Source organism: Carettochelys insculpta, chromosome 9 (genome assembly GCF_033958435.1).
Source record: "Carettochelys insculpta isolate YL-2023 chromosome 9, ASM3395843v1, whole genome shotgun sequence".
Lineage (NCBI taxonomy): Eukaryota > Metazoa > Chordata > Testudines > Carettochelyidae > Carettochelys > Carettochelys insculpta.
In genome coordinates this window covers 62,488,864-62,559,644 of record NC_134145.1, presented here as the reverse complement: position 1 = coordinate 62,559,644, position 70,781 = coordinate 62,488,864, and the positions used below count along the sequence as shown (strand labels likewise).

Genomic DNA, 70,781 nt, shown 5'->3' with positions numbered 1-70,781 from the left:
CATGAATAAACCTGGCGTCGAGGCTGAGCCAGGCCGGTCCTGGCTTTCATAGAATCACAGGGTTGGAAGAGATCTCAGGAGGTCATCAAGTCCAACCCCCTTTCCGAAAGGGTCGAGCATCCACGGCATGAAACCCAGCACGTGCAGGAAATCGGGCATCAGGCTAGTCAAAGGGGGCATTTGAGGTCAGAGGCCACTCTGGGGGCATGTGGCCTGCCGGTCTGAGAGCAAGATGCAGAAGCCAGCAGTGCAGGGTGGTACTGGCCCTTCAGCTGCGATCAGGAACAAGGGCAACATTTTGTAGGCAGGTCCTCGTCAGCTTTAAATCAGGCACGTCAAACTCGTTGCTTGCTGAGGGCCACACAAATGAAAACTGGTCACTGTCAGGGCCCCCAGAGAAAATGTACTTCTATCAGGAAGTCATAATTATTTATTTTATAGATTATATGTGAGGTATATTTTAGCATTTTTTTCAAGTCGTCTTTGAATATAATGCAATAATTGAGAATTTTACTATTTACTATGAATGATATTGTTTTATAATTTTATTTATAATTCGTAACATTTGATGGGTAAAATTATTTGCTCATATAAAATTTTTAATTTAAATGTAAATTTAAGGTACTCTGGGCCCCAGCTGGCTCCCAGCCCCAGGGCTGCTGGGGTTTCCCCAAGCTCTGTCTGGCTCCGAGCTCCAGGGCTGCAAAAAAAATTCAATCGGGACACGTGTGGCCCTCAGGCTGCATGTCTGATGTGCTTGCTTTAATGCTCCTGTGATGGGGTTCAAGGGTCCCCCTGCACTGCACCCCATCTGCTGGCAGGAGTGACTCTCACTCAGCAGGTACAACGGGAAGTTTATTAGGCAACAGATGCCCAGTTTCTCACAGAAGCATCAGTACAGCAGTCAGAGACAGTCCTTCCAACCTGTCCTGGGGAGAAGACCCTGAGGGGTGCCCCTCTGGGGTGTAGCTTTCCCCCTCCTCAGGCTGGCTCCTTCCAGCTCTCTCTTCCCCCTAGCCTCTAACTGCCACCCCTGATTCAAACCCAGCTCGGCTCCTCCCTCCTCTTTGTTCAGGGCAGAGGTGTTACCTGTGAGTTGTAGCCCCAGGGTCATCCTTAGCCACTGGGAGCTGGTCTGCTTGCCTCTCACATCCAGCCTGACTCACACACGCACTCCCCCCACTCCATCACAGCTCCTCTAAGAGGAGTGCACTTTGCTTGGTGAGCGGCTGTGACTTGCACCTGCAGCGGCAGCGAAAGAGTTAAAGCCGCAGCACTTTCCCCGATCAATCAGCCTTGCCTGCAATGACCAATTAGCGGAGGGTAATTGTGCAAGCCTGGCTGTGCCAGTAATTAACAGGGAGATGAATGGATTTCTTCCCTTTGAACGGGCAAGGGAGAACATACCCACTCTGGCCCAGCAGCCCCGGTTCCCAGCCACACACACAGGCCCACCTGAAAGGACTCAGTGACGGGGAAATTGTTCACAGGTCTTCACTGGGGGAGTAAGTCGGAGCTGAGCCCTAGAGGAGGCCCAGCCGGGATTGCACAGAGCTCATGTGAATAACTCTCCCTGCGTTCTTACACTGGCCTCCCACGGGCGAGTGGCACACAGTGGCCTTGGCTTCTCCACCATCCATTCATTCTCCTCTCCCCTTTATCCCTGGTAGCCCTAATTGCTGCAGAATGCCTCCTTTGTTCCTCTGTCCTTTGGTGGCTTTGTTATTTTGGGGCCAGCCAGTAAATCCAGCAAACTGCTCAAGGCATACACCAGGCAGGGGGAGGCGCACGGCCAGGGAAGAGAGCTGGGGGCAGCGTGTATCAAGGGGAGGCGCATGCTCTCAGGAGGGAGGGATCTTGTGCTCATCCATGGCTGAAACGGCTCATTCGCTCCTCATGGGAGGACAGGGCGGAGTTGCCGTCGGAAGGCTATGCAGAAGAGTGGGGGTTTCAGGAGGGGCTTGAACAGCGGAAGAAAAGAGTTGTGGAAAAAGTGAATAAGGGAAAGTTGTTTAGTTGTTCCCATAACACAAGAACTAGGGGCCACCAAATGAAACTAAGGGGTAACTGGTTTAGAATTAACTAAAGGAAAAACAAAGTCCTGTGGCACCTTATAGACTAACATTGGTTGTGGCCTAAGCTTTCGTGGGCGTGCATCTGACAAAGCGGGTCTTTGCCCACGAAAGCTTTGGCCACAACAGATCTGCTAGTCTGTAAGATGCCACAGGACTTCTCATTGTATTTGCGGTTACGGACCAACACAGCTACCTGCTGAGACTTAACAAAAGGAAGATTTTGTAGAAGGCCTTGAACTCCAGAGGAGGTTGTCAAGACCAGGACTTTAACAAAGTTCAGAAAAAGAGCTAGATAAATTCATGGAGGTTGGGTCCATCAAAGGCTATTAGCCAAGATAGGTAGGAATGATGTCCCTGGCCTTTGTTTGTCAGAGACTGGAGATGGGTGACAGGAGAGGGATCGCTTTGGTGATTCCCTGTTCTGTTCACGCTCTCTGGGGGACCTGGCATTGGCCACTGTCGGAAGACAGGACACTGGGCTAGAAGGACCTTGGGTCTGACTCGATGTGGCTGTTCTTATGTACTAGTTGCCCAAGGAAGAGGAAACTGGGCCTGCCTGGAGGGTCGATGTGAGGATAAGAATGGGAGAAGGCTACAAAGGGGGAAGAGTTGGCTCACATTCTGTGGGGTCTTGCTCTCTGAGACACTCCCTTTGGGCCAGGGGTCATTGCTGCAGCAGGCAAGGGACAGGCACTTGGGTGACGGGCACACACTCTTGGGGAAATACCCCCTGTGTAGATCTGTCTGGAGTCAGGTTGGCCGATACAGTCACTTAGCTTAGCGGGGGCTCCGGCGTTTGTGTAGCGGAAGCCTTCTTGTGGCAAGGCCGTGTTCCTGTTCTGGGTGGGGAAGTGGCTCAGAGGAACAGGGAGAGCAGAGTGTTGCACTCTGAAGGTTCTCAGGCAGGTACAGGCAGCAGGAGCAGGGGACATCTAGGAGCAGATCGACTAAATGGGCACACCCAGAGTTGGCTCCAAACAGCAGACAAAGGTCAGTTTGTACCCAACTCAAAACAGAGCACAAAGCGCTGCCTACCTTCCCCTGAGCTGCAACCACTCGGAGGAGCTGGGAGCGGTCTTTGGGCATGGCCGATTCCAGTGCTGCAGCGCTGGGGCCAGCTGGACTTGGACGGAGCTGCTGGGAGGTTAGGTCCATGAATGGCTCTTAGCCAGGGTGAGCAGGGATGGCATTCCTGCCCTCTGTGTATCAGAAGCTGGGAATGGGTGACGGGATGGATCCCTTGATGACTGCCTGTTCTGTTCACTCACCGTGGGGGGCCTGGCATTGGCTGCTGTCGGAAGACAAGATATCGGTGTGGCCCAGCACGGCTGTTCTAATCCTCCTTTTTAACATACTGACTGTGAGCCCTGATGCGTGTGTGTGTGGTTTAGTCTTGATTCCCCAGCTGGCATCAGGTCCGACAAATGTGTTGTCACTCGTGCTTCAATGCTGCAGTGAATGATTCTCGCTGGAGAGCAGTGGGAGGGATTGTTAAATGCAGCTGTGGGCCCCTCCTGTACAACAAAAGGGGGAAGGCTGCCTGGACACAGTCCTCCCAGCCGCTCGCTTCCATAGTTACAGGAACTCTCTCTCCTATTTCAGACTGATATAAATCACTGGAGCGGCTCCAGTTAAGTTAAGAGCTGAGGATCTGACCCAACGGATTTCATTAGTTGGATGCCTCCAGATTTAGTGTAGCATGTGATTTCTGCTTCAGTTAGGGGCTCGCAGGGTTTGAAGCAGGTAGGAAAATGTGGGAAACGCACCGTAAGGACCAGTTTTGCACTGGCCAAGAGACAAGACAAAGTGTCCGAAGTCTTTTCCATCTGTAACCTCTGCGGAACATGTGGATGGTTAGGTAAGACAGACACACACCTTTCTGACCCACGGGGGCACTTTCCATTTGTTGGGCTCATGGGAACTCTAGATAGCTGCACTAGTGCAAGTAAAAGCAGGATCTGGACCATTAGCTGCCCAATTAAGAGAATTTTAGTGGCTCTAGCAGAAACTGACCATTTGAATGCTATAGAGAGAATGCAAGTGCACCCAAGAATTAGTTTGTCCAACAGCCTGGAAAATGCCAGCACTTACACATTAAGTAACGGTCTCTTTCTGTTCTTGGTTCATGCAGTTTCTGCCCTCTGGGCTGTATTCTAAGTTTTAGGGTCAAGCGAACGACAAGAAACCAAATAGGTGAAATGGACAAATTTCACCTGGCTTGAATGCTAAAGCATAAAGTGTATCCAGGTGCACTCAAGACTCAACCCAGGAGCAAGGGTGGGCTGGAAGAACAGAGGCCGTATTGAGACTTTGAGTAATGATTGAACCTGGACTTTTAATAAGTTTTGGTCAGGGTTCAGAAGCGGAGCTCTGGTTTAGAACAGCGGTTACAGAAAGGGTGAAGCCCTCAGGATGTGCGATGAATAGGTCTCAAGTTCTGGTCTGAGGCCATGGCTCTGTTCAGAAGGCTTCCGAACTTCGGACATGCTGTACAGTAAATCTTGGGTGGGTGATGAGCGTCTGATCTAATACCATGAAAGTCTCGTCTGGCTTTAGTGTAATGGAATGAAAGTTCCATGCCGCCCTACTGGGTGGAGAGTCTAAGTGACGGGCAAACTTTCCTCCGGATTGCATGTTGGGGAGGTGTGGGCTCAGTGAATGCTCCCAGTGCCAGTCCTGGTCTGTCCCTTGGAGTCCCGTTGAGCTAATATGGCCCCGCTTTCAGACTGCCATGCGGAAGAAGCCGAATTCTTTCTTGCATGACAGAGAGTGATCTGATGGCAATGTCATTTCTGTCAATACGAGTCTCCTTCACGGCTCTCTAGCACTGGGCTCTCCCTCACCTGCATGTCCTTTCAGTCACGGTCCAGCTCACAGCCACTTGTGTATTGATCAAGACAATTGACCTTTCCTTGCCAATTGCTCTTGGTGAAGGTGGGGAATGTGGGTGCTCAGAGGAGACGGCTGTGTGGGGCTTTTGGAAAGAGGACAAGACTATAGAAAAAGTGGCTGCACGGCTGCTCCGTAGCAATGAGAAAAAGGAACATTTTAGAGGGCGTTTGTCTGCCGCAGTGAAGTGCTCTAGAACATCCTATGACGCATTCGGGGTTCAGGAGAGACCTTGGGATGTTGCTACAGGTCAGGATTGAACAGCCTTGGCAGAGTTAGAGCTGACTGAGATGTGTGAGACACAGGTCAGAACTTCAGCACGTGGCTAGCCCTGGAGCCTACGGGGGGGGGAGGCTGGACTGGTTATTTCAGGCTAGGCTTGAGGTCCATCAGAAAAGCAGTGTGAGCATCCAGGACTGCAATGCTGCTGGAATGGAGGTGCATGAGCAGACCCGTGTTTAGCTCTAGGACAACAATAATAGCAGCAGATGCCTCAGGCGAGGCTTGAGGTGCACTGGCAGCTGTGTGAGCCTCAGGACTAGGAAAACAGAAGGTGGTACAGGTCATGACTCAGATGAACGGGTAGAACAATTTTGGGGGGGGATCTCCCATTCATCAGATAACTCAGGTTTAACCAATAATCATGCCGCCCCCAGGCATTCAGTAGGTAAAATCTAGAGGTTTATTTATAAAGACAAGAAGAAGAGAAGAAGAGCGTTAAAATGGTAAAGAGATTCCATGCATGAAATCATTGCAAAATTCTTAGATCAGCTTTGTAGCTGTGATGTTATAAGACAGCTGGGTTTGTAAAGCCTCTGGTAACTTCCAGAAGACTGGGAGGATCCTCTGTGCATCATTGTTCTAAGATATATATGATTGTGTGTGTGTGTGTGTGTGTGTGTGTGTGTGTGTGTACATATGTGTTAATATACTTTTTTTTTTTTAAAAAAAAAAAGCTTTTTAGCAGGGGTCAGGGGTACTCACTTCTGTCTGAACTTAAAATCACTGGTAGGCTTAGAAACAACATTTTGCATTACTCCAGGTATAACAATATATATTTAACTAGCTGCTTCCCTCTATCAGGTTTTGTTATCAACAGCAATTGCTACAATGAGAACAGATTGTACAAACACAACCTCATTGAATTTGAGGCCCTTCTGAGAATGGATCTCACTCCATTTATCTTTTGGTATGTCTCCTTTTATTTCTCCAGCCTCTGGCACTTAACAAAAGGGCAGCTCTTCATTGATAAATGGGTTTACAGTTCTTCCATGGTTATAGTTCAAACTGAATGAATGTGGACCTGTTACAACCTAAAGATACGGAGGCACAGACAGCAAAGCAAAACCAGCTTGTTTTCTTGTCATTCCAATGCCCTGGTACTATCAATAGGTGAGTTTCCAGTGCTCGATGGTACTGTTTATCAAGCATTTAAGGATATGTTTCCACTGCAAAAAAGACTCCAGTGACAGTTTCAAAGTGTGAGTCAACTGACATAAGTTTGTGGCGCTCAAGATGACAAATCAGTAAAAAAATCTTGTGCTATTTTGTCAAAATGTTGATTAAAGAGATCAAAACCTGTAAAATTCCAGCCAGCTACAGAGCTCCCTCTGTCAACTTCAGTGAAAATTGCACCAAAACTATAGGTTTGGTTGCTGTTTGGTTGGTTGGTCAACTTTGCAATTTTAGACCCTTCCAAAAAGCTGATGGGAAAATATTGTTGAGACTTTTGACCAGTTCAAGAGCAAATGGCTTAGCCTTGCTGGAGTGTCAGAGCCAACAGGTGCATGGAGAGAAAAAAAGATAACCAAGCTTCTTCTAAGCAGGCTGGAGACTCAACCAAAGGTTGAAGCATATAACCATGATTAATGTGGATCCTCAATTTACTTGAACTCGTGTGGCCATTTTTGATCCTGCAGTAATCAAAAGGCAGGTCCATTGAAACTGTATGTCCCGCAGAAGGCCAGGAAGTCAAGGTGGGCTCCATATCAAAGACTCCCTCAAGGGGAGGGAAAGCTCAAATTATAAAATGCCTCCTGTGGCTGCAGAAAAGATATCCTGCTAAAGAGACACAGGGACAGTTGAATCTAGCCTGGGTAAGGGATGTGAGCAACTGAGAGAGACCGAAGAGCTTACGGGACCCAAAATATTGCAAATGAGGCTGTTTTAACTGCGTTTCTTTGCTGGCTTCCTGCAGACGGACATAGCAAGGAGCCCACTAGAGCCATTTTCCAGGAGACTTCCAGCACTCATTCAGAGATCCAGGAGATTCAGCGAAGCCTTGAATATTGATATTTGGGCAGGCCCCATGATAGGGCAGGTGAGAAGGTGCAACTACTCCAGAGCCTGGTGATTCAAAAGGGCTCGGGGTATGGGGCTGCTGCTACAGTGACAGCCGTGGTGGCAAGAGGCCTGGGCCCTTAAATCAGCATGGGAACCCTGCGTGGCGCACTCCAGGCAGCTCTGAAGGGCTGGCAGGAGGAGGCTCGCCCTTAACCCTTCCCCTTGGGCCAAGATCCCACCCCTTCCAAAAGCACCGAGCCAGACCCCCTCCACCTTGGAGTGGAGAAGCGCCTCTGTCTCCCTTTCATTACATGGGAGTCAGTCGTTTGTCTCTGCCCAATGACCCCCCCCTAGTCGGTGGCCACAGGTCCTGTATTTGGCAAGAGCCTGGCACATGCCCCTGGGCTGGTGTGTCTGCTCGGGTGACAGTTGTGCACAGGGAGCTGCACTGGCCCAGCTGTTGTGGGCTTTGGTTCGTTGCTCCCAGGGCTGGATACATTGGTGGTTTAGGCGTTAGTCTAATGCCTAGAAACACTTGGCCTCGGCTTTCTGCTCTGGCTGTTGACACGCTGCACAGCGGAGATGCCTCTCGGGACATTTAGAGCAGAGGAAATACACTCAGAGCCCCCAGGTCTCCTGGGAAAGGCCGTCCGTGGGGAAAGCCAAGCCGTCATGCAAATATACACCTTGCTCATTGGGTGAGACAGCAAAGCATTGTGGGAAGATGGTGGGCCAAGCAGAGTGGTGGTGAAGAGAGACTGCGGGGGCGGTGAGTTGGGGTGGCACCTGGAGGCGCGGGAGAGCATGATGACTTGTGTGTGCCTATGAGAGGCTGAGTGAAAAGAGCACAGTCCCCCTGAGTGTTTCTAACCAGCCCTGTGGGCTTTCTCCCATGCACACCTGCGTTCAAGCCTATTAGGCCCCGATGGCAGGTTCTCAGACCCCTGGCATACACAGCCCAGAACCAGAGCTCCCTTCTTGCTTCTGGGAGCTGTGATTGCCAGGGTCATTTCAGACACTTAGAACCACTCAGAGTTTTGCTGGACAGCAGCTCTCAACTGCTGATAGCCGTGACTGAATAATTGAGCACCTGGGAGCAGGACAGTTACTCCAGTTGGCTTTTTCCCCATCCTTGGCTCCCTTGAGAGGAACGAGGGAGCCATTCAAACCATAAATAACTCCTCTTACCCTGAATTCCTAGATCCACGCTCATCTATAAATAGAACTTTTGAGGCAGATGGATGTGATGGGAATTGACAGGTTGTCTCTGGTGTGTTGCTCTCGCTGGATCACGGAAGAATCTAAAAGCAGGCACTGACAGCAGCAAGCGAGCGGCTTGTATCTAAGTGGGGTGCATCAGAGCCATCAAATGGCTTCAGAAGGACTGAAGTCCCCAGGGAGTTTCTGGTGATGTTACAGGATGCTGTGCCCCGAGGGTATATTGTTTGCTTTGCATTGAGTGTGAGACTGCTGCACGGTTATAAATGCAGGGAGAGACCTGCCAAGACAGAATTTGCTCAAGTGTAGGTCTATGTCACCCAGCAGCCTGTCTTCTGATGGTGGCTAGAGCCAGAAGTTCAAGAGGAATGAATAGAACAGATAATCATCAAGTGACCCCTGCCCTGTTGCCCATTTCCAGTTTCTGACAGACAGAGGCTAAGGAACATCATTCCTAAGAGCCCTTGATGGACCAAACCTCCACAAATTTATCTAACACTTTTTCAAACCCTGTTGTAGTCCTAGCCTTCATAGCCTCCTCTGGCGAGGAGTTCCACAGATTGATACTGCATTGCATGAAGAAATAGCTCCTTTTGTTTGTGTTAAACCTGCTACCTATTAATTTCATTTGGGGCCCCCTAGTTCTTATGTTACAGGAACAAGTAAATAACAGTTCTGTATTCGCTGTTAAAGAACTCCAAGCCCTGTTGTACATTTGACTCTGGCATGCCCCTCACCAACATGAGGAATGTAGCCTGGGCTCAGGAAGTCTTCACAAGAAAGTTTCTGGGGTTCACCAAACTTTTAGAGGTTGTCATTGAAAGCTTCTTAGTTTTTGACAAACAGAAAATGCTTGGCATTTGGTTTTTCAATGAAAACCTGAAAATCTCCACAAAAACCATTAGCAAAAGCAAAAGCCTTCTGTGGTCTTCAAAGTGTTTTTGTGGAAAATATTTGGACATGTGTCATTTGCCACCTGAGGAGGGTAAAATGGGTCTTGCTCACACACTGAAATGACACCGGTCAAACCTGCTGACACTCGTCATAGTATCCTGAGGGGAGGGTGCTGCAGTCTGGGAGGGACGGGGGTCTTGCGATACACTGGTGGAGAGCCAATAGGGAACAGCGAGCGAGACAGTGGCAGGAGAGAGTGCTCCGGAGGCTGGATTCAGCTAATTCCCGAGGGGCCAGCAGAAGGTGCCATGGTGGTGAGTCAGGCCTGGTTACACCTGCGTATGGATTTCAGAGCTTTAGGCACCCAAGTGTGCAACCTGATTCGAATGCCGGATTTTCACTTCCTGGGCGACAGTACGAGCTGGCTCCATGGGTGCTCTGAGGCCAGACCACTCATGGGGTGGGGGACCAGTGGGTGCTCAGCCCCCATCCTCCCAGCACCTCCCACCCACTGAGGATCAGCCACGTGCAGGAGGAGCGAGGGCTGTGCACCTCTGGGGGAGGGGGCAGCGTGGCGAGCGGTGGGCAGAGGTGGGGGGTTGGGAGATGGGATGCAGTAGAGGGTGGGTCCTGGGGTGAGGCAGCAGGTGGAGCAGCCCCTGGCAACTTAGAAAGAGCGCGCCTCTGCCGGGGGCTTTTCGCAAAGCGCGGTCTTCTCCGAGCGGCTGTTCTGCATCTGACCCATCGGGGGTGTTTACGTGGACGCCCTCCCCTGGTATCCCAGCGCCTCTCCGCCCGTTCGTGGATTTGTAATGGGCAGGGAAGGGCGAGGCGCAGGGATGCTAAATGACGCATACAGGGCAAACTGTGGTGGAGTTGGCTCCCAGTTGCTAGGCAAATGCCCAAATCAGTGAATCCGCTTTGTCCTCTGGCCTCCGTCTCTGGGCATTTGGTGCCGGACTACCCCGGCCTGTCCAGTGCAGCTTGGCTTCTTTCCCCCATGCTCCCTGAGCCCCGTGCACGGATGCTTGGAAAACCACAGGCATTCTCCACAGTCCCATGTGGGTGAGTTTTGATTCACCTTCCCAGGGAGCATTTTTTCCCCATGATGCTTCTGTGGCTGACCTTTCTGCTCTGGCAAAGAGGAGTCGCCAGAGGAGCACATAGGCTGCGATTCTTCTGTCCTGACAAAGGCTGGGATTGTTGGCAGCCCTGCAGTGGAGAAAGCGTCTGGTTCCGATCTTGTTCACTGGGCTCCCAGTGGCTTTTCTGGCGCAGGGAAGCTCAGCAGGATAGTGGGGCTGTTGTTTTTGCCCCTCTGGGATATTAAAAGGTCCATTGTGGAAGCACAGCGTGAGTCAGAAAGGGTGTGTGGGGGGCCCGCCTGGGACGCGCCTTGGCACAGAGCCGGGAAGCTGACAGAGTGAGTGTGTGACTGGCCACTTGCTCTGACATTTCCTTCCCCTCCCTACCGCGCCAGCAGCCCTTGGAAAGTCGGTGCACGGAGCTGTAGCTCCAGGAGTAGTGTAGTTAATTACTCCAGCACACAGGATACAGGTGGACGCAAAGAACCTCCTCCCCGGCCCCAAAAACTAAACCTTTGAGTTGAAGCATTTTAAATGAAAACAGCTACTGTTGAGTCCTCTGCCAGCAAACTGCACCACCCAGCCCTGTGTGCCACCATTCATTTTTATCATCGGCGTTTCGCTACAGGTTGAACCTCTCTAGTCCGGCACTTTTTTCCTCTGGCAACATCCATAATCCTGTGTGATTTTAGTTAGCCGGATGATCACTTATTCTGAGTGTGGCTGAGCGTCCCATGATCCCATAAAGTTTGCTTCCAGCCACCAGTCCTGGCTTTTCCGTGTTCTGTGCTGTTATTTAGCTGTGATTTACCCCTCAGTGTCTTCTAAGAGCCCAGTCAGCCGTGGAGGTGTTGACTGTAGGCAGTAGTGACCTCCTGTGGTACGGCAAATTCTCTGGTTCAGCACAATCAGGTCCCGAGGGCGCCAGACTAGAGAGGTTCAGCCTGTAGGGTTGAAGGAGGTTTACCTTGGAAATGAGCCCATTCCTCTTCAGGCTGAGGGAGGGCAGGGCAGTTGGGGGCCCAGGAGGCTGAGCAGGGGGGACTTTCTGGAGCTTTATTTTCACTGCTGAGCTTCCTCTTGGTGACTCAGCACCGGCGCTGGCTACGTTGCGGCCACCACCTGCTGAGCTGCCCGTGTGGTGAATTAGGAGAGATGGCTGCTACTAAGGCCAGGTGCGACAGTGGCTATTTGATGTTCCTTCTGGCTTCACTCATTTCACCTCCCTGAACGGTGAGTTCAGTGGCCCTTCAGCCAAGCCGAAAGAGGCTCTTCCCTTTTAGGTTAAATGGACGTCCACCCAAATTTACATCCTCTCTTTTAACCCTGCCTCTTCCCCAGAATTCCTTGCCTGTGGTCTTTGAGAACCCACCATCTGCCTACCCACCTACCCGCTTCCTTGGCTGCAGCCAGAAGGTGGCAGAGGTGGAGTCCGAGCCCACAGTGTTTAGACTCCCAGTGTCAAGCAGTTGTAACGAGAGTGGGTGATAGAGAGTACTGGCAATTTCTTGTTCCCTCTCCTGACAGGAGAGCAGAGGAGGAAGGGATAGTTTCCTTGGAGCACCGCACTGAACACCTGCCTGGCAGGTGATAATTGCAGCATTCCCACAGAACTACAGCAGCGCCTGCTGTCAGCCTGGTGAAATTGCGGAAAGTGCTAAACCAGGGACCACTGGCCAGCTGTTTTCAAAATCAGGCCACTTTTACGTAGGTGCCTAGGGAAGGTTTGAAGACGTGACCCATTGGCACCCAGATGTGAACACTTTGGTCTCTACCATGCCCTGAAGCAGAGAAACACGGCTAGAAATGGGGCTACCGTGGAAAAAGGACACAACCCACGACGGGAATTCTGTGCCTTGGGAGAACACAGATGCCTCAATTCCTTGGCTGAAGCTTTAACCAAAAGACCCTCTTTCCTCCAGCGAGCACTCCTGCACATCGCCAGTGTCTGATGGGAAGTGTTTGGCATGAACGAATGACTGAAAGGACTGAACGTGAGTGCCGCTTGCCCTGCCAGGAATTCAAGGTCATGCCAGACCTTAGTGGAACAGTAATTTCCTTCAGCTTTTCATCAGGCCAAGGAGCTAACCTGTAGCCGCTGCTTCATGAATTATTAATGGTCTCGCAGCAAAGATGTGTAGGTCAACAAGCAAAAAGGTTTCCCTTTTTTCCCGCAGATTTGAGAGAGTTTTACGAACTGAAAAAGATAAACATGTTTCGCGGGTTTCGTGCACTAACTGAGACTGACTCTGTTGGGTGGTGACCCTGCCGCAGACGGGGATCCAGGGCAGGGACCCAAAAAGTATTGGCATCCATGTCAGACTGTCCCCCCACCTACTCTTGTTGCACCAATTCAGAGGCTTATCTTGCTTGGAAGCCTACATGCAGTCATAGGGTTGAAGGCCAGAAAGGCCCAGATGACCTAGCTGGACCTCCTGCATGTCACAGGCTGCCAGGTCCTGCACACGAGACCAAAGTATGACACCCCTGAGACTAGACTCTTCCATGCCCCAGTCAGAGCACAGTTGAGACTCGGGTGTGCCTGTGCCTGAGGTGTCTCGTAAAGGCAAAGAAATGACCTGAGGCGTGGCCTACCCAAGGCTATTTTATAGGTACAATGACTTTGCTCTGGAGCATGAAAATCCGCACCCCCTCCCCCCCACCGTAAGCCTATTTAAGCTGCCACAATCTCCGATGTGGACAACTCTAGGTTGCCAGGAGAATTCTCCCATCAGCTCCGCTACCATCTCCCAGGAGGTGGATTACCTGCGCGGGCCACAGAACCTGGTGTGGGTAGCATCTGCTGAGAAGCATTGCAGTGTAGACAAGCGTGACGTGTGAGAGACCCAGAATGACCCAAACCCGCAGGCTGTTGAGGAAAGAGAGCCTCCCACCACAGCCACCGCTGATCCGGCCGAAGGGAAAATCCCTCCCAACCAGACACGGTGACCAGCTAGACCCCCAGCATGTATGCGAGGGCCACTCAGCCAAGTACCACCGAGCAAGGCCACTTGGTGCTTTTTCAGGGACCAGGCCCTCCCCACCCTATGTCCCATCTCTAGCCACTGCCTCCCTGAGGCTTCAGACGGGGATTAAAAAAACCCAACACAACCCAGGTGCGGTGTCCCTTAGCTGAGCGTGTGTCCAGATAGCCTCGTACCGCCAGCCGTGCCTGACTGCATGGGTAATTCCCTGGGAATATTGGGCAGCTGGACACACAGTGGGTAAAGCTGCTGGAGAGGCTTAGGCAGATGTAAGCGGATTCAGGGACACTGCTCGTTAGCAGCCAGGGCTTCATTATGGAGTGAGTAATTGAAGGTTCCCTGATGTTTAGATGGACTCAGAATTAGCTGCCCACAGTGTCTGCTCTTGTCTGCAGGGGAGAGTCCCTTCTCTGTGAGGTAGGAACTGCCCAGGGTTGCTCCGGGGGCTTGTTTTTAGCGACAGTCTTCTAGGCGGTCCTCTGCTCTGTGTGTGTCCTGGGAAGGATTGCCTGGCTCGGCGTGGGGGAAGTGGAGAGTGACAGGGGTGGGAAAGGTTGCACCGAGGGTGCGGGGAGGAAGGGGATGGCCCTGTTTGCAGGTGTATTTCCGATGCTGTTGTTGGTAATTGCATTAGCCGGTGAGGCTAATTTCATTGGCTTGATGTCAACAGTTATCCCTCTGAAAGGGACTGTGTAGGTGAGGGGTCAAGGCGGGGATAACACGCCACCTTCCTTTCCTCTCTGTCGTTGTGAGAGCAGCAACGACAGCTTTGGCTTTTATAGCTCCCCACTTCCAAGGGGGCAGCTGGGTGAGCTCAGAACGAGAGCAACAGAACAAAGAGTGCAAGGTTGAGCGAGGGGAAGGATGGCCTAATGGTTAGTGCCCCCCCTGGGACTTGGGTGTCAGGATTTCAGTTCCCCCTCCAGTTACGGGAAGAGGGGGAAGGAAAGTGAGGAGAAGGCAGCTGGGAAAGGTGGGGGTTGGCTGTGAGCTCTAGGGCGTAGGTCAGGCCACCTTTGATTAGATCTCCCATGCTGCTGTTCTTGGAACCTTCAAGGACTGCGCAGGCCACTTTCTTCAAACTTGCACAGGCTCCTAAATAAATAAGTGGCCTGCTTTTTATTTGTCCTGGTGCTGACCAGCTGCAGCTCCCATCGAACTAACTAGCACCTAAATAGGAACTGACAGGCCTCCAACTTTGGGCACTGAAGACTGACAATCTTAGTCTTAATACAGAACAGTATCATGAGATGCATTTCCCTTGGCTTTTGTGTGTGCCGGTGTGGGTGGGTGAGAGGGAATGAAAATGTGTTTAGTGCTAAGCAGACACTAACCTAGATCCACAAAAAATCAATGAAGTAATCCACTTATGACTTGGGTCCTTCCGCCTTTGTAAGGAGCTCAGAGTTGTTTTGTTTTTCTTCCCTCTCTCCTTTCCAGACTCCAAGAAGGGCTTGGCTAGACCAGCCTTGTCCCTCACAATTGGTCAATAATATAGTTCCCTACTAAAGCTTCATTAACTTAAGGTTGCTCAGACCTCATGCAACAGCTAAAAATCAATGCAAGCAGTAAAAAATCAATGCAACTGCTTGAAATTGGCAATGATCTCGTGTGACCCCTCGAAAGCAAGGCAGCTGCTAAAAATTGCCATAGTCAGCTGTTTGGATCATGTTAAAATCCATCCTGGGCTTGCCCTCTTCACCACCTAGACTTTGCAACAGGCAAATGGCCTCATGCTACTCAATTTCACACAGACTTGCTTCCAATTCTAACACAGAACCACTCACAGAGGACACACCCTGTTCTCCCAGCTGCAGGGAGATGTGCAAACTTAACTTGGCCCATGGCAAGATTAAATTCTCTGCCTGGCAGACACACACGTGGAGTTATTTGTACAGGAGAGAGCCTAGATTTAGAAGCCTTCCGGTAGTGCAGCGGGAAGTAAATTGGCAGGTGTTGCTAGCTACCCCAGAGCCATTAGATGAATTCCATGCAGGGATCAGTAGGTGGAATTGTATGGTCCCTAAATGAGTATCAATCAATCTTCCTACGGTACGTTAGACGTGGGCTGTGCTCTGATATACCACAGCAGCTGTGTCAGAGGGACCAACGGCCTCTATAGCAAACCTGCAAATAGAGCTGGTTGGAAAATTGGTTGGTTGGTTGTTTTCCCATGGAAAAAGTTGACCTTTTGTTTAAAAAAAAAAAAAAACTCACTTTTTTGTGTTTGTTTTGAGCAAGGAAAGACTGATTTCATTTATTTATTGCATTTTGGCTGAGGGTTTGATGAAAATAGTACTTTTCCAAAGACAGCAGGTGCTTTTCACCCCCTGCCGCCAACATTGTTTTTCAGTTGAAAACCCAAATTTGTGTGTAAACAGAGTTAGATGGAAGATTTTCAATCCATCTTAGCTTCAACCTTCACTTCTTTGGCAACTTGGCCCACGGCTCCCACACCTTCTACCCTTCCCCCCGCAGACTAGCCGCTCTTGGTAAGAAAGGGCCATTGAAATACACAAGGAGAAGAGAAGAGATGGACCTCCATCTTGGTATAATGGCAGCTGCTCCCTCTGCAGGAGCAGGGACTGGTACTTAGAACACAGAGAACAGGATCAGTGCTCAGTGTGGGAGCAGGTGTGAAAATAAAGGCTGAGTAACAGCACCTAAGATGCTGCTCTAGGACAAGGGGTGTTTGAAAGTACTTGTCAATGATGTGGAGCAGACAGTGAAATTTGCTGGGGATCGATTTTTTATGAGGATGAAAGGAGGCAAAACTCCCAGAATGGACATGGCAAAAATAAACAAAATGAAGGTGTGGTGACAGCTGCAAAAACTGAGGAATAGTCTAACAAGTATGCTCACCTACGGGTTGGGTGCAGTGTTCCCTCTAATTTTTGACATCTGTATGGAGAATACATTTTGTCATGTGCACCAAGACGTGTAGGTATATGTACCCCACCAATAGAAACACACGCTGCTGCCTGTGGGTACTCTGCCAACAAGCTGGATGGTACCTGAATCTCACCTGGGTGGCAGCGCCGGCGCTCAGCTTACAGGGGACACAGGTTAGGTGAATCGAGGGGTGAAGTTAGCACTCCGTCCCTGAGTCCCACTGCCCCAAACTCCGGGAGATCTCTTCAGATCACAGAATCTGCGATCTCCAGGACAGAACTCTGCTCTGACTGATGACCTGGCAAAGCTGGTGATGACTTGGGGACTCCGGAGGGACCTGACTATGGTAGGAAGAAGTGTGTCATGATAGCAACTAAAATTCAGTAGAGACGTGGCAAAGCAGTACGCATGAAACTGCAGTAATTCCGTATGTGCTCCTGGGTGCCTGGGGAACTATAAGAATTCAGGACTTTTTGCTGCGAGCAGCTTTGTGCTGTTTATAAGAACAGAACACAAGGTTAGCTTCAGTGTGGAAGGGGATCCAGAGCAATGCAGTTGTATAAACAAACATGCTGTCATCTGGCACGTTGAACTTTTACTTGTCTGCTTTTAGCACAAGTGGCGCTTTACGGCCCTGATGCAGCAGAACGCTGCAGCCGACCGAAGAGGAGATGCAAAGAGGCCATGGAACTACGAATACACCATGGAAAATGTTGATTTAAAAAAAAAAAAAAAAGTTGTCCTTGTGCGTGTTTGTTTCTGTAATGGTGGAATGATGTGTTTTTGCACTGTGTCACACCTGTGCCAGGTGCAATTCTGTTACGCTGCATCAGCTCCACTCAGTTAGAACAGACCCGGTAGCATCCAGGCCAAAGGCTAACCCGACCGTAAGGGAAACTTTTCGCTCCACGTGTTCATCTCAGCAGCCCTGTGTTGTTTTGCAATGCCGTGGTGCCTTTGCAAAGACACACACTCCTCCGCTGCCAGCTGTGCCCAGCCCTGTAAAGGCAGCGGCGGGCACCTCCTGAAACCTGCACACAGCCACGCGCCCAAAGAGAGACATGGGCAGATGCTGCTGCCTACAGAGTGGGTGGGACAGGAAGGCCAATGTTTTTTTTTTTTTAAAGGGCTTCTCTCAACCTTAAACCTTTGGTTATGGCAAACGGAGACACGGATGCCTGAGGCTGTCTGGGAGCTGTGGAAGAACCAGACCCACAGAGGAGCTTGTCCTCTCTTGCTTGCAGAACGCCTCAGGGGTGCCTGCACCTTGGCTTCCTGAGTTTTCATTTTATTCACTTCTCCCTCACAAGTGCTGGCATGTCGTGTGTTCCTTCCTCCACAGCACCCTGGGACCGAGGGGTGTGGCTAGCTCCCGGGGCTCCTGAGAGAGCCCTGATGGGTTGAACCTACAGCACTGGGCTTGGGGAAGCTTCCCTTCCCTCCCCTGCTCTCTGCATCTTTGTCTGGTGCCATAGCAACCTCTTCTCCAGTCTGACGGGCCTGGGCCTGTCTGTGCATTGACACAGCTGGCCAAAGGGTGTCACATTTTATGGGGTTCATTCCTTCCTGCCTCCCAGAGAGCCTAGGGGTCCCCTGCCACTGCAGGGCCTTGGGCTCTGTTATACCATAGCTTAGTCTCCTGAGGACTCTTGACCTTTGCTCAGTGCCTGGTCTTTGGCTGGGTGGTGGTTAGAGGCCTGTGAAACATAGGAGGTCAAACCAGATGATCAGGGGGCCTTCCTGGCTGGGAATTGTCTGCCTGTGGCCAAAGACCCATTTCCCTGGTGGAGACAGAGCTGTTTGCTGACTCCCCAGGCTGGCCTATGCTCTGCAGCTTTTAGAGGAAGGCCTGTGGGACCAGATCCATCATGTGTCCAGCAACACTGGCACTCATCCTCCATTATGTTCTCCTAAGGTAGCAAGCCCGAATCAGCCCACCTAGCAATCTCCCTGGGAGCTGGTGTCCGATAACCTCTCAGGTTTTGAACGAGGCCCACCAGTGATTGGAAACCAGTGTGTTTAATCCACTGTGCCCCCAGCCCCAGGGCTGCCCTCATAGGCTACATCTACACATGAAGCCTACATCGAAATAGCTTATTTCGATGTAGCGACATCGAAATAGGCTATTTCGATGAATAACGTCTACACGTCCTCCAGGGCTGGCAACGTCGATGTTCAACTTCGACGTTGCGCAGCACCACATCGAAATAGGCGCAGTGAGGGAACGTCTACACGCCAAACTAGCACACATCGAAATAAGGGTGCCAGGCACAGCTGCACACAGGGTCACAGGGCGGACTCAACAGCAAGCCGCTCCCTTAAAGGGCCCCTCCCAGACACAGTTGCACTAAACAACACAAAATACAGAGCTGACAACTGGTTGCAGACCCTGTGCCTGCAGCATGGATCCCCAGCTGCCGCAGCAGCAGCCAGAAGCCCTGGGCTAAGGGCTGCTGCCCACGGTGACCATAGAGCCACGCAGGGGCTGGAGAGAGAGCGTCTCTCAACCCCTCAGCTGATGGCCGCCATGGCGGACCCCACTATTTCGAAGTTGCGGGACGCGCAACGATTACACGGTCCCTACTTTGACGTTGAACGTCGAAGTAGGGCTCTATTCCTATCCCCTCATGGGGTTAGCGACTTCGACGTCTCACCGCCTAACGTCGAAGTTAACTTTGAAATAGCGCCCGGCACGTGTAGCCGTGACGGGCGCTATTTCGAAGTTAATGCCGCTACTTCGAAGTAGCGTGCACGTGTAGACACGGCTATAGGGACCTCAGCCTTCATCCAGGTATTAGAGGCATCCCGCCCATCTCTAGAACCAAGGCGCAAGAGAAGCCAGGGCGTGCTGGAGGCCGTGAAGTTGAGGAATTGCTGCCTTGTGTTCACTCCTTTTGCACGCAGTTCAGTTGCTCTCTGGGTAGGGGAAATGTGAATGGACGATATGAATATGTCTGTAACTGGGCTGTGGCCCTAGGCTGTCTGGTGTGTAGCCAGCATGGCCTATGGTGCCCAGTTAGGTTGTGCAAATTTGATTTAACACATTTTCTCAGTGATTTATCCCATCAGGCTCTGTTCTTTTCCTTTCCTTTTCTTTTTTTCACAAACCCTGAAAATCTGTTTCCCCCTAGTCGGTTCGATCCTGCAGCTAGGATGGAATTTCGGTCTGACCCAGTAAGGCTGTTCTTATGTCCTATGCAAAATGCTCCCGGACATGAGCAAATTCTGTCTTGGCAACTCTCTCCTTGCATTTATAATCCTAACCAAGCGGGGTCTGTGAATGGGGAGAGCTTTACCCGGTGTCAGACCAGCTGACTGCAAATAACCCAGGCCAGGCTTTTCGAAGAAGGGTAGCCACCCAAAGTCCATTGAATTTCAACAAGACTTGGACTCCCAACCCTTCAAAAATGCCAACCTAAGTAAATAATGATTGCTGTGGAAAACCTGTTGGAAAGCTGCAAGGTGCAACTAAGACCAAATTCTGGCGTTCTAGTGGTGGTTGCTTTGGTGCCATTCCAATAGGCACCCAGTGGATGGATGGATTGTGTGACCTTTAGTTTCAGATCCTGTGAGGATCTTTCCCTGTCACAATTATAATCCTCAATGTAGCAAACCTTTGGAAGTTGTTTGGGGAGAGGAGGAAATGTCTTCTTCCCCATCCTCATCCCCTAGCCTACATCCCCTTCTCTGGTTTTATTAAAGCAAAATGCAAAAGCGGTCCAGTAGCACTTTAAAGACTAACGAGCGGGAACTGTTCCTTCCTGAGGGTTTGGAATACATCTCCCACCCAGCAGGGACTGGTGACGATAGAGTGCATCACACTTCTATGGGCAAAAAACACTACAGCCTCCTGAGTAACTTCACTCCCCCCGCTCCCCCGAATTTCTGACCTACACCGGTGCTGTCATACATCGATTGGTCTCTTAGCTGGCAGCCTGTGCCACTAGTGGAGTGCACTGTGAATTTGCAGGGAGCTGTAACAGCAGCTGAGTGCAGAAGCCCAGCCCCGAGCTCAATCAGAAAGCAACAGAACAGCAGCATGCCAGATTACAGGCAGCAGCTGCTACTGTCTTGCAGATACGGTGAAGTCTCTTGTCTGGAAGGTCTCGCATAGATACAAGGAGACGGCTGCCCCAGCATTGTCCGAGATCCTGTCGTGTCAGAGTAGCTGCCCCAGACCATGCCGTATATTAAGGATCTTTGAAGCCAAAGAAGAGGCAGCTGTATTTAAAAAAAAAAAAAAAAAAGAGAGAGAGAAAAGAAAGGGATGAACTGAAGATTAAACATGTATGGGAATTATCCTCACTTCATTAAGTTTCCTGCTGGCTTTGGCAGTAAGTATCACACTTGCATTTGCAATCTGGGTTAGATATTGAGACCGTTTACGTTGCTAGAGTACGTGAATGGGAAATAGCAAAGCATTTACCAAGCTTCTAGAGAGCCATAAACTTACAACAGGCTTGAGAGTAAAGCTGTCGTCTTGTTATGAACCCCATCAGCTTCACCCCACCTGAACTGATCTGCCTAGAAATTGTACATGATTGATCGGCACCAACTGAGACTTTTTTGCTAAAGTCTGGCATAGGTTGGACAAGACAGTGGAAAGATGCATGTGCATTTTGGGGTGAGCTGGGGAGGGTGGATATTAATCAAAGAAATAGGATAATATCCCATCCTTATCTTTCCAGTTGGATTTCTTTACCTCTTTGGGAGGATGCAACTCAATTTCTTTGCCGTTTTGGGAGGAAACAAATGATTTTAATACAGCAGTTTTTCCTCAAAAAACCAAAACCAAACCACACAAAAAACCAGAAATCCCCAAGCCCACACAGAACTTTCTCTTTTCTGACCATTGCCCTTCCCCTCTACTTTCCCGTACACCACCAAAAGTGGCAAAGTATGACTTCAAGCAAAGTGAGGCAGGCATCTGCCGTGGATTTGCTTGGGTTACAGTGTGTGATGTGCTGTGATACTGCACCTGCAGGCTTCCCAACTCTTCCAGGGATGATAGTCCTTTTGAATTTGAGGCAGATCTTTTTGTTGCTCCTTAAGCGTGAATGAAGGAGAAGCAGGACAGCTTTCCACTGTGGCCACTCAGTCTAGGTGCCAGCCATAAGTTACCATTCATTTTTGCTTTGCCACTGGTGCAGGCCCTTACGCTGGTGCAAAATGCTGCCCGAGCAGTAGATGAGCTTTGCATTCGTGTGAAGCATCCTATGAGGAGTAGTGGATCAGAACCATAGAGAGTCAAGCATACATCTGCATGAATTTTTTTGGGAGGGGGGGGGGATGTTTTTGGTGGCTTTCACAAAAATCAGTGCAGTAGGCATCTCAAATTGCATGTGGGCTCCAAAATAGCGCACTTTGGAAGATCTCGCTCCGAGTGGCTTGAATGCACTGATCTGTTGTAAGATGTATTCTCAGCCTGGCTGTGGTTTCGTTGAGACATTGGGAATAGGTGTTGGAGTTAAGGGGAGAGGATCTTGGCTAGATGGGATGCAGTTAGGGGCCAGGCATCTCTGGGGTCCCTTCTGCAACGACCAGGAGAGGTTTTTGTTCGGCTCATCCAATATTTATATTTAACATTTCTCTCACTGAAACTTTCCCAGCGCCTGCTTCAAACAATCTGCAATCAAACGACCAAGCGTGGATTGTGCTGTGACATTGACATCCAGTATGCAAATGATTACTGATGCAGGCTAAGTCGCCAGACCTGCACTTAAATGTGCAAACGATTGCAACCCATGCTTTGGAGGCACTTAAGAAATATCTGCATAGCAATGCACAACAGCAAGTTTCTCGGCTACTGCTGTTGTAGGAGCTAGTGGGAAGGTTCAACTAGTTAAAGTAGCAAATCATGTATATACCCTTGTAGCTTATTAAAGCTCTGACAGGGCGTGGTCACACGAGCGGTGAGATGTTCCCCAGTGTGCCGATCGTGCCACTGACACTGGCCTTCCTGCTCTGCAGAGTGGCGGCAACCCCAGCTTTGTGCCTTGGCTGGGGGAGACCGGAGGCTCTGGCTCAGCTGAACAGGGTGGTGGGGAACCCCAGAGAGCAAGGAGGTGGGTGTCAAAAGCATGATCAGTGCACCAGAGGTCATCCCAAGAGGATTTCTGTGATCACGCCCCATTAGAGGAACCACTGAAGTCCATGGCTCCCTCTTGCTCTATGCTGACTGGTGATGGTGTGTTCTTGTTTTCCTGTGCCCTTAACTGGTTGAAAACATTCCCCTTTCAGGCTGAACTGCTCTACGATTGGTTTTGGCAGAAAGGGGAAATTTGTTTGGAGAAAAGTAGAATGAAATCTATTTCTGAGCTATGGCAGAGCGTGGGAAGGGGAGTCCCTCATTTCCCGTGATTAGAAACATCACACCCTAGTTTATGAGCAGAGGGGGAGCCAAATTAATGAATAAAACAAGTGCTGATGTTTAAAACGGGAGGGCCCCACTCCTGAAGTGGGTCCCACCTGGGGGTACATTTCCGCTGCTTTGGGGTGATAGCTGTTGATGAAGATTAGGTGTGAATGAAACTGAGGAAGATTTTGGCCCCCACCCCCAAAGACCAATGCAGCTTTTATTGTAAGGGTGTTTCGCCCCCTGCCAACAGCTCAATGTTTTAGGGAATTGAACTGCAACAGGAAAAAAGTAGCACTAGCCTTGTCTGAACCAGTTTGTCTCATCTGAGTGCCCACTTTGAGAGGCGCCTGTCACTGAGGCATGATAAACTGTGAGGCCAGCTCAGCAGAGGCTGAAAGAGAATAAAAATTCATCTTAATAAAGCTTTAATTTTACTAAATGGGCTTCATGATGCTCCATATCATCGTCAATTGCTTTGTAGTCTCGTGGGTGTCACAACGTGCTTTAGGCACTCTGCACCGCCATGGAGCGAGACCCCGACACAGAGAAATGCTGCTAGGGCTGGGGATTGTCTGAAAAGCTTTGTAAACGGCTGCCCATTCACTTCTGAGGCTACTCAGTGAACCATGCCTGTTGTTTGACTGCACAGCCTTCCTGCCTGGGAGGGGATGGTTGGGTAGGAGCCTACCCAGTTTGTGAATGAAAGACTGTGTCGGACTTTGCGTTGCCAATCCAGCGCACTCAAAAACTCTTGTTTGGGCTCCTCAAAAGCATGATTGTCTTCCAAATAATGATCTGGAAGAAATAATGCATTGTTGAGTCCTTTTTGAGGAACTTTTTGGGTTCATTTGAGCCGTATATGTTCAGTTTTTCTTTGCAACGATAAAGATTAGGAAGGCTGAGACTTGCATGTATTCACCTTGCTCCAGGAGCTGGGGCTTGAAGAAACACACCAAATACTGCAAAGTACAATCAGGTTGTGAGAGCTGGGGATATTGCTTATTGAAACACACGTAGCAAATTCCCCCAAAACTTTGTCTTGGCCTCGGGACCAAGAGAAAGCAAAGCTTTGGGCAGGGGAAAGGCAAAAGCTGCAATTTTAGGATCTGCCAACAATTGCTGCATTCCATGTCTTTCACAATATTCTTTCTCTACAGTTGTTTCACCCAACAGCATTTAGTAGGGAATTATACTGCAGCTGCAGTTGTCTCTAAGTAACGACTGCCTGAGTTGGTCATTATCAAAGAGCCAGCATGGGACTCTAGGTCTCCAGCTGAGCACAGAGGCCGAGTCTGTTAGTGGGCTTATAGCCCAGTGGTTTGCGCATTGACTTTGTAAATACAGGCTTGAGAGTTCAACGCTTCAGATTTGGTCTGGGGCAACTAGGTTTTAAAAAAAGAAAAAATCTGTCAGGCTGGTGCTTGTGCCTTCTAAGAGGACTGGAATTCTCTTGGCTCCGAGATGTGTACGGTATATCTCCATGTCATAACGTGACAAACAGCAAACCCTGGTGGATGCGGGATGCAAACGCTCATGGTTGGAGGGTTGATTATTGTTCATTGAAATTCTATAGGACTTGTGCATAATGGTTAATTCTAAACTTTTTCCTTTAAACCAACCTGGGGGTGGGGCAGTGTCAAATGAGAGGTAACACAATCATGGTCCTCCTTCCCTAACTAATTTGCATGCTGCATTTCCATTGGTCGTAATAAGTTGGCAAGTGGGGGGCAGGTCTTTAAAAGCTCCATCTTGGCTTCCTCTGGAGCATGTGGCCATCAAATGGAGGGTGTGAAAGATGCCCCACACATTCCCACTTATCTGCCCTGCCCTGCTCCTTCTACGGGGCTGCTTCCCCCTTCCTCTTTCCTCCCCGCAGTGCTGCTTTCTGGCAGTAGGGGAGCAAGGAGGCTGCTGTGGGGCTGGGAGAAGAGTAGAGCAGGTGTATAGGAAGCAGTGGGGAGACGAAGTGGGGATCCAGGGCTGTATGTGTTCCTCGGGGGTAGGGGGCCTCTCTCAGGGCACTGGTGTGTCTGTGGAGCGGGGCCTAGGGAGTGCAGTGCCTTAGCTCTGATAGCTTTTTTCATTCAGAGGATTCTTCCTGCAACACTTTCCCCACCCAGCCTGCTGCATGGCTCCGTTCTCCCCCCAACACCCAACCCTCCTCCTCCCCTGACTTCATGCATGTTTTTAGCCTCCACCCACAGCCCATTGCCTTGATATTAACTTCCTCTGCTTCTCCACCCGTCGGAGCTCCAGGAGGAAAAACTAAGAAGGATCAGACTTTGCTTTTAAAAATGGGTTTAAACTGGGACCATGAGCAGGAAAACGTCTTCCTCGGGGCGGCATGAGGTCAGCGTTCCATATACGCGCAGCGCTTGGGCAGCCACCCAGGAAAAATTCAGGTGCTGCTCAGCTGATTAGCCAAGCACCCGCATCCAGCAGCCTGTGTTTTTATTGGTGGTGCACATCCATGCATGTCTGGGTGCACATAACAAAATTTATTCCTCCAATGGCTGGAAAAAATTAGAGAGAACGTTGCACAGGATCTCTCTAAAGCAAAGGTCTGTTGGTTTGGGGGTCCATACATTAACTTGGTTGGATTTCTCGTTGTTCTGAATTTCCTGGATTTCTGTCAAATACTTGTTTGGAGGATAATTCCACTGTCCCAGTAATATTTATTTTTAAAGCCTCAGATGTGCTCTCACCCCCAATATCACCAGCAGTCCCCTCACACTAGCGGGGTGCACATTTTTAAGAGTGGAACAGCTGTAACTCAAGACTGGAGAGCTTTCTAAAGGATGGACCCTAGCTTGGCCGGACATTATGAGCTTGATGCAGGAATCACTAGATGAAATTGCACGGCCTATGTTATGCAGGAGCTCAGACTACAATAATATCAATATCTTGTCCCTGCTGGCCTGAAATCTCCGACAGTTGGGTTTTGCTCGCGCACACAAGTGAATCAATTGATGTCTTCAAAGGCAGAACGCACAGCAAGTGTGAAACATTATGAACTATTTATCATTAGCACTTTAAAGACGAACAAAATGATTTATTTGGTGATGAGCTTTCATGGGACAGACCCACTTCTTCAGGTCAATCGCATTTCCAGTTCAGACTGACATCTGTAAGTACAGAGGGCCAAAAAAATTGCAATAAAAGCTGACAAATCAAGTACATAGGACTGAAGGTTGTAGGTGAGGGGAGGCGGATGTTAAGTGTTTTTTCTGAGATAATTACAAGCATCTCAAGCAAGACACTTAACATCTCCCACCCCTCACCCCCCTCCGTCAGTTCTATGTAATTGATTTATCAGTTTGCATTGAAATTTTTTTGGCCCTCTGTACTTATAGATATCAGTCTGAACTGGAAATGCGATTGATCTGAAGAAGTGGATCTGTCCCGTGGAAGCTCATCACCAAATAAATCATTTTGTTAGTCTTTGAAGTGCTACATGACTGCTGTTTTGTTTTGTTAGAATACAGACTAATGCGGGGACATCTCTGTTACTATTTATCATTAGGTATTTTGTTGTGAACATCTGAGGTTTTAATAATAAACTAGGCCCTTACAAAGCACATGTAATCCAGAGGTCCTTAGCGCACCTTTCCTCCCAGCAGACGTGATTGTTTGGATGTCATACGCTGAGGTTTTTTTTCTGGCTCTGAGTTAATGCATTTAGTTTGCAATTCCCCTTACTGCGTGTAAAAGGGTAATTGCCCAGGGGCTAATCAGCAAGAGAAGGTAATCCTGGTATGTTCAGAGCATGGAATCACAGAGAGCGTATCATGGACGTTGTGTGCTCCTATTGTCCCATCTTGAACTTCTGGGTAACTCTTTGCTGAGCATAGGCAGTGCTGTCCTTTCTGGGGGAAAACCAAACCAAACCAAACTAAATCACAAACCATAGCAACACTATCAAATCAGGACTATTGTTTTTAAACCCTGAACTTTTGATCTTATTTGTAGCTGCTGGTCACCCTGAGAGTCAATAGTGCTTCGTCGTGTACAAATATTTACATTAATACCAAAGATTGAAGTACAATATTGAGAACGTCCCAAGAGCGGCCAGATTTTCAAAGCTAACTTGCCAGAAACCAGCCATGGGGAGAGGTAGCTGCATGCTCAGGCGGACCCTGGGGTTCCCTCTAATTTTTTCCATCCAGGGGCAGAATAAATTTTGTTAAGTGCGCCAAGGCATACACAGATGTGCACTACGATGAAAAAACACATGCTGCCTGCTGTGGGGGCTCTTCCAACCAGCTGGGCAACATCTGATTCATCTCATGGGATAACAGCGTTCTGTTGACTGACCCATTCTCGCTGTGCAGACTGGGAGAATCTGACAAGGCTTTCAGATGTACAGGTTTTTTATTGGTTAAAAGGAGCCATGTGATAAAGAATACAGGAGCTGCATGGGCTGTCTCCTTTGCTACGAAGGCTCGTTGGCGAACGCACGCAGAGATCAGAGCTATTTGGCTCGGCCACAAAGTCCCCTTCATAAACGCTTGTCTAGCCTGGCCTGCAGTCATGCCACCTCAGGCTGAAATCTTGTCAGCTCTCCCGGGTTCAATAGGGTTAGGTCAGGACAGTGTTTAACTAGGAAAACTCCCAGAAAAACCCAAGTGCTGCAAGCAGGGGTACTGTAGCTGATTCAGTAGGTAGTGCTGTGACCCTGGAGGCACACGCCCCAATAAAAAAATCTCCCCTAAAAATCAGTGCTTTAACACAGGATTTCCACAGTGTACGGCTCCTAGACGTCCTCTCTGGCTTTAAAATCTAGCAGCTCCCTCCTTTCGGGTGGTGACTGCTGCCCCCGCCTGGTGCAGTGGTAGCCAAGGGGGCACTCGGTCCTGTTTGACCAGGCAAATTTGTGTTCCAGTGCTTCCTGAAGGGTGCAGATGCTAAAGAATTCCCCTGTCGTGATAAGAATGCTGCTCCACTAGATATCTTGGGTGGATGTCAGGGGGAGCTGTCGTTGAGGTTGATGCCAAACCCCCAGTGACTTCCCACAGGACCCCCTGTGGAATGGGGCAGAGGAGGTGTACAGCACACGAATGCTGAAAACTTGTTCTGCCACACGTCACCCCTGAGAACAGCCTCTTGCCACCCCCTTTAGAGCCGCCCTTCGGGAAGTTGAAGGCTCCTATCAAATCGCCCCTCGTCTTCTCTTCTGCAAACTAAATAAGCCCAGATCTGTCAGCCTCTCCTCATAGGTCATGTGCTCCAGCCCCCTAATGATTTTTGTTGCCCTCTGCTGAACCTGCTCAAGTGCGTCCACATTCTTTCTACACTGGGGGTGGAGGGGGCGCAGAACTGGATGTGATACTCCACATGTGGCCTCACCAGTGCTGAGTGGAGGGGAATAATCACTTCTCTAGATCTGCTGGAAATGCTTCTCCTCATGCACCCCAAGATGCCATTAGCCTTCTTGGCTACCAGGGCACCCTGTTGACTCATCTCCACCCTCTCATCCACTGTGATCCCCAGGTCCTTTTCTGCTGCACTGCTATTTAGCCAGCCGGTCCCCAGCCTGTAACAGTGCTTGGGATTCTTCCGTCCCAAGTGCAGGACTCGTCACTTCTCCTTGTTGAACCTCCTCAGGTTTCTTTTGGCGCAATCCTTCAATTTGTCTAGGTCACTCTGGACCCCCTCCCTACACTCCGGAACCTATTCCATGTAGGTGAGTGCTTGAAAGGGTAGGAAGATTTCTACACTTCCTGTGTCTAACAGGCTTTCTATGACTTGTTTCGGCCTTCCCACAGAGTTCTCCTGTGCACGCCTCCTTGGATTTTTCTTAGTCTTTTCTGATCCTTTCAGAATCTGGCACCTGCTGTAAATATTTGCTAGGTGTTATCTCGGACAAGACATAGTTGGTTTTGGAAATAATCTGAATCATGGATCAGTCTCCACGGAAACTAACCCTCTTTCCAAGATGTACAGTCTCTTAACAGTATCTGCGAATGATTTTTTTAAATTTGTACCCTTTATGCTTCTTTCTTTAATACCCAAAGAAAGTCTGGAAGAGTCCTTAGAAATATCAGGACTGGTAAATCTGGTCATCCCTACGCCTACTGGTGGACTTCTAGGGAGTTTCAGAGGTACATCTTGTGAGCTTGTACGCCTTCGTTGAAGGGAGAGTTGAACTGTTAACACAAACATCCTGTCTGCCAAGAACAAGCAGTCCTGTAGCACCTTAAAGACTAACACCTTTATTTATTTGGTAATGAGCTACCGTGGGTAAGACCCACATGTCTTGAAGAAGTGGATCTTACCCACTGTAAGCTCATTACCCAGCAATAAATTTGTTAGTCTTTAAGGTGATCCCGGACTGCTTTTTTTTGTGAAGCTTCAGACACCCTTCTCAGACTGTCTTCCAAGAGTATATTCACTATTGGAGTTAAATACACTTTAGCCAAAGCAAATTTGACAACAGTCTGATTAAAAATCTCCTTTGTTTCTCCTCTCGGCCATTTGTAGGGTTGTAATTTCCTTAGCTTTCCATTGACTTGTGTGGGACAGAGAAGACCTATTTCACATACACCATCTCTGCACTTCTGTTGGGACCCTCATGCTCCTGAATCCCTGAGAACACACAAAATATGTCATCTTTAGCAGCTTCACTCTTTTGAAGGTGCCTGGGAAACAACCCCACTGTATGTTTGGGGTCCCAAGACTAGAACCTAGATCAGAATTTTCACACCCAGCTGCAGGTTAGGAACTGTACCCACCATCAAGCAGACTTGGGCCTGGGACCTCAGTGCTGGCACTACTACAGTTTGAGCCACAAGCCAGGCTCTCAGCTAAGGCTGCAGCGGAGATTCATTCTCCGTAAGTGGTCTACATGCCGCTACATGGGACAGTGAACCGCACCCACTAGGTGTGTGGGTTACAGAAGCAGGCAGGTGAGCAAACCTCACCAGTTGGGTCTCTTACAGCTCACGTCCCTATGCTTGCATACCTATCTCGTGGCAAATGCCCAGGGTAGAGTGCATTGGCATAAATGGTGCAGCCTCAATCAGTTTCAGTCAGTTTACATGGGTGCACCAGCACTACAGGAGTAGTTTAGCCCAACGAGGCCTGGATTCTCACAGCAGTTCGGCGGAGGGAGAAATTACTAACTTCCTCTTAGCCAGGAGAAAATTTCAGCCTAGGGAGAGTCAAGAGGCCCAGCTAGGAGAAGCCTTACTGGAGAGAGACCCTCTGACAAAACCTGAGATCAAAACTTACTGTCCTCCTTCTGTGTCTCTGTAGCTGGCTGCTAAAGGTGGTACCATAGGTAGGGTGGCCATCCGTCCTGTATTGGGTGGGATGGTCCCATATTTGGGACGCCAAAAAGGCATCCTGATGCTTTCTTAAGGGACTCATTGTCCCATATTTGCTTCCCCCACCCCAGCCTCGGGGAAGCGAGGGGACCATGGGCAGCTGCTGCCTCCTTCCCAGCTCTCCGGGGCTTGGAGGAGCCTCCCCACCCCGCCACCCCATATCTCCCTGTCCTGTATTTGGGACAGAGAGAAATGGTGACCTGAACTGTAGGTCATAATGGCTTTAATCATCATCATCATCATCAAACAACTTTGGGCTCAGCACCTGTTGATGTCTGATGCCTCCTTTGCTATTTCCTTCCATCTTTCCCTGTCCAGTGTTCGGTGGCTTAGTTTCTGCAGACTAGCTCCGCACCAACCCACTATATCATCTCCCCGTTCTCTGTGGGGTCTGCCTCTCCGACGTGAACCGTCCATTATGCCAAACACCATGGTCTTGATTTTTCACTCGTTCATTCTGCAGAGATGCCCGGACAGTGGAACTTCCATTGTATAACCTTCTGCAGTAGGTTCTCTTTCAGCTGCTTCTTCCTATAGAATTCCTCTTTGGTGACCTTCTGCATCCATCCTATTCTAAGAGTCTTTCTATAGCAACTCCTCTTGAATGCCAATATCCTGCTCTTTGAATATCTCGTTATCACCCATGTCTCACATCCATACAACATGCCTCTGAATACACACATTTTCAAGACACTCAGCTTTCTTTCTAAGCTAATCGCTTTGCTTTCTTTAATGGCTTTAAGCTGGACTGTTATTAAAATGTTTAAAGTATGCATTTATTGGCTTCCCCGTCAAGTATTTTTCTGTCAGGAGGGCAGATTTTAGCCCTAGTTAATCTCTTCCTTAGCCCCCTGTTTGCTGTAGCAATGGGTTGCATTTAATCTACTCATGCATTTCAAAACCAGCTGTTGCTGTCTGAAGCAGAAAAGTGTGCTGTGATTGCTGAGACTGGTTAAAACCTGTAAAGCACTCACTCCACTTGTCCCTTGAACTACAGGATTTAATTTCATTTTGGTTTTTTTTTTAGAACGTGCAATCGGTGACATAAAAATAAACAAACCCAGTCTTGGAACTGATGGAGCTGCACTTATAAAGGGCTAGATACTTCAGTGCTTGCTAACCACTTCTGGAGTTATCCACACTCAGGCGGCATGCTGCAGATGTCAGCTGACCTCTGCAGGTGGTGGAAAGAAATTTTTACTTCTGTGTGCACTGTTTCACCCTTGGCTAGGGGGCTGGCCTTCTTTCAGCTAGTACCGGCCACTGCAAGAGACAGGACACCAGGGTACCTGTGATCTCTTCCAGCACTGGCATATGGATTGCCTTCCTGCAGAGTATTCAGACACTAAAGAAGTAATGGCATCATATTGCTCTTGTAATTTGTGTCCAGCCATCCCTGAGCTCATCAATGCTGCAGAAGAATAAGGGCTCAGTTTACCTCTTTCTGATGCTGGTGTGAGTCAGAAATCACCTCATTGGAGTCAGTGGAGTTACACCAGCAGGAAACCAATGTGAGTTGGGTGACGTCAGACCTTAGATGTTTTGTACATGGCTGCAAAACTAATCTGGGGTCCAGTAAATATGAAAATAGAGTCACATTTTCTTGTAGCAGGGTGAGAGCTGGGGCAGGTGGAGCTGAGCTCTTTCCCAACACTGAAAGTGCAGTGCAGCTTGGATTCTTGTTTTGCTCGGCAAATGGCTCACCCTTCCCCTTCACGCTGATCCACTGCAGTTGGCTGAATTTCGCTTGTCAAGTTTCATTACCTGACGGACAGACTCTGGGACCGCGTTAGTCTGCTTTAAATGTCATGTGTACCAAAGTTACCAGGAAAGGCTGAGATTTCAGTCCCTCTGGGCTGCTGCTGGTACAGAGGATTTTTTTTTCTCCCAACTTCATATCCCTTCACCTCCATAGTAATATCATCATCTGTCCATCAAGGCTTCTCCTAGCTGGGCCACTTGACTCTCCCTACACTGACTTTTTCTCCTTGCTAAGTGAAAGATGATAATTCTCCCTCTGCCCAACTGTAGTGAGAAGCCAGGCCTTATTGGTTAGTTTTCTATTGGGAAAAAGCAGTGATGTGGAGACTGAGCACTTTATTAGGGTAATTTGTTTATTTACATGACATCCATGTGTCCTGGAACAGGCATGGTCACAAACAGCATACAGACCTTCCCCTCACTCAGGATTCTGCCCCAAGCCCCAGTGTCCTGTTCCCTGCAAAGAAATCTGCACCAAGCATTGACTCTAGCAAGCTAGGTTAGGAGGTTAATGACAAAGTCTTTTGCTCCTTGCAACAGCTCCCCCAAAGCAACCCCATCAGCAAACCAACTGCAGTGTTTTGGCACAGAACATACATAGGTTGCCTGCTAACCGAATGTGTAACCCTATGTATTACAGTGCCATCTAGTGATGGTCACCTTCACAATGCTATGCACTCCACATTTGCACAGGAAGATGGTTGGGCTGGGATGCTGCTGACTTGTGTTCCCATTCCTGGTTCTGTCACCCACTTAGGGAACAAATAGGGCAGTTGCCCTAGGGCCTAGGCATTCAACAGGGCCTGGGCTCCAGTAGCTGCCGGTGCTGCCCCAGTACTGCTGTGGTGGCAATCAGAGCCCTGGCTCCTTGGAATTGCTGCTGGATCATCGCTCAGCCTGGCTCTGAGGCCTTGGGATGAGGGTATGCAATACTCTGGGTGGTGCTGAGGGCTGAATGCCCCAGCCCTGCCCTTTCCACCCAAGGTCCCACCCCTTCTGGGGGCACTGAGCCCCCCACACCTTGCTCTGGGGTCCACAGTGGCTGTCAGCCCTGCTGCTGGGAACTTTTGCTTCACCCGGTTTCCTCACTGGCAGTGCTTTGCCTGATACAGCCAAACCGTCTGCACTGTAGTTGTAGCCCTTTCAGTCTCAGGATATGGGGGAGACAAGATGCTGGAGGGAATATCTTTGATTGGACCAACTTCTGCTCATGAAAGTGACAAGATCTCAGAGTTTAATGCACTGGCCCTCAAAAGCCTGTTTCATCTTGTCAAACTCTGACACAAACCGTCTGCCTTCTCTGAGCTTGTTCTCTGTCTAACTGCAGGGTCAGACTTCCGCAAGTGCAACTCTGGCCATTGGAGAATTGGCAGGTCTCATACTTTTGTTCATAGTTGCTTTGAAGAGCTTTGCAGTAAAAATCCACATTGGATTTTCTTCCCCACGCTGCTGCCTCACCCCACCAGACCTCTCTCTCTTGTCTCGCTTTTCAGTCTGTGTGCAGTTACCTCTCCATGGATCAGTGGTTTTCAACCAGTGCAGCGTGAGAACTGTCCCAGTGCGCCGTGAGAACTGTCCCAGTGCGCCGTGAGAACTGTCCCAGTGCGCCGTGAAATTTTATCAGTTTCCCTTCACTGTGGCTCTTTGCAGAGCCAACATGGGGGGCAAATGGACAACCCTGCACGGGCTGGGGCTCAAGCGGAAAGGTTGCCTCTTTCCCAGCTGGCATGGGGTTTGTCAATCCCACTCTCCCCATGGTGGCTCTTTATAAAGCCATTGTGAGGGGAAATGGCAACCCTGCAGGACCCCATTCACGCTGGGAGACAGCTGAAATGCTGCTTCCCAGCCTGATTTAGCTGGCAGGGAGCCCACCCCACTCCCTGCTGTGGCCTGCTGGAGCTGGGGCAAGGTTTAAATGCTGCATCCTGGCTCCAACGGGCTGGCAGGATGGAGAGCCGCTCTCTGTGGCTGCTCGTTTACTCAACATCCCTAGCGTGGTGTTGAGCAGATTTTTGAAAAAGTGTCTGTGGTTGCTGTCGAAGACGGTGTATATTCTGTGGTGGATTTGAAACATTAATGCATTTGATCCTTGTTTAGCTGGATGTATTCACTGCAACGCTGCAAACCTCTCTGGTACGATTGTAACTGCGGTCAGTGTCAGTAAATGTGACGTTGATGAGCAATGGATTCAGCTGAAGAAAGTGGGCGTGACGTGGAATTGTCTGTCTCTTTGAAGTGTGCCGTGTTACTGAACAGGTTGGGAACCACAGCCGTGGACGAGAGAGGCTTCGACGTAACCACCACAGGCTTTTCTTTTTGCAGCACCAGCCGCCAGCCCTCTCTTAGCTGGCCCCACCTAAACTGTAGCTGCTTTACTGACATCATAAGATGCCCATGTGTGTCTGCTCCGGCAATCAATTATTTCACTGGGTCAAGGTAGCGTCTTGCTGGGTTTCTGATTGAAACACTGCTGCTCGCCAAAGGAACGGTGACAGAACTCGTGGGATGCAGCCACGGTGTGAATGTAAAATCAACATCCCTGACGTCTTGTCTAGTACTACAACGTTCCCCTGGCCGCCTCCTCTTAGCGATTGCTGCTCTTTCTGCGGGATTGGGCCTGATCGCCACAACACGACCAGTCACGCGACCGACATATATATCCTCTGCCTCTCTGAAGATGCAAATGGCTGCACCAACTTGATCTCTTTCTCTAGGTCTCTGGAGCATGTCACCACCTACCTGTGTGTTTGCACGTGTGGAGATGCACAGAGAAGTTTACAGGCATGCGGTACTGCCAACCCCAAAGTCGTGAGATTTTTAAAACCACTTGTTTTTTTTAATTTGCCTTCTGGATTTTGACTCTTTAGGATTCGCGTTTTCAAGCTTTTCTCTGCTGTCAGGAGGGCTAGAAGATTACTTTACTTTTCAAAGCAATGTACGCTGAGATTCCCACCTATTAAGGGGACTCCATGAGGTTGGAATTTGAAAAACAACCTACACACATTAACTTTGTTAGTCTTTCATGAAAGCTGAGATCCCTCCCAGGCTCACAAAACTTTGGGAGACTTAAAAAAAAAATCGAACTCTTGATGAATTCACGAGAAGTGGCAACACTGCCTGCAAAACATCCCATGACCACAGATGCTTGGTGAGGTCTGTGCTGCTATTATGCTCTTCAACAGATGAGTGTTACACACAGGGCCTGCTGGAAATGGTGCACAAAGTACGTGTGTGTGTGTGTGTGTGTGTGTGTGTGTTTGTAGGTGTGTGCTGTGCCCGTTTGTCAGTTTGCACCATTTCTGTAAAGCCAGGGGGGCGACAGCTTCCCTGGGCCCATGGGAAAGGTGGGGGCAGGGCCTCAGTCAGAAGGGGTGGGGTCAGTCAGCCCTCAGTGCCTAGTTCTCTGACCACCATCACTGCCTCAGTAGCAGTGGTGGCAACCCCATGAGCCCCAGGACACTTTGAATTGTAGGGCCCTGGAGCAGTTACTCCCCTCCATCCCATTGCTTTCCCCTGCATGAGCAGCCTGCTTAACACCAGTGCGTGTCATCCGCAATAACTGAACCAAGGCAGCTCAGTCTGTGGTTGGTCCACTTTCTTTCTGAAACCTTTCTTTGGCGGACTGAACAGTGAGGAGCGTGCAGGTGAGTACACGCTGCCCTTGGGGGGTAGAGATGGGCCAAATGGCTTTTGTTTTAATTTTGCAGGTTTTTAAAGACCCTTTCCATTTCACTGGATTGAAAAGTGAAACTAAAAACCCATAGGAAACCAGTAACTGAAACACTTCTAACTTTGCTGGTGTTTTCTGAAAAATCTGTTCTTTAGGGAAATGCAAAAATTTCCGTAACAGTTTGGATAAAAATTGTTACAGAAAATTTTAGGGGAGACCAAAATATGTAAACGTTAATAACTTGTTAGTCTTTAAGGTGCTACAGGACTGCCTGGGGAAGCAGATTGTGTGTTTGCAGTATAGGAAATGAAATAATTTATCCTCTCCCTGTCCTCACTGCTAGCACATCCTGTGGCTCGCTCAAGTAATAAATAGCTCATTTGCGGTGCTCAAACTCAGGGAGGGAGAGGGAGGAGAGAGGATGAGACACACTCAGGGGGCGGGGCAGAGAGGCTGCAGAGCCCTGCAGCCCCACAGCCAGTGAGGGAGCTGGGGGAAGCAGCCTCATTGTCGGGGGGCTTGGTGCCCTCCCAGGGTCTGCGCTCCTCGCCCTCGGCCTCATGGCAGCAGGAGGGCTGGTGTTGACCTTCCAGGACTGGCAGATTCCCTGGTTTGAGACATGCCAGGTCCAGAGGGTGCTGGCCCAGAGAGGTACAACCTGCAGTGGGCATAACACTTGCATGTTTTTATGTCTGTATTGTAAGCCAATAGTTTTTAAGCGGTAAAACTTGGGACATACCAATACCAGAGAAATCAGAGTCCCAAAAGGACCATAGTGCTCTGGAAAGCTTGAGAAGTGCTGCACTAGCTCACGACTATTGGTTTCTATTGACTTTACAAATGAGGCAGCTTTTCTTCTTTTAACATTGCTGCAAAGTTGTTTATGTGACAGTGGTTGTTATTTTACCTGAAGTTACAATCAAATCTGATTCAGAAGGAAGATGCACAATAAAGACAGGAAAAGGTCAGCTTCCTGACTAACATTAAAGAAATTTGTCAGAGTCAAGGAGGGCTGGGTTCTGCCTTTATCAGCCCGTTTCAGATTTAATTCTGCACAGGGTGCACGGAAAAGGTCTTTGTCAATTCCTGCTTTTGCTTTTTGGATCAATTCTCCCAGAGGGAGAGGAAAGGAGACAGCGACAATGCCGACAACAGAAGCCTTCAGGGCAAAGAGCCGTGGCCTTGATGATTAGGTAGAGTAAAAGGCCTAAAAAGCACAATTTCTGCATTCTCATCCGAGCTGTGCTACCAACATCCAATGTGTCCTTAAGGGAGTCGCTTCACTGTTTTTTTTCCCCCAGTCTCCTCATCTCCTCACAGGGGTGTACAGTGATTCTTCAGCTGGAATAGTAAGGGAACTTTCCTGGTTCCTACTGGTATCCAAGTAAGAATGTTTTCCTCTCGGGAGAAAGGCCCTTGATTATTATCAAACTCATTCCTTCTGTCCTCTGATCCATCAGCTGCTTCCAAACATTGCAAGCTTTCTAACACTATTCAGCTCCAAGAGACCCATTGATTGTTTTCTGTGTTCAGTTGGGTTTAGAGGAAGGTGACGGACTTATCTGAGTTTCAAATGGTGAAAAATGAAGGGCTGTTTCAGACTCTCTGTGACTCTTGGTACCACAAGTTTTGTGATGTCAGATCTTACCCAAAATCCATTGCACTGATTTAGCTTCCCATGTCAACCAAACAGCTTCCACTAGTGCCACATTCATTCAACAGCGGATTGATATCTTATTTGCAACCTAAGGTGAATTTCCAATTGCAGCTCTTTCGGCGCACATTATCTTGTCTTCCAGCGCAACAGACTAAACAAAAGTTTTAATAATTGTCCAGAATAACTCTTGAAACTGGAGTATTTTGATACCAAACCAAATGGGCAAAAGACCCAGTCGGGATCATGGGAGGTAAGCTATATAGTATTATTTGCACCTGTCAGAACTGGAATTCTCTTGTTCGGCAACATCCATCGTCTGGAAGGGCCATGGAAGTTACTGGAGCAGAGATTCCCATCTGGGAGGTTGCAAAGAAAAGGGCCGGTGGCTGGGACCCCTGCCTAGAGGGAGTCCAGTGACATGGGGGCTGGTGGCCCAGTGCAGGGGAGGCCAAGGGCTCGTATCCCTGGTGCCAGCTCCCCAGCCAGGGCTTGTGCCTATAGCTCAGATGGGGCTGGTGCTGGTAGGCTGGCTCCTGGGCCAGGGCTGCAGCCATCCTACAAAGGGCCAGTGGGGCCGGGGACCAGCTGTGGGTAATGAGGCTGTTAGGGCTGGAGGTAGGGGTTGGGTGAGGCTGGGGACCTCCTGTTGTCTGGCAAATTCCCTCGTTCAGGAGGGATCCAGTCCCCAGGGTGCTGGAGGAGGAAAGTGCAACCTATAGATCTAAGGCAGGAGGAGAGTTTTCAGGGATCTGATATGGACCTACAGGGGTTTTTGATTAGAAAGATTCATGATCTGCTCTGGCTTGGGGTGGTGAGGTCAACTGCAAGATGAAATGGGTGAGTGGTGCTGGTGGCCAGATGAGGACCAGACAAAACACACCAATGGTCACCACCCCTTCCAGCTCATGCCAAAGCCCCTCAGCCTCACTGCACGTGGACAAGCGCCGAGCTGGAAAGCAGGCTGGCTCACCTGTATGTCGGCAGCAGTAACATGGGCATTAGCATTATAGAAAAGCGTTTAGGCTCTGCAAGAGACTTATGAATTGCTGCCTTCCTTAATCTCATTTAGAATGTCTGTGCCCCAGGCTGTAAGGTAAGATTGATGGGTTTTGCTCTGTAGCTAGAAGAGTTTGCTAAGAAATGAGAAACTCCCACTGTTTTGAGAGGAAACATTACTCAGTGTTAAATACTGGTTTGCCGCAAGGGAGATTGTCTGCTTCCCAGCAAAGAAGGGCTGTACGCATCAGACAAGTCATTGTGCAGAAGTGGGTGAATGGTTTTGTTCATAGCTCCCCACACATACACACACACGAGACGTAGAGACCTGCACATGCCCGTATCCCATCAGCTTGAGCTCTGAGGAAGTGGGTAACAAATGCAAGAAAAATTGTTGCCTTTATGCTGTTTGGACTCCAGGGATCAACCAGTCCTAAGTATAAGCAAAGATCCCTGCATGTCTTGGACTTTTTGGGAGACAGCAAAATGTCTAAGTATAAGCCGGGGCTCCCCCTTTGTTCAACTGGGGTTAACCTTAAAGAACATGGGGAGCTTGCACATTATAGCAACTTCTGTCACTGTTTGAAACCTAAGACTGTAACTCATTTGTGCGTAGATATTCCTGTCTTATTTTCCGCACTAGAAATTTGCCTTGGCGCAGCTGCACTGTCTCTGGTGAAGATGCTGTAAGCTCCTGGGAGCGAGTTCTCCCACTGGCTTAATTACTCCCCCTCTGTGAGAGGCAGCAGCTACATTGATGGCAAATGCCCTCCCACTGGCGGAGGACTCTCCAGGCTGCTATAGCTGTGTGGCTCAGGGGGTTCGATTATTCACATCCCTGAGGGATGTCATTATACCGAAGTAATTGTGTAGTGGTGACCAGGGCTCAGTTAATAAGTCTTTACTATAGGATTGGCTGTGAGTGTTATCTTTGGCTTGAGATCTGACCTGGGGTAGGTTCTTTGGGACTGGGAGTATCCTAAACATCATTGTGATTTTTGGTATAAGGGGCGTGTAGGACAAAGGGACATCCACCTGGATGACCAGATAGGACAGAGTGCCCAAGGGGACTGTCTGTTTCTCCATTATGACCACTGTCATAGCACTTGTGAAACTGATATACAGAACTCACAGCCAAGGTGGAGCTTGTAGCTTGGTACGCACCCTGGTGCACCAGAGCGTGACTGATCTGGAGAAGACATTAATTGGTTTTCTCTTCCCTCTCCCTTCTGCTAAGTCTGTCCCCCCTGTGCTTCCAGATTCTCCCGTTCACACCAGCTCTCTGTCGGTGAGCTCCTCCTCAAACTTTTCTCCAGGCAGTTCCGTGGATGGCCATCCTAGCTACATCGAGGCTCCGCTGAGTGCTTCGAGGACTCTTTCTTCTCCAGTGCACACGATAGGGGCACCTGGCAATGCGCTTGGCTCGCCCTACAGAGTCATCACTTCCTCCATTGGATCTCAGTCCCTTCCCCTGTCTCCGGCTCCTGCCATGAATTTCATTGGGCACCCCAGCCCTCAGGTGGGTACCGCTGACCCTGTCCTTTGCCTGTGGCTCATATACATGCCTGGGGTGAATGGCTGAGTTGAACACTTAGTTTTCAGCAGTGTGTGTTTAGCCTTTTGCAAAGATCTGGCCTAGAGACCCCTCGGATTGTCCCTGAGCAACCCCCCATTAACACACGCAGGGAGAACAGACCCTCTTCTAGTTAACGTCCAGCTGGGTTTATAACTGATTTTTCCAGCCTCCAGGTGGTAGTTTCAAAAAATGAATAAAAATTCGGGTCAGGTCGAATCAGACCTGCCTTGGTTTGGAATGGTTTGAGAATCGGGGAGGTCTCTCGCAGGTATGTTCCAGCAGCGGGATGCGCCTCTGGGTTGTCTGCACCCCCTGCCGAGAGCATCTCAGGCTGACAAGGGAGAGGGGGCGAGGAGCAGCACCTCCTCCTGAGCTGCCCCAAACTGTTTGTGTCTAGCCGGGGGTTAATATTCACCAGCATGGACCGGCCAAGAAGGAGCAATCCCAGAGAACCAGAGGGGGAGAGAGACTTCTGGCTGAGGGGAAGAAGCATTAGATTTACCTGCATTCTCCCAGGCAATAGCTGCGAGGAGGCGTTTTGTGTACAGCAGCATGGCTGGGCTCAAGTAGCCTTGCACTGCAATATAGGCGTAAGTTGAGCTTCCCCCCACCGCCCCGGCTCTGGTTCCGTGGACTTCAGAGGAGCTAAGCACGTGTTCAAGCCCTTCTCTGGATCGAGGCCTGCGAGGGGTGGGAGCGAGGCCCCAGCTTGGGCACAGCTTACACGTTTTATTAGCCTGGCTTTGGATCAGCCATGTCCCTCACAAGCGGGGAGCTCTGCACGCTGCCCCAAGGGAGCCCCAATAACATTGCGTTCATCTCCACGGCGCCATGTGCCCCGGAGAGACACGGGGAGGTGGGGGCATCTGCACTCAGACCAGGCGGAAAGCAGCCAACCGTGCTGAAGATGATGGGCCTCAGCCTGCGAGCACGACCCCAGTGCCATGCGGGTGTTACGGCCGTGCGCTAGAGCAGTCCTCGTCCCCTGCTCCCAGACAGCCAAGTGTTGCATGCAGTGCCTGAAACTGCTCCTGGCACTGGGCAGGGTGCCCTCTAATTTTGTTATGTGCGCCAAGGCACCTGGGGGATGTGCACCACCAATAGAAACACAGGCTGCCAGCTGTGGATGCTGTGCTAATCAGCTGGGTGGCACTTGAATTTCTCCTGGGTGACAGCCCAAGTGCTTAGGTTATGGGGAACAGTGGCGCTGGGGCATGGCTGTTTGCCTAGCTTCCTTACGACACTCCTGTCTCAGGCCGATGGAGAATCTAGCACAACGCAGCCCGCTAGCCCGCTGGGGAAGGAATTTTCTGGGCCCTTGGAGTTTTCCGTGCACCCACCATTTTCACAGCCACGTCACTGCCACACCAAACAGCCCAGGATTCATCACGGGCATGGTGGAGTCCTCTGAAACAACAGCTGGTGTCCTTCAGCAATACACTTCCTTATCCCTGACTCCGTCCTGTCCCGGCTCGCTCTCTGCAGCCCTGTGCCTGGGTCCAGACTTTAGTTATGCAGCTGCACCCTGTGCTGTCTCTCCAGCCAGGCAAAGGACATATGGAGAAATTGTTAGTGGAGAAATGGGGAAGCAGGACTCTTGGGTTAGTGTCCTGGTTGGGCCAATGTGTGACTTCACGCGAATGTGTCCAAACCAAGGTTCATAAATGCTACCTTCTTTCCACTGTATTCTTGGGTGAATAACAATACCTAGCTCCTTCTCTCTATTTTTCATCTGTAGGTCTCAAAGCACTTGGTGAAGGAAGCCAGTATCACTGTCCCACTTTACAGATGGGGAAACTGAGGCAAACACATGAAAGAGGTTAACCAGTAGCAGAGCCAAGAGTTAAACCAGATCTAAATCTCAGTGTCTTAGCCATAAGAGACCACACTAGAATCACCTGGAAAAAGGGGGAGGGCTGTTGTGTCTTTCCTCCCCCTTACTGGGACCACCGCTAGAATAGTGTGTGTGCGGAGCAACTGGAAATAAGGGTATGCAAAATAATGTAGTTGTTGCAAGAGGCTGAGACTGAGGAAGCTGTATCTGTGTAGGCCAGAAGAGAGAGAGTGCTCTGGGGCAGGAGAGAATAATGGTGTATAAATAGCTTCCAGGTAACACAAGCAGAAGAAGAGAATTGTCCTCAGACTGTAACTGGATAAAGGCTAATGGCTGGAAATGGAAAGGGAAGCATAGGTGGCCTATTAGGTAGATGTCTGTAAGTGTGAGAGAAAGCAGGGGGTAGAAAGGACTGCCGGGGAGGTGGTACACAGAACAGGACTGGCAGCAAAGCAAGGACAAGTCACATTCCATGGTTATGTAGTTGCCTCTGACATGCGCTAGTTGGAAGCTTTCATGTCAAATCTCCACTTTCCCTCTCGAAAAACAGCCATTTCCAAACTGCGGACTTTGCTGAACAGCATTTACAGCAAAACTAAAATGTGAAAAAGGTGAACCCTGTTCCGTCCCCCTTCCCTCCTGCGGAGTGCAGCGACATGAGTGAAGTCGTCTGCTCCTTTTGCGGATTCCTGGCTTTCGCAAAACATCCTCAGTCTACAAACAGCTGCAGAATGGCAACAGGAGTAATGTGGGGAAATGAGCCAGGATATTTATTCATTCTGTCACACGCAGTGGGTGGGGAGGCAAGTGACAAGGGGAAGGGAATATTAGGAATTTAGGCCACATTAAAATTTTAAAAATCAGAAAAAATGAAATTGTGGCAAAGGACTGGGGTGTGACATTTCTGCATTCACCTTTTAAAGAAAACCCTAGCTCTTCCGGAATAAATTGCCTGGGGAGTTAGTGGAATCTCCATTCCTGGAGATATTCAAGAGTAGGTTGCACAGACTCCTATCAGGGATGGTCAAGATGGTGCTTGGTTCTGCTGTGAGAGGCAGGGGACTGGACTCGATGGCCTCTCGAGGTCCCTTCCAGTTCTCATGTTCTGTGATTCTAGGATTCTCCCAATAATCGCTTCCGTGTGTTAAAATATAAACATCTGGGGCCAGATCCTTGACCCTACTGAGCCCACTGTGGTAGCCGCACTGGCTGAAAACTGCCAAAGATTTTCTTACACCTTTGGGAAGAATGAAAGCCCTGACAGCTTGAAGTTATTGAAAGTCCCATGATACCTTTCAGAAGGGTTGTGGCATCCAGGGATGCTTCCAGACATACTCTGCAGTAGCAGGGAGAATCTTTCCCACTAGGTTTGCTGGCATGAGGAGGGACGGGCACCAGAGAACAGCAAGTGGTGGGGCTGTGGGAAGGGGCAGAGCTGGCAGGAACCTGGAGGAAAGCAAGACGGGGTGTGGGTGAAGGTGGACTCTTGCTGTGAGTGGAAACCTGTGTGAAGGAATGGGCGCACTGTGAATGTGGAAGCCCATGTGACAATTGCTCCACCCTTGGGTGTGTTAGCCCCAGTGCCCTGGCTAATTTCATCTTGCCTTCCTCCATTTCTTCTGCAGCTTCAGACAGAAGAGTCTTCTGCACTCCTGGGCCGAAATACTTGTGTAGCCTGGTGTTCTTAACCAACTGTCAGCCTGCACCCCAGAGATGGCTGCATTTCAGTGGTGGCTGAATGATTATGTTTGCAAGTCGGCGATGTCAGGGTGAAAGGGACTGTTGTTACTTGGCTGTGGCATAGCTACTGACCAAGTTTATTGCGCACACACACACAACAGCGGGACATTTGAGTCCTTTCCGTCAGAGCCCAGGATAAATCCGCGAGCAGCAGCGCTGATCAGGGCGGCAGACCTAAGCTGTCAGGTTGAGTTAGCGGCTCCGAGGATCTCTCTTCACATGCGTCCCCTCTAATCGAGTGAGACAGCTGGACTTTGGGGATTCAGCAGGCAGGCTGCTAATGGATTTGGGTTCAAGTGATTGCACCGAATATCACACATCATTGCACTGAACAAGTAGGAACCAGCTTCCAAAGACTCTGCTGGCTAACACCTTCCCTCGCCCTTGCTGTGATCTAAGAGAAGGGGAAATTGTGATCCCCCAATCTCCACCTAACTTTTAAAACCATTTAGAATTTTTCTCTGTCCAGTGCCATGGTGAGAGGAAGCAGCCCAGGGAGGCAGGGCTGCTGGAATTTCTCTTCTTCTTTCCACTTTTTTAACCAGGTTAGGGCACAGCACACTTGAGATTATTACCTTCCTTCCATTCACAGGGTGAGTCCTCTTTCAGGGAGAACATCTCTTGGGAACCAGGGCCGTTAAAAGAATTCAGCCAACTTTTTTCCCATTCTTTTTCTCCGTTCCTGAAAAGCAGCAATGTCAGATTGCCAAATCCAGGTCAGGGCCTCAGGTGATGTGGAATGAATGGAAAGGTATCCTCGGTCTGTCGTTGCTTGAAGCATTGGTTGAGGAGATGTTCAAGTTTGGAAGCCTATTTCCACCATCACAAACAGGACTGAATTTCAGTTCACATTTATGGTGGGGGCAGGACACGTCCGCTGTGCAGTGTATGGATGCGGTTCAAAACTGACCGTGTTTTCTTTCATAGGTGTCAGAAGCCCATTTTTTCAGTGAAAAATGAGTTTTCCGCAACACAGAAATTTTCTGTAGAAATGCTCCATTTTCACCCTCTTTTTAGTTGCAGAACTAAAACCTTGGAAAACTTTTGGCTTTCAAAAATGGGACAGATTTTTTTCTTTTCAATGGAAAGCTGGACATTTTTGACAAAACTCGGGGGAAAAAGTTAATTTTCTTTGAATTTTTTCATGGAAAATAAGTGAGGTTTGTTTCAAGAGATTTTTGAAAACTGGTAGAAGAGCACCCCAGAATTACCAACACCTGAATTACGAATGGACCAGTCAATCACGCACTTCATTTACAATGGGAAGTATTCAATCAGGCAGGAGCAGAAACAAACAAAAACAACTCCCTCCTGCCAAAAAAACCCCTCAAAAAACCAAAAAGCAACTGCAGTGCAGAACTGTGTTAGCAGGAGCTACTAAGAAAAAAAAAAAAAAGGAAAGTTTAAAAAAAAAAGATTTGACAAGGTAAAGAAACTGTTTTTGTGCTTTTTCATTTAAATTAAGATGCTTAAAAGCAGCGTTTTTCTTCTGCATAGTAAACTTTCAAAGCTGTATTAAGTCAATGTTTGTTGCAAACTTTTGAAACAACCACCACCTTGCTTTTTTTCCAGAGGTACAAACATTTGAGAGTTATGAAAAATCTCCATCCTGAGGTGTTCGTAACCTTGGTTCATCTGTGAAACTAAAGTGAAGATTGAAAGCTTTAAAAAGTTTGTTTGGGGTAAAATATTCATTTTTTTAAAATCCTTTTTTGTAAAATATTTTTTGCCACAAAAAATTCCCCCATTGCCGTTTTTTTTCCTTAAAAATTTTATTTTTGATGCAAAAAATGAAGACCAACTGTCGGCTGATGGAAGGGCTATTATGTGGCTCTGTGCCCAGATCCTTTACTGTCCCCAACAAGAATTGTTCCTTCTGGGCCACAGCTTCATAGACTCTGGCACAGCTTCCTGCTCTTGTTCCTGTTGTCATTTTCCAGTGAGGGCCATTGAATTACCTCTGCCAGATGCAGTTTTAGTGTTGAGCATCAGGGGACTGGAAGCTTCCTCTGGCACAATTTCCAGCAACTCACTTGGCATCCATTATTTTTGTCATTATGGATCCATAGCTTGTGGCCAGACCTTCTTTATAAGTTCTATTTCCTCTTTTGGTAACTTTGAATGGGAGGAAGCAATTTATCTGATAAATATGCGTGGTTAACCTAGATTAGCAGTAGATATTTTTTCTGGAGGATGGGAAAAGTTCCATGTGGTTCTGACTGGAAAATCTTGCTTAGGGTTGTGGTAGATTCTCCGTCATGTGACATCTGGATTTGGAGGTCTTCCTAAGATGGTAACTCCAACTCGAGCAGAAGTTATGGGTTTGGTGGAGGTAGCACTGGGTGAAATTTCCTGGCCTGTGTTATATGGGAGGTCAGACTAAGAACATAGAAAGGACCACCCAGGGTCAGACCCAAGGTCCATCTAGACCCGGAGCCTGTCTTCCAACTGTGGTTAATACCAGGTGCCTCAGAGGGAATGAAAAGAACAGGTAATCATCTAGTGATCCCTCCCGTTGCTCCTTGCCTGGAGAGGTGCAGGTGTCTCTTCTGGCCTTAAGTTTAAGGAATCCCAAACCCCTGTTGATTTTGGCTTATGACAGTGGTGGTTTCGTGACTCTTCAGCCTCATATTGCTGAGCCCTGGGATAGCTAGAGGAAGCCAAGCCTCGCATGCTTATGCTGAGCAACACAGGCAGGAGGGACTGTTCATGGAAATGGCATTTGGTTGATAAATCGCCACCATTATGCAGCGGAACTGCACCAGCCCCTGAGTGCTTAACGTTCGGGTGGTCTGATGGGTGAAACGCTTTGTCGCGAAGCAGCTGGCTTTAACGCTGCAAGGGGCAAACGCTTAGCCTGGTGCGTAAATGGCAAGATGCTCTTGGAGTCCAGCTATGGAATGGTGCTGATGCTGCTGCTCTTTGTGTACTGGCAGAAGGAATTCCCTTGCCTCAGCTGTGTCGGATGATAACTGACGTCTTCGTGTGCACCTGTAGCTTGCCGACGCACGGCTCTGTGCCTGTGGAAGCTTGTCATTTTCCTTCTCAGATCCTGCCTTGATTGTGCCCTCTGAGCTGCACAAAGGGAAGCTCTCAGCTCTCTGGATGCAGCAGCAGAGAGCAGGCTGTCTGGTCTGCACCCCCTGGAAAGCCCTGAAGGGATGCGAGCGACACCCACGTTTCCGAACAGGTCCTGCGGACGTTGCCAGAGGAGGGGTTGGTGTTTGGAGAGTGCCCGTCTGCTGTTCACTTGTGCTCAGGTCACGGGGCTCTGAATCTTGACCCATTTTACACGGATGACCTGCCAGTCTGGGGAGGTGCCTTCCATAAGCCCATTATGGCTGCTGAAGCAATGCCATAGCCACCGATTCCGGCACCGTGCATGGTGACAGAATACAGGGACATCACAAGTGGCAGGACACATCTTAACTCACGGACTTATCATGTGCCCAGCCACTGAAGAATGCAAACTGGCTGTCCTGCACCTGTGTTCTCTGTGTGGGTTATGACTCCGCAGGCCAGAACAGGTTTTCCCTTCTGCTGGTGTTTTAAAGTGAGCTCAGCCAAAAAAAGAGGAGGATTCAGCCAAAACAAGACCTAGATCCACCCATGTAAACTCAACTGTGGGTTTGTGTCTCTCACTCCCTTGCTAACACCACCCTCTGTTCTTTTTTCCACTCACTGTGATTTGCTCTTTTTGTCCAAATTGGAAGCTCAAAGCATTTTCTAAAGAAATCTACTTTAGCAGCTCTAGAAAAGCACCCTTATAGTAAAAGACCTCACGGGAGCTGGAGGAAAAATGACGGCCATAGAAAGCAGAGCTGGGCGCAACCAGAAATCAAACCCGCTCATCCAAACACTGTAGGTGTATTTGAATTTGGGGATATGTTTTCAAAATCAGCTCTACAATTGGCCAAATCAAAACCACAGCTCCAAAGACTCTGGCGTTCTCCATTGCCTATATGCCATTTCTGACTACCTCTGTTCCAAGACTGGTGTGTATATAGACCGATAAAGCAAGTTATGATTAGGCTATGCCTGAACTCCACTTGTCAATTTCTCCTCCACTGAAAGTTGACCTGCAAGTGTCCAGGAGCACCACTACTCAGCAGATGGGGCAATAATGACAAAAATCAAGCCCTTTATCATTAACTTCTCAAAGGGACATGGGAAGCTGGGTGTGTGAAAAGGTATGTGGTTTTTCTTCTAAGTCTTCAAGACACAAGCTAGACGAGGTCAAAAACTGAAGAACTAATGCTATGAAAAAATTCCAAGTATTTTTTTCGCATTCAAAAGGGAACCATGTTACAACTGAAAAAAAATTCATGATAATTTTTATCAAGTCTTATTTATTTTTTTGGAAAAGGAAATGGTATTGAAATGGTTCACAAAATTTGTTGGTGAATGAAAAAGTTGTTTTTTGTTTGTGTTTCATTTTTGGTAATTATAAAATGGCCATAAAAATTGCTGGCTGGAATGTGTTTGACAAAATTTCTTTTGCTCAAAATGCATTCTTATGTTGAAGCTGAAAAAAATTCCCGAGGAGGTATTTATTTCTGCTAAGTTTTCCTCTGCAAGTTTACAGCTCTGTGGTGATTCTGGTGATTTCTAAGTAGAAAGATTCTCTCTCTCTGTAGCACTGCCTGTTTGATCCAGGATGTAAAACTATGCTCTGAATCAGGAAGAACAGTGACACAGTGACAGTACCTGAGTCTACCATAGTCCCATGCCCCCAGCCATAAATTTCTCAAAATAGAATTGTTGTCCGCGCACCAGCCCTTGTCAAAAATCAGGAAGCTTTTTTTCTTGAGAAATTACAATAATACAGGCAATTTCTCACAAATTTAATCTGCTTATAAATAAAAGACCATCTGTAATGGAAACACTTTTGCAGGAAGAACAGAACATATGTCCTGTGTTTAGCTCTTTGGAGTCATTACTGCACTCTGACTCTTAACCAAAGATCAGGCTTGTCTCTTGTAAATTCCTCTCTTTCTAGCTCAATGTCATGAACGCCGTCAGCAGCTCTGAGGACATTAAGCCCCTGCCAGGCCTCCCTGGGATTGGAAACATGAATTACCCCTCCACAAGTCCCGGATCCCTGGCCAAACACATCTGTGCAATCTGTGGAGACAGATCATCAGGTATATGATGCCTATTAGCGGAGCAGCTCTAAGGAAAAGGAGCCTTCCCTGGGCTGGGAAGCCACCCTTTCATAGGAAGCAACACTAAAGAGATTTGCTGAGGGATCTGGCTAAAACACACCAGTTGCACAAATAACGCACCCCCCTCCCCCCAGGGTTTTATTTTGGAAATGCCCTGTGCGCTCCTGGCTCCTGAGCCATGGCACTGTTGCTCTAACAATGAACTTCACTATTGACCCCTCTAGCAAAGAGGTGGGAACTAATTTTTGATGCGGTGGGGAGGCACTCCAAGAATATGGAAAGGGGGATTGGTGTGCAGGGTCAGGGAGGGGTGTGGCTGGAGATGTGGAGGCAGAGGGTGTGGATTACGTGGGGTAGGGAGACAAGAAGGGAGCAGAGGATTGAGGGAGGAAGGGTCTGACAGGACACTCAGAGCAGCCAGCTGTGGGGCAATGTGCCTCTGAGAAAAGCTAGGAGCCTGAGGGGATGGGCACTTAAGGCCCCCGCGTGGTCTTCAAACAGGCAGCTCCCATTGGCTGGAAACTGGCCAATGGGAGCTGCAAGATTTGCTGGGGATGCGGGCAGCCCAGGCTCAGAGCTGTTAGCAAACAAACAGGGCTCTGCAGCTGAGCTTTCTGAGTGGCGTGCAGGGGTGGGAAAGGCAGGGAGCCTGAGTGAGGCTCCTGCTACACCTGTGGGCTGGATCCAGTGGCTTGGTGGGTCGTATCTGGCCCGTGGGCCGTATTTTGCCTGGGCCTGTTCTAGCATATGCTGCTATGCTTGTTTTGGGTCCCTAGAGCATGGTACCAATGCATCTGAGTCCTGCTGGGAGATCTCAGACTATTTCTGCCCTGCACCCACCTCCCTGACTCTGCACCTCTGTCTTGGCCTGCAGCACTCGCTGTTCCACCAGCGCAGTACAACTGCCCTCCAAAGCGATCTGCAATAGCCCGGCTCTTCCCAGGCAGGGTCTCGGTGGGCCTGTTCCCACCAGGGTTTGAGAGGTGTGCAAACCGGAAGGCTAAGACCAGCAGTGTGCATTGGTCCTCCCCTCCCAAAGTCGGGACTAAAAAGCCAGCCTCCGACTCAGGGGAAACAGCCGTGCCTTGATGTATGCCTTCTCCTCTGCTCTCAGGGAAGCACTACGGGGTGTACAGCTGTGAAGGCTGCAAAGGCTTCTTCAAGAGGACCATCCGGAAGGACCTGATCTACACCTGCCGCGATAACAAAGACTGTCTGATAGACAAGCGCCAGCGCAACCGCTGTCAGTACTGCCGCTATCAGAAGTGCCTGGCCATGGGCATGAAGAGAGAAGGTAGGTGGCAGTCGACACCAGGCTGGGTGCACAAATACTCACACTGGATGCCAGCGTGAGCAGGCAGTGGACTGCTCATTGCCCTCGAGGACTTGCGGTGTTCCAGGCAGTGGTGGGTGATGCTTTAGCACCGATGTATCTGCAGGCGGAGACCACACCCAGCCTCATCTGTGGCCTGGAGTTGCCAGTCCCCGTTTGGCCGGAAAAGTTCTGCTGTCCAGGCAGAGCATCCTGTCTGCCTGCTGTGTGGCTGGGTCAGCCCTTGGCTGGGTCTGATTCTCATAGCAACCCCAACCCTCTCCTATCTGCCAAGGTAGACAGTGGTCTTGGAGGAGCAAGGAGCTGTAGCAAGATTACTTGTCTCATCTGCAGATCAGGCCCTGAGCATGCACCATGTGAGTTGCACTGACTCTGCGTGGCCCAGCTATTTCTCAGAGGCCTGTGTTAGAGCAACCCTAAGGCTGCTCTAAATGTTGAAACTGGCTTGCAGTTAATGAGACGGTGCTAGGCCTTTCCTTTCTCTCTCCATGCTGTGTGGTTACTTCAGGTTCAAGTTTCCTGTGACTTTCTCCATGTCCCTCTGGTTTCCAGCCCTGGTTGCCATTATTGGAGAGGGAGGGAGTCATGTTTTATGAGGACAACGTCAGGAGTGTGCATTTAATGAGTGCGGGGGAGGTAATTAGTATGGTAGGTGACAGGGTATCCCCTCTCTCCTCCTGACTGACCACTCTGGCCGCTCCCACCTCTCACGCACTTTTCCCACACGAGTCCCGCTCCTTGGGGCTCCATCTCTGATGAGATCATGGTCAGCCTGGAGCTCTTCACCTCCTTGGTACTCACAGAACCCTGTCAGACATGGTCTGTAGCTGGGAGGGGGCTGGACTCGATGACCTCCTGAGGTCCCTTCCAGCCCTAGGGTTCTGGGATTCTGTGTTCCAGCTGTGCAAGAAGAGAGGCAGAGGAGTCGAGAGCGCAATGAGATCGAAGCCGAGTCCACGAGCAACGGCAGTGAGGACATGCCCGTAGAGAGGATTTTGGAAGCCGAACTGGCTGTTGAACCAAAGACAGAATCGTACAGCGACGTGAACGCTGAGAACTCGGTAAGCGGCTGCTTAAGCCGGGCCTTTGTATGCGGGGCAGTTTCAAGGAAGTCAGTTGCAGTTTGAGATGGTGAGGTTCTCACCTGTATTTAGGGCTGCAGCAGGTAACTGACTTGATAGGTTATATTTCTAGAAAGGAACCACTCTGTTGGGGGGGAGTGACGGGGACATCCAGTGTATGGCAGCTACAGATCAAAGCAATGGGATCATTAACAAACTCTGGAATCAGCAGCGGAGGATAGAGAGTCACTTTCCAATGTCTGTCAGTGAGCTGCTGTGGCAGACAAACTCTTTAGTAAGACTGGCCAAAAATTAGAGCTTCTCAATGGAAGTTTTCATTCAAAATTTGCAGAAATATTCTAAGGAAGTTTTTACAGAATCATCAACCCAAGCCTCAGCCAGCTCTTTGCAAAATATCAGCTGGGAAGAAAGTTGCAAACACACGTGTGAATTCCTCCCCCTCCCCCACTTCCATTTTTTTCAATCAATTTAGCATTTTGTAGTAATTAAAGCCAGACTTCAGGTCTGCTGTCCACTGGCACGCCCTGCAGGTCTGGGCCCTGCAGGGTCTGGCACACAGTTCTGTTAAATTGGAAGATGTGTTTATGGAGGGTGGAATTTAGATGAAAGTGTCTGATTTTGTTGCCTCATTTTTCTGACTAGAACAGGGCTGTTGAGCTTGTTCAGCCACTGCCAAGGAGGACACCTGAGCTGTGTCTACACGTGCACGCTACTTCGAAGTAGCGGCACTAACTTCGAAATAGCGCCTGTTGCGGCTACACGCGTCGGGCGCTATTTCGAAGTTAACTTCGACGTTAGGCGGCGAGACGTCGAAGTCGCTAACCTCATGAGGGGATCGGAATAGCACCCTACTTCGACGTTCAACATCGAAGTAGGGACTGTGTAGACGATCCGCGTCCCGCAACGTCGAAATTGCCGGGTCCTCCATGGCGGCCATCATCTGGGGGGCTGAGAGATGCTCTCTCTCCAGCCCCTGAGGGCTCTATGGTCACCGTGGGCAGCAGCCCTTAGCCCAGGGCTTCTGGCTGCTGCTGCGGCAGCTGGGGATCCATGCTGCAGGCACAGGGTCTGCAACCAGTTGTCGGCTCTGTGGATCTTGTGTTGTTTAGTGCAAGTGTGTCTGGGAGGGGCCCTTTAAGGGAGCGGCTGGCTGTCGAGTCCGCCCTGTGACCCTGTCTGCAGCTGTGCCTGGCACCCTTATTTCGATGTGTGCTACTTTGGCGTGTAGACGTTCCCTCGCAGCGCCTATTTCGATGTGGTGCTGCGCAACGTCGAAGTTGAACATCGACGTTGCCAGCCCTGGAGGACGTGTAGACGTTATTCATCGAAATAAGCTATTTCGATGTTGGCTTCACGTGTAGACGTAGCCCTGGTGATATAATGGGGACAGGGACGCAGTGTCTTATTTCACAAAGGTCACTGAACAAAGAGAACACTTTGCAATCAACTTTGTAACTAACTTTGTCTGGATTTGAACCAGCATTGTTAGTGTATATGTAACAAAAAGAGGCTTGGATGGATTAGATTTTTATCAAGGTTGATAAACATCAATTTTGCTGTACACAGGTGAAATATATTTCCATTCAAGATGACTGAAAATTAAGATCAGCAAAGGAAGGAAAAAAACTCCTTGAAAACTTTCGTGCATAAGCGTATTTACTGAGTATATTTTAACATGATTGTAACAATTGTGTTTTAATCGTTATAAAACCTTACCTTTTTATGTCATTGCCAACTGTCATCAGATAATTATTGTCTAATTCCCTCTCCCCTAATTTCCTGCAATTGTAAATATTTAAACAGATAAAACTCGGAAACACCGGGGACAAGCCTTCAGTCTGCACAACTGTGAAAATTTAAATCCTCAAAGATAGATACTTAGAAATAAACATTGATATTATCTATCAAAATTATAAAAACTGAAAATTGAATTTTGCCAAATCTAGTAATAAACCGGAATCATAGAATGCTAGGACTGGAAGGGACTTTGAGAGATCATCATGTCCAGCCCCCCGCCCTCATGGCAGGACCAAGTACTGTCTAGACCATCCCTGATGGACACTTATCTAACCTGTTCTTAAATATCTCCAGAGATGGAAATTTCACAGCCTCCCTAGGCAATTTATTCCAGTGTTTGACCACCCTGACAGTTAGGAACTTTTTCCTAATGTCCAACCTAAACCTCCCTTGCTGCAGTTTAAGCCCCTTGCTTCCTGTTCTGTCCTCAGAGGCCACGAAGAACAAGTTTTCTTCCTCCTCCTTATGACACCCATTTAAATACCTGACAACCGCTATCATGTCCCCCCTAATCATTGTTTTTCCAAACAAAACACGCCCCATTCTTTCAGCCTTTCTTCATAGGTCATGTTCTGTAGACCTTTGATTGTTGTTGTTGCCCTTTTCTGGACCCTTTCCAATTTCTCCACACCTTTCTTGAAATGCAGTGCCCAGAATTGGACACAATACTCCAGCTGAGGCCTAACCAGCATGGAGTAGAGCGGAAGAAGGACTTCTCGTGTCTTGTTCACAACACACCTGTTAATGCATCCCAGAATCATGTTTGCTTTTTTTTGCAACAGCACGACACTGTTGACTCATATTTAACTTGTGGTCCACTGTAACCCCTAGATCCCTTTCTGCCAGACTCCTTCCTAGACAGTCGCTTCCCGTTCTGTATGTGTGACACTGATTGTTCCTTCCTAAGTGGAGCACTTTGCACTTGTCTTTATTGAACTTCATCCTGTTTACTTCAGACCATTTCTCCAATTTGTCCAGATCATTTTGAATTTTGACCCTATCCTCCAAAGCAGTTGCAACCCCGCCCAGCTTGGTATCATCTGCAAACTTAATAAGCGTACTGTCTATGCCAATATCTTAATTGTTGATGAAGATATTGAACAGAACCGGTCCCAATACAGACCCCTGCGGAACCCCACTTGTTATACCTTTCCAGCAGGATTGAGAACCATTAATAACTACTCTCTGAGTACGGTTATCCAGACAGTTTTGCACCCACCTTATAGTAGCCCCATCTAAGTTGTATTTGCCTAGTTTACTGATAAGAATATCATGCGAGACCGTATCAAATGCCTTACTAAAATCGAGGTATACCACATCCACCGCTTCTCCCTTATCCACAAGTCTCGTTATTCTATGGAAGAAAGCTATCAGATCAGTTTGACATGATTTGTTCTTTGCAAATCCATGCTGGCTGTTCCCTATCAGCTTACTACCTTCCAAGTCTTTGCAGATGATTTCCTTAATTACTTGTTCCATTATCTTTCCTGGCACCAGAAGCTAAATTGACCGGTCTGTAGTTTCCTGCATTTTTCTTATTCCCCTTTTTATAGAGGGACATGGAATGTTAAATGCATGATCTGAATTGTGGATCTGATTGCCTCAGTGATGATTTACAGTAATATTAATCTGATACAATATAGGCTGCAGGAAGCCCGGCTGTTGTCACCAGTTTTTATGGGGATGAAATTCTCAGTGGCACATTGTCTCTCTCTATTCCTTCCTTAGACTAATGACCCTGTCACCAATATATGCCATGCTGCGGACAAGCAACTCTTCACCTTAGTGGAATGGGCCAAGCGCATCCCTCACTTCTCAGATCTGGCTCTGGAAGACCAAGTGATTCTTCTGCGGGCAGGTAAAATTTTTGGGTTGGAAGGAAGTCCCCGCCAGGGCTTTGTCAAGCCGGGTCTTACAAACCTCTGGGGATGGAGGTTCCACCACCTCTCTCGTTACGCATTCCCGTGCTTCACCGCCCTCCTGGGGAAATCATTTTTCCTAATATCCAACCCACACCTCTAGCACTGCCCCTTGAGACCATTGCTCCTTGTTCTGCCATCCGTCACCACTGAGAACAGCCTCTCTCCATCCTTTCTAGAACTCCCCTTCAGGAAGTTGAAGGCTGCTATCAAATCGCCCCTCACTATTCTCTTCTGTAACCTTAACCTAAACCCAAATCCCAGAACCTCTCCTCAGAAGAAATGTGCTCCTGCCCCCTAACTATTTTGGTTGCCCTCTAGTGGACTCTTTCCACTGGGGGTCCACATCCTTTCTGTAATAGGGACCCCCATAACTGGATGCAATACTCCTCATGTGGCCTCACCGGTCGGGAACAAAAGAGAATAATCACTTCTCTCCCTCTGCTGGCAATGCTCCTCTAATACAGCCCAATGTGCTGTTCCAGGATCCCCAAATTCTCCTGGTTCTCTGAATCCTGCATTATTCTGTGCTTCCTTCTTGCAGCATCCTGGAGAAGTGCCTGCTGGTTTCTTAGCCCCTTGGACTGTGTTAGCACATCACAATATTACCCTCGGGCTGCCACCGAAAGGCTTTGTCCTGGGGAAACAAAATAATCATGTCCAAATGCTGCATTAAACACCACGGTGATCGTATCCTCATATGGTGGTGTTGCTGACCTCGTGTGGTGGTGCTACAGAGCAATGTTACCTGAAGCCTTTAGTTGTGTTATGAGCTAACCTGGTAGAACTTGGAAAATTGGGTCTTAGCAATAAACCACCCGCCTTGGGTCTAGTGATGCAGCAATGGAGAACTAAAGGGTGGGACCCAAAGCTCATTGGAATCTTCTCCTTGACTTCCAAGGGCTTTGGGTCAGGCCCTGGTAAGTCAGGAATGTCCCCACGGCGAGACAATAGAGTGTGGCTCAGCTCTTCTCCTTCCTCGTTCAGAAAAACATAGTTTGTCCGGCTCGTGGAGCTGCAGGAGTGGGTCCTTCCCTGTACAACGAAACTGCCACCTCTAGAAGTAGGGCGGCCATATCTCCTGTCCCAAATATGGGACTGGGAGGGGCGGCTCCTCCCAGCTCTGCCAAGCCCTGGGGAGCCAGGAAGGAGATGGCAGCCGCCGGCCCACTCTGAGCAAGAGGCAGCCCCTAGCGCTCCCCAGGAGCCCTGGGGAAGCAGCAGCTGCCAGCCCTCCTTGAGCCCCAGGGAAGTGGCAGGGATGTGGCAGCTGTCCAAGCTCCCCCTGCTTCCCTGAGACTTGGGGAGGTAAGTCCCGCCTGCACAGCTGCTGCCAGAAAAGGTCAGCGGGGGGAGGGCCCAAATATGGGACAATTCGTCCCTTTTAAAAAATAAGTTGGGACGCCTTTTTGGCCTGCCAAATACGAGACCGTCCCACCCAGTACGGGTCAGACGGTCACCCCAGCAAGAAGGATAAGAGAAAATAAGAGGGACACAATTTTAGAGAAAAGTGGAATTGCTCCCAATGTTTTGGGTGTGTTTCTGGGCCGCTGGGGAACCTGCCCCAGCCCTCTCCTGGCTGCGCCTCGTCACCTGTTGGGCTCAGAAACGATGAGTCGGTTCCCCCTGCCCAAACGTTTAGTCAGTCCCCGTTTTTTGCTGTCATGCAGTTCCTTGGCTGACCGATGAAATTTGTTGCTGACTCGGGCAACTTCTTTCCTGGCTCAGCCCCTTGATTCCACATTCACCCTCGGGGCTTCCCCATAATCTCCAGCCTCTCCTGGCATTCACGTGCCCCGGTGTCCTCCTCGCGCTAGTCCCCCTCTCTGCCGGCCCCAGCCTCTCCTTCAGCCCTGGGTTAATAGCACGCGAGGGCCGGGGGTTCCTGGGATGCTGAAGCCGCCTCCTCCCCTGCCTAGCGGCAGAGGGGGTGGAGCCTGCCCTGGTCCCCACCTTGGTTTAAAGGGTCAGCGCCCGGCGTTTCAGCGGGGAGCTGCTGGCACTGCAGGCGTACGCACCTCTTGCTTTTGCAGGTTGGAACGAGCTGCTCATTGCTTCGTTCTCCCATCGCTCGGTGTCGGTGCACGACGGCATCCTGCTGGCCACGGGCTTACACGTGCATCGCAGCAGCGCGCACAGTGCGGGGGTGGGCTCCATTTTCGACAGGTATTGCCTCCGTTTCTCTGCCATCAGCTGCACCTGACCCTTCCCCTCCGTGCGGGGTCACGACCTGCCACGTGTTCCAGCGAACATCTCCCCTTGACACGGGGCGTTTGGCTCCTGCCCCCAGTCGCCCAGCGCCCTGCCAGCAGGATTGACAATTGTGCCTTTATGGGCTGAACCGCAGCGCTTAAAGGCACAGTCCTGCCTCACCTCACCGCCAAAGGGGCAAGAGAGAGTCTCACCGGGGGACACTGGGTAAACCTCTCTTCTTACCAAATGGGCAAAGTACTTTATTCCCAGGGGCTAAACCCCTGAGGGCCTCTGCTCCATGTGGAGAATGAGCCTCACCTCCTTTGTAAAGTGCTTCATTCGGGGGTGCCAGGCTCAGTTCTCTGCTTGGCCCAGTCACTGAACCTTTGTGTTTCTTTTCTTCTTCCTGTGGGTAGAGTGGGGATACACATCTTATAGAGCAGGAAGGGACCTCGGGACGCCAGTGAGTCCAGTCCTCTGCCTTCTTGGCAGGGCCAAGCACCATCCCCCTTTTTTTAAATCTCTTTGCCCCAGATCCCTAAATGGCCCCCTCAAGGGCTGAGCTCCCAAGCCTGGGTTTAGCAGGCCAGTGCTCAAACCACTGAGCGGGATGACTCTATTTCCCTCCCATATTTCACAAACTTCAGTAAAGGTCCCTGCGGTGTCTGAGGCCAGGGCACAGCACCATGGTCACCTTGCGATGACTGAGCTCACCTCTTGTCAGACAAACCTGCAGCGTGATTTTGCAGATCCGACTCCCCTGCCACAAGCCAGCTGGAGAATCCAAGAGCTTTGAGCCACTGCTCCAAGTAGTAACTCAGAAGAGGTTACTCAGCAAAGGAGCATCGCGCTGAAACATGCCCTAAATAGATTTAAGATGCAGCATCTTTGGCAGCCCCGCTGCAAATGGCCATGCAGATGAGGAGACAAGCAGCACACCCTGTAAGTTGTGGGCTTGGGCAGCCACTCAGCAGAGAGTCACTTGCCGCCCGGCTGGTTAGCAGAATGCCCACAGTTGGGTAGTGTGGTTTTTGTGGTGCACATCCTTGCCTGCCTCGATGCACATAAAATTTATTCTGCCCATGGAGAGAAAAAATCCACGAGTGGATGTAAGAGAGTAGAGGGAGCACTGGAGACAGGAGGTAGCAGTTCCAAAGTTGGGTGCGTCAGGTTAGGCATCTAAACTACACCAAGTCTCCAACGTGTCTGGTCTGATTTCCGGGGCGGCTGGTGGCAGGCTGAAGGGAAGTGGGACCAACAGTTGCTCAGTGCTTTGGAAAACCAGCCCCCCTTTCAATACCAGCACAGCAACACAGGAGCCTAACTCGATGTCCCCAGCTTTGAAATCGCTGTCTCCCGAACTCAGCAGTCACGTCAGAGTGGGTTTTAAATCGGGATTTTCTCTGCCACCCTTCTGGTTTGTTTCAGTTATTGTAACCATGGAAACAAACCAGCTGTTTTAGAAGACAGAAGCAGGATTTGCCTCACAGCAGCTCTCTGACCCGCTCCGTGGGGCTTGCTTGGGGGATCTCCCCCTCTGCCACTCCATTTCCCAACCCGGCACCTCCACGCACGGCTGTTGCAGTCAAGGTGGAGGGCTGCACAGGAGAACCCATCATCCCAACGGTCACCCCAATAACAAAGCTGACTGCAGCTTCCAAGTTAGAGCACTTAGCTCCTTCAGCTCCTGTGGAGCTGCAGACCCCAGAGCAGAGCCGGGTTGAATGCATCAGCCCAGATAAGGGTTATGCAAATAAACCTGAAATCCAAGGGTGGCCAGTAATTTTTTCAGGGGGCCCCATTTTGGTAAGAGGTGATGGGATGCCCTTGTCTAGGTGTGCGGGGGCTGGGAGGGAGTGTGGGTGCAGGGGAGGATTCTAACTTGAGGAGAGGTATAACGGGGGTGGGCGGGGGGTGGGAGGGAGTTTGGATGCAGAAGGGGTTGTGACCTGGGGCAGATGGATGGGGTATGGAAAAGGCTGGGGTGCCAGGTGCAGGCTCTGGCCAGGAGGTGCTTATCCCAGGCAGCTCCCAGCCAGGGCCCCAGAGGCTCCTCAGGCAGGCTCCCTGGCTGCTGCAGACTTGCACCCTTCTCAAGCTGCTGGGGTCTCTGCAAGGCATGCCCCTTGCGGGGGAGGGGGCAGGGGGTCCCTGCATGCTGCCCGGGCCTGCAGCCATTGCCCCCACAGTGCCCATTGGTGGGTTTCCAGCCACTGGGCTGTGCAAGGACTTTGCTGGCATTCCTGATCCAAAGGTTTGGCAGGCTGTGTTTGGCCCTCTTCTGCTGTAATCTCACCAGAGTCCTCTCAGCATGTGGCCAGCCCCACTCTAGGGATCTTTCTACCCCAGACTGTTGTGGTGCTGCATTTACTGCTAGATGCTAGACATTCATACGCGCCCTGTCGTCTTCTGTCTCCCATGTGCAGAGTTCTGACGGAGCTAGTGTCTAAAATGAAAGACATGCAGATGGATAAATCGGAGCTGGGATGCCTGCGAGCCATTGTCCTCTTTAACCCAGGTAGGCCTCGGCGGTGATGGATATTGCAAGGATCTTTCGGGTAAAGCCCGTCAAAAGTCCTATTGAATTATTCATATTGGCGTTCAGCAACATCCAGGGGAGATGCTTTCCGGCTCACTATGAATCCTCTTATTGTTATGGTCATCCGTACTATGTCTGTGAGCCTGTCCGTGTGTTTACCATCACCATGTGCTAGGAGTAATAACAAAGAGGAAGCCGTTTTAGTCTATACACTATCAAAACAAAAAGCAGTCAGGTAGCACTTTAAAGACTAGCAAAATGGTTTATTAGGTGAGCTTTCGTGGGACAGACCCACTTCTTCAGACCACAGCCAGACCAGAACAGACTCAGTCTGTCCCACGAAAGCTCACCTAATAAACCATTTTGCTAGTCTTTAAAGTGCTACCTGACTGCTTTTTGTTTTCATCTGCTAGGAGGAAAGTCAGATTGCTCAAGGAAGGACGTAGGAGTGTGTTGCCCTCTAGTGACTAAAATATGGTTCCTACATTGCTACTTGGATCTCTTCAAAGCTCATTGAGATCAGGTTGCCAACTGGCTGTTGCAATCAATAGGAGACATAATATAGCTAGACAAATGTGAGTTATGCTTCTCCGTGAGAGGACCTTCTCTCTTATCCCATGACTGCCTACTTTGCTTAAAAGCTTTTGGTGAGAGAATTCACCAAAGGCTTTCTGAAAGTCCAACTACGCTACATCCACTGGATCACCCGTGTCCACACTTTTGTTGAACCCCTCAAAGAATCCTAGTAGATTGGTGAGGCATGACTTCCCTTTACAAATGTCATGTTGACTCATTCCATATACACTGTGTTCATCTCTGTGGTTGTAACGCAGGTCTTTGCTGTAGCTGGCCTGGTCATGAAGTTAGGTTTATTGGCCTATAATTATCAGGGTCACCTCTGGAACATTTTTTTAAATAAATCATTGCTACATTAGCTATATGCCAGTAGTCTGGTACAGAGGATGATGTAATCGATAGGTTACATACAACTCTAGTAGTTCTGGCGCTTGGTTTTCGAGATCCTTGGATGAATACCATCTGGTCCTGGTAATTTACTACTGTTTAATTTGTTCTGAACTCCCACAACCCCCAAAGCTGACAGTGCCTCATATTTGTCCCTTAAAAAGCAGAGCTTAGCTATGGGAATCTTCCTCTCATCCTCGGTGATGAGGATGGATGCAGACTATTCAGCTTCTTTTTGTCTCCCTTGTCTCCTTTTTTAGTCCCATGGCCTCACCGACTGTTTCCCAGGCTTCCTGCTTCTGATGCACTTAAAAGATCATTTCTGTTAGGTTATGCTTCTTTCTCTAGTTGCTCTTCAGATTTGTTTTTGACCTGCCCAATTCTACTTTTACACTTGACTTGCCAGAGTCTGTGCTTCTTGCTGTTTTCCTGAGTAGTTTTTGTCTTTGCCTGCTTGGAGGCACTTCTAACCACTCCTTTCAGTTTCTGCTAAGCTTCCCCTCCTGCGGTTTGGCAAATTCTCTTGTCCGGCACCAGTCAGGTCCTGAGAGTACCAGACTAGACAGGTTCAACCTGTATTTAGACGGCCAGCATTTGTGTACACGAACTTATAAAACCTGTCAGTATCTGTCTTCCTGTGATGTAATTGACTGGCTTTTTCTTTTTTGGTTTGACTATTTCTCTTGTGTTCCTACCCGAACTTTATCAACTTGTATCTGTATAGAAAATCCACTTTAATAAAACCGCCCTTAAAGAGCGTGTCTGTCCTAACTGCCTACCGCCTGGGTCTGTTTTGGCTTAGGTGGATCCTGTTCTTCCTGTGTAAGCTCCTCCTTTTCCAGAAAGCTTTCCAGATCCTGATAAGACTGGACCCCTCTTCCCTATGCCATTATGTCATCCATACACTGAGACTCTGCAGCTCTACCTAGCTGGCCCTGTGTGTGGGACTGAAGCGTCTCAGAGAATGCTACCAAAGTAGGTCCTGGACTTCTGTCTCTTACCTAGCTGCCTAAATTTGCCCTCCAGGACCTCTGTCCTATCCTTCCCTATGTCACTGGTACCTACATGTACCACGACTACTGGCTTCTCCCCAGTACTACACATAAGCCTGTTTAGATGTCTAGAGATCTGCTCCCAGAAGGCAATTCACCATGTGGTTCTCCCAGTCATCACAAACCCATCTCCCTCTATTTTTAATAACCGAACCCCCCATAACTATCACCCGCCTTGTCCTGATAACAGGGATCCCCTCCTCAGAGGGCTGCCCACAGCGTGAGAGGACACAATGAGATCAATGGAAGGAAAGTCCCAACTATGGGGTTGTTTTTCCTCTGCTGCACTTTTCTCTTGTCTGTTCCTGAGATGTTCAATCTTCTTAACAGCCCAGAGGTGTCAGCCTGGGGCTCGAGCGTTCTGCCACCACTCTGAAATTCTTCTCTGCGGCCCTGTCTCCCTTAGCACCTCCAGTTCAGCCACTCCAGCCGTGGGTTGGCTTGGTTTGGGGCCTAACCTGGTGTGTTATCAGGTGCGGCTGTCTCTCTGAACTCCCCTGTTTCTGCTGTTCTGTAACCCTCGCACCTCCTGGGCGTGGTTCACTGTCCTGCACGATGACTCTTTGACCACCGAGGGCAGGTCTGCACTACAGCAGAAGGTCAAATGAAAGTACGCAATTCCACCCACGTTCATGTCGTCCCTGGAGTCGACGTACCATAATCAAACTCCGGAAGATCAACCACGGCAGGGTCGCTCTTCCCGGTAATGAAGACACATCTTTACGGAGGGAGAAAAGGTGTCTCTTCTACAGTGTTAGGTAGTGGCTGGCTGGCTTTAGGCTCAAGGGGTAGCAGCTTGTGCACTAAGCTCCAGAGGGCCCTGGTTCAATTCTGCCTGTTGGTGTTTTGTGCCTGCTGGCTTTCTAACCCCTCGCTCTTCCTGAGAGAGCCCCTCCCCCTCGTCAGGGGATGCTGATGGGTTCAGAGATCAAAAGATAGCAGACCTAGCAGGCTCCTCAAACAGACGGGGCCACCGCACAACACACCCATCCCAAAGGTCCTGGCTGATGCTCCTGGCCGCTGGCCCCTCTGGGCACTTCACTGCTGTCTTGTAAAGTGCATGTCTCGCATGGCACGGCCTGTGTGTGGCTTTCCAGCATGTTCCTGGGGAGCCTGACAAAGCCAAGAATCCAGTCCAGAAATCTGGAAAACCATTGAGGTGTCGTGTCCTGGGGTAGCAGGTACCTGGAAAAAGAACATGCTTAAGTCTCCGCGTGGACGAATGACTCCTGGGGCCTTATGCACCTCACCCAGCTTTCCTGCATCAGTGAAGAAAATGAACTAATCGTTGACAAAGAGCACGTCCTGGCTCTGGGTGAGACTGGGCTTGTACCCTGCCTTAGCGCAGCCACCGTGCTGCTCAGCAAGGAGCCTTTCCATGACATCACGCCACCCCAAGGCGATGCACAGGCCTCACCAATCCAATAGCTCATCTCGCTGCTTAACACTGGGATCCCGCTGCGCTAGGGGCTGTACATATGGCCACACCGGCCCCACAGAGCTGAGACTCAAGAGAGACAGAGGGAGAAGCAGAGAGCTGTCTGAGGCTGCAGAGCCTCGTCTGGAAGCCAAATCTCATCTCTGTCAGTTCAGTGCGACCACATTAGACCAAAGGTCTCCTTCTAGTGCAGTGGCTGGGGTATGGTGCTGCTGGAATTTTTGCCCTGTGTTCCCTTGGCCTGCTCTGTTACCGGTAAGAGAGGTGGTCCGGACCCTGCAGAGACCAGCTACCTCTAGTGTCAGGCTTCAGTGGAGCCAGGGTGACAGCCGTGCTTTGGAGCCCTTTGGGATGCAGAGCAAGTGCTGTTCGTATGGAGAAGAATGGTAGGTGCAGTTTCCAAACCTAGCAAGCAGTGTTCCCTCTCAGCTGAGCGCTCGGGTGGCCGCCCAGGAGAGAGTCAGGTGCAGCTAGCTGATTAGCGGAGCGCCCCCAGCCCACAGCCTGTGTTTCTGTGGGTGGTGCACGTCCCCACATGCCTCGGTGCACAGAACAAAATTCATTCACCCCATGAATGGAAAAAAATAGCGGGAGCCCTGCCCAGTAAGGTATAAGATCCGTGGTGTGGGAAAGAGCGACAGATTGTGCATGTGTGTAAGTATGAGTGAGTGTGTTAGAAAGGGTGTGTCTGTCCCCTCGTGCATCCAGCCCTTGCACAGCAAGAGGTAGTGTGCAATCTTATCACTGAAGACTGGATCTTAATGTACCCACAGACTGTCACTCACCACGTGCAGCTCCAAGCACTCTGGAAAACGGTGAGGTGCCACCGTGTGTTATGACAGATAACAGCAATTCTGGGGGAGAGAGAGACAGGAGCTATTTCGAGCTCTTCTCCAGTGAGCTATCATCTTGTTCAGCCGCAAACCAAATGAACTATGAAGCATCAGCTCTGCAGTGATTTCCTTCTTGTTTTGGGTTTCTCCCTGGTCCAGATGCCAAGGGCTTGTCCAGTCCCTTTGAGGTGGAGTCCCTGCGAGAAAAGGTCTATGCCACGCTGGAAGCATATACAAAGCAGAAATATCCCGAACAGCCTGGAAGGTAAATACCATGAAACACAGAGCTGCACCTCTGTGTCTAGGGTGGGGTCACAGGGGGTGGGGGAAGGATAGCTCCATGGTCAGAGCACTGCTGCCTCCCCCAAACCCAGGACTGTGAGCTCAGTCCTTGAGGGGACCATTTAGGGGACTAGGGAAAATAGTTTAAACAAAAATCCATCAGGGATGGAGCTTGGTCCTGCTGTGAGGGGAGGAGACTGGACTTAATTGTCTCTCAAGGTTCTTTCCAGCTCTACAAGACAGGTGTTTCTCCATGTGCTTTACACATGTGGCCCATTTCCTGGGGAATGCAGAATAGTGAAATTAGCACAGGTCACAGCAACAAAGCAGTTCTGCATTCCTCCTTGGATAGGAGTGTAGGACTCTGCCAGGCTAGAAAATTTTCCTTTTCCCTGCTGGAAACTGGGGTGAACAGTAAATGTTGTTTCACTGACACTTGCGGGAGGAAAATAAAAAAATGATTTTGAGTCAGCAAAATTGCAGCCCAAACTGGAGAATTTTTTGGCTGAAAAAAAAATAAAGTTCTGGGTTTGGCTGAAGTGTATTGCTTCTCTGATGAAAAGTCACAACTTGGGAGGGAAAGAAGACATTTCTGTCACTCACCTGGTCTCTATGGCCCTCTTACAAAACACAACAGGCACTAGTATCAGAGAGGGAGACGTGTTAGTTTGTAGCTTCAAGCACAATAAGAATTCTTTGGCACCTTATAGACTAACAGATATTTTGGAGCATAAGCGTTCATGGGCAAAGAAAGCTTTAAAGAGAGCTTGAAGCGGGCTTTGCCCACGAAAGCTTATCCTCCAAAATATCTGTTAGTCTATAAGGTGCCACAAGACTTCTTGTTGTTTTTGAAACTACAGGCACTCTTTGCCAGCCGTTCTCCTGGCTGGTGCAAACATTGCCCTCTCCTGGTTCGTTTCTGGAAAAGCCAGCACAGGTAACACATCTTCCTGCTATTTCAGCGGCTCAAGTAGCAAAAGGCTGGCAGCATTGTGGTGATTTCTGCCTACTGATTTGTGTGCTGCACACAGGAAGCGGTAGATGGAGGAAGTCAATCAGTTGTAAAGGTGGCCCCGTTTGGTCCATAATGTAAAGGAAGTGGTTGGGCAGAGGAGGTTGGTGATAGGTTCGGAAGGTTTTTTTCAGGGGCCTGTCCATTTTTTAAGCAGAGTTGAATAATGATTTCAGTGGAATGTTTTTGCTCCAGATCACAAATCCCCCCACTCTTTGGTCTTCAGAGACATGCTGGGTTGTTTTTTTTTTTTTACCAGGCAAGAAAGAAGATTCCCAAGTTGTCTGCTCACTGCTGTAATTTGCCCAAAATGTTCCCAAGAGAAGGGTTTGTGGTGCGTTTAACATAGACGAGTTGAGTCCCTGAGATTCTGAACAGATTAACCAGAGGAGCAAAGGAATCAGCCAGTGAATTAAGTGACAGGCTCTGCCCCTGTGAGATTTAATGATGAGAAGGGAAATGTAGGGTGAGCAAGAAAGACATTTTCCTGACCATGCAACATACTTCACTTATGAATGTATCTCCCAAGGCAAGTTGTGGAATCCCAGTTTATTTCAAAGTCTCCTGGGCAGACCACTAGAGCACGCAGTGGAATATTTTCAGCCACTTGCATTTTTTGGGGCCCTGGAATTGCTGAGAATTCCGCTCAAATTTGGCAAAAAGTGGAAGAAACATCAAGGTGTCTTGGGTTGACTTTTTGGTTCAGAGCCCCCTTGTGTTTTGAAATGTAACAGTTTTTGGCAAGTGGTGAAAAACACCCACAACAAAAAAAGCCAAGAACTCCAAAATCACTTCAGTGAAAAAAAAATACGTTGTTTGGCCAGAAATGGGTAATGCATGATTTTGTTGTTGTTTCGTGTTTTACGGGGGTTTTTTCCATGAAGAGAGGGGCAAAAAGTCTGTTTCTCTTTGAACCATACTGAATTTTTCAGCTCAGACCCTGAAATGGGAAGAAAAAAAATCTTCAGTATAGCATTACGGGGAACCATCCTGCATTTACAGGTGCACAGTACTGTGACTGTATAGGTGCATGTCGAAGAGGCAGAGTAAGGCAATGGACAGTGCACTGGACTGGGAATCAGGAGACGTGATGCCTGGTTTTGGTGCTAATGTCTGTTATTCTGTGGCACGTTCTTCCAGATTTGCCAAGCTCCTCCTCCGGCTGCCAGCACTGAGATCCATCGGCCTGAAGTGCCTCGAGCACCTCTTCTTCTTCAAGCTGATTGGGGACACGCCCATCGACACCTTCCTCATGGAGATGCTGGAGACCCCCCTGCAGATCACCTGACCCTGTCTCTGGGAGGGAGGGAGGGAACCCATCAGCTCCTGCACCGTCTCCTTGCCTCTGGCCCATCCTGCGACAGTGTGTAATAAAGAGAGAGGCTTTATAAATCCTCCAGTCGTTTTAGGTGGGAGTATTTGTACAGACACGGATTGACTCGTCAGCCCCTCCCCTAGCCAGCTGTGGAAGTGTGGCAGTTTCTCAGAGTTAACGAGGCCCTTTCCCACTGTATATGTAATTGGTTTAAATTATTTTTTCAGTCGAAATAAAAGCAAAACAAAAAATTTAAATAATATATAAGCTATCAGCCCAGATCAGTGCCAAGAGCGGGTTGTCTGGCACACTGTGATGTGTTTGGCACAGAGATTGGAAGGAACTGGATAACCCAGACGCTCAGGCATAGGTGAGATCAGAATCAACACACTGGGGAACAGTTACTGATGCGGTCCATGGCTAGCATGCCAGGCTAGGAGTTGGGACTGTAAGGGCTGTTCCTTGCTCTGCTACTGATTTGCTATAGGACCTTGGTCACCTCCCTTTGTCTCACTTGTAAGATCTTTGGTGTGTGCATGGGACCTAGCCCCTGGAGGTTCTGAGCTTGGCTGAGGGCTCCAGGCATTGCTTTCTGCAATCCCAACTTCTCTGAAGTCCCTACAAAATAGCTGGTAAGTTCCAGCTTAGTTCCTAGCAGACTGGGGCATTCCCACCACAAAACTGCCGGCTGCAGTGGTCGTCTCAGAAACGAAGCTGAGGATTTTGTTGTGGCAGCACCAAGAGACAGCCCTGGAGAGCAGGGACAAGACTAAGGTCTTACAAGGAGGGAGAAAGTCCCGTTTTTATAGATGGGGAGCTGGGGCCTGGAGAGACTCAGGGAGGTGTCCAGTGCAGCTCTCCTCAGCCCCAGTGCAGTGCTCTGCCAGTGGTGGTTCATGGAGAGCCATCTTCCTTATCCTCCTCCCCACCCCATACACACCCTCTCCTTCCCACTCAGGCCAGCCTTGCCCCACAAGCCAGGAACCAGCCTGAAGCAGGTAAGCCCAGACCGGGCTCTCTGTAGATGGAATTCCCTGATCCTTTAAGCCCTCCATAACAAAATGCCGGTACCTGATCCATGCCCAGCTGAGAGACTAAAGGATGTGACCAAGGTCATTTTGGCAGTGGTGAGAATTGACCCAAAGCCATGTCTAGGGGCTGGTTCAGGCACCTGGACAGGATACACAGCCTGGGAGGAGCAGAAGAAACATTGGGGAAGCATGTGGGGGAATAAAAGGAGCAGAGCACTGGGAGAAGCAGGAGGCAGACTTGGGGGGAGTCGGAGGCAGAAGAGAGTGGAAGGAAAGCAATGAGGGAAGGGTGGGCTGGCAGGCCTCACAGCAGCAGCCAGTGATGGTGGGGGAAGGCAGCAGTTGGCAAAGAAGAAGCTGGGTAACGACAGCAACAGGCTGAACTGGACAGCAACGCTTCCCTGCCACCAGGGTAGGGGTCGGGAGGTGGGTGGGTGACTGGCAGCAGGGAGCTGGGAATATTTTTGTGAGCAGTAAAGCTGGACGTGCGACCTGAAATTCTCCCCCTGCCAGACGCGTAGAGGGGAACTCTAACTACCCACCAGTCAGCCTTGTGCCAGCAGCGCCGCTGCAAAGCCCAGCGAGACCCGATTACCAGGGCCCCAGGGAAGGCCATTACCCAGGACAGACCAGCCTGCCAGCCTGGGGGTACCCAGCTCCATTCACAAACAGCACCTGCTCTGGCTGGCCAGTCACAACCATCGGGCTCCATTCACAAACAGAGCCTACTCTGGCTGGCCATCATGGAGCTGGGCTAACTGGCTGAACAGGGCTCAGACATTCTCTGCTGGAAACTGCTCTGGATTAAAGCATGCGATGCCACAACCAATTGGCTGCAATGAAGGTGGGTGAATTGGGGTGGGGGAAGCTAATGGCTATGCAACCTTTTGTCTTGGGGGCGGCAGGGGGTCAGATACAGGCAAATGCAGGGGTCAGGCTGCGGGGGGCCAGTGTTCTCTAAGTTGGCCACACCCCTCAGCTGTCTGTCCATTCGCAGCAACCTCAGTCATGGCTCAAAAAAGCTGTTGGTAGACCAATGTCCCCAGTGCCCCCTATCCCCTGCCAAATGTTCCCCCTAAGATGAACGTTTGAGCGGCCATCCAGGGGAGATTCAGATGCCACCCAGTGGATTAGCAGAGAGCCCACAGCCAGCAGTCTGTGTTCCTACTGGTGGCATACATCTGCATGTGCCTTGGTGCACAGAACAAAATTTATTCTACCTACTGTGTGGGGAAAATAAAATAGAAGGGTCCCTGTTCCAGAGTGGCTGGATTAGCTGCTGATGAACACCGGCTGCTGCAACCCAAGGCAGCATTGTCAGCTGGAGCAGCAGCAGCAATTAAGGCTCCTCCTGCAATGGGCCTGCCAGTTGGGTGTGAAAGCAGCCTGGACATTGAAAGAGAGACCCTGGGGGATGGCCAGGTTTTCTAAATCTAGCCAAGGAGGAGAAGCCCCAGTGTGTTCCTAGCCCTGTGGAGGGAAACGTTCCACCAATGGAGCAGGGCAGTGGCGCTCTCTGCAGCCAGCCTGTGCCGTGAGGCCTGAGGCCGGTGAGATTTGTTCTGTTCTGAGGTGCTCTTCGTGGTCTAGTAAAGCTTGACCGCACCCCCCTGAGAAGTTGCTGTGGTATGAAGGACTCCAAGCCAGACCTGGGAAGCTTCTGTGTGAGGTAGGTCCGGAAGGGCTCCTCAGCTTTTGCAAGGCTTTGGCTTTGTGTCTGTGATGCTAAGGAGTTCTCAGTGTAAGCTGGAATGTGGTTGTATTAGGCATGGCACAAAACCTCTCCTTGCCTCTGCCAGCTGCAGGGCACCCCCACCCCCGCCAGAAGTATTGGTCTTTGGAGCGATTTCCTCTGGGGAGAATATCTTACCCATCAGGTAAACACAGGCAAAGAGAACCCAAGAGGGTGAGACTTCCCCCAGAGCTTCTCCAGCAGTCACTCCTAGATAGTGGTCACTTATAAAGAAGGGCTGTAAGGGCCCTGTGGGTATGGCTCCCTCAGCTCTGATTCTCTCTCTCTCTCTCTCTCTCTCTCTCTCTCACACACACACACACACACACACACACACACACACACACACACACACACACACACACACACACACACACACACACACACACACACACGGCGTGATTCTGGGCGGCAAGCACTGAAGATCATGCTACAGGCATGGGTCAGAGCCTGAGCCCCACCAAGTCTCTTGTGCAAGCCCTGTTGTGGTTGTGGGTCAAGCCACAAACCGAAAGCCTAGGTAACACCATGCTAATGCATTGACATGTCTGTGAATCCTGGGTCCAGCCATTGTAAACCCAAGTGTGGAAATGTCAAGTACACAGGCATGGGTTTAGTGTGGGTGGTGTAAATGTCCCCAGCGAGGGAGCTCAGAGGCAAGTACGAATCCTTAACTCTTGGGGGTAAGGACTTTGTCTTCCTGCAGTGAATTACTACCACCCGTAGAGGCTGATCTCCCCTGGCAATCAAATCCATTTAGTGTTCAGAAGTCGCCTTGTTAGTCTGTTTCAGCACAAGTTTGAGACACTTAACCTGGGGTTTAACAGAGATCTCAACTCTTATGCATTACAAGGGCAATTTCCCCACCTTTGATATTTGCAGGAACAGCAGCCATCCCCCTTAACTTAATTTACTCTGTCCACTGATCTAAGTGACTCCCCCATCCCCACTATATAAACCTTGGATTTGTATTATCTGCGCCAATCTGAAGTGGGCCTTGCCCGTGAAAAATCATCACCCAATAAATAAATTTGTTAGTCTTCAAGGTGCTACAAGACTGCTTGTGCTTAGTTTCAGCAAAACCACCAAGGAGTCCAGTGACACCTTTAAGACTAGCCACTTTATTAGGGCATCGGCTTCTGTGAGTTGCAACTCCCTTTGTCAGATGCATGATGTGAAAGAAAAAGGAACAGGCAGTAGAGGGACAGAAAGGGGAGGGTTACAGCAGTGCTAGTTTAATCAGGGTGGAGGTGGATAAGGTGGTGAGAATATCCAAAGCTGCAATCTGTCTGTGAAGCTTTTTTTACGTGAAAATGCCAACTTTTGTCAAGTATCGGAGTGGTAGCCATGTTAGTCTGGATCTGTAACAGCAACAAAGGGTCCTGTGGCACCTTATAGACTAGCAGAAAAGTTTTGAGCATGAGCTTTTGTGAGCACAGACTCACTTCATCAGATGCTCACTTTTGTCAGTCGTTGCAACTTTCAAGCCTTGTCCACTAGGGGGCTCCTTAGGACACAGTTTATTGGTTTAACGTTCCTAAAATCCTGGAATCCCAGGGCTGGAAGGGACCTCAGGAGTCATCGAGTCCAGCCCCCTGCCTAAAGCAGGATCAACCCCCACTAAATCATCCCAGCCAGGGCTATGTCAAGAAGCGACTTAAAAATCTTCTAGGGGTGGAGATTCCACCACCTCTCTGGGTAACAATTCCAGCGCTTCACCACCCCCCTGGGGAAATAGTTGTTCCTAATATCCAACCTACACCTCTCCCTCTGTAACTTCAGACTATTGCTCCTTGTTCTGCCATCTGTCACCACTGAGAACAGCCTCTCTCCATCCGCTTTAGAGCCCCCTTTCAGG

At 49.5% G+C, this 70,781-nt stretch overlaps 1 protein-coding gene across 1 annotated transcript; it reads left to right on the top strand.

Annotated features, from left to right (window-relative positions):
* Positions 1 to 20,320: 20,320 nt before the first annotated feature.
* Positions 20,321 to 66,133, top strand: RXRG (retinoid X receptor gamma). The gene is made up of 10 exons (XM_075002550.1): positions 20,321 to 20,654; positions 39,347 to 39,606; positions 48,237 to 48,381; positions 49,517 to 49,696; positions 50,636 to 50,796; positions 54,343 to 54,472; positions 56,567 to 56,699; positions 59,153 to 59,244; positions 63,711 to 63,816; positions 65,986 to 66,133. The coding sequence occupies exons 1-10, from the start codon at positions 20,606 to 20,608 to the stop codon at positions 66,131 to 66,133; spliced, it is 1,404 nt and encodes a 467-aa protein (XP_074858651.1). The 5' UTR covers positions 20,321 to 20,605.
* Positions 66,134 to 70,781: the final 4,648 nt, after the last annotated feature.

Coding starts and splice junctions, on each gene's coding strand:
- RXRG (XM_075002550.1), top strand. CDS start 20,606: ATGTATGGGAATTATCCTCACTTCATTAAGTTTCCTGCTGGCTTTGGC. Junction 49,697..50,635: donor CATGGGCATGAAGAGAGAAG/GTAGGTGGCAGT, acceptor TCTGTGTTCCAG/CTGTGCAAGAAGAGAGGCAG. Junction 59,245..63,710: donor CATTGTCCTCTTTAACCCAG/GTAGGCCTCGGC, acceptor TCCCTGGTCCAG/ATGCCAAGGGCTTGTCCAGT.